The 72,089-nt window shown below is 41.6% G+C and overlaps 2 protein-coding genes and 3 pseudogenes across 2 annotated transcripts; 3 read left to right on the top strand and 2 right to left on the bottom strand.

The window, feature by feature from the left end:
* LOC143404308 (BTB/POZ domain-containing protein KCTD5 pseudogene) overlaps positions 1–828 on the top strand; it is a 2,163-nt pseudogene extending 1,335 nt beyond the window's left edge.
* A 20,240-nt stretch (positions 829–21,068) lies between these two features.
* On the bottom strand, positions 21,069–22,002 carry LOC143404307 (NADH-ubiquinone oxidoreductase chain 2 pseudogene; annotated as a pseudogene).
* Positions 22,003–30,747: 8,745 nt separating this feature from the next.
* Positions 30,748–36,006, top strand: LOC143404306 (uncharacterized). Its single transcript, XM_076862523.1, is given in 4 exon segments — positions 30,748–31,190; positions 31,278–32,716; positions 32,719–34,100; positions 34,102–36,006. Coding segments are annotated over 4 exon segments (5,169 nt in total).
* Positions 36,007–39,853: 3,847 nt separating this feature from the next.
* LOC143404305 (protein arginine N-methyltransferase 6-like) lies at positions 39,854–49,224 on the top strand (annotated as a pseudogene).
* A 19,901-nt stretch (positions 49,225–69,125) lies between these two features.
* LOC143404304 (PRAME family member 12-like) lies at positions 69,126–71,759 on the bottom strand. Its single transcript, XM_076862522.1, has 3 exons — positions 71,473–71,759; positions 70,513–71,094; positions 69,126–69,699 (listed from the first exon to the last, which is right to left on the bottom strand). Exons 1-3 carry the CDS (start codon positions 71,757–71,759, stop codon positions 69,126–69,128), a joined length of 1,443 nt encoding a protein of 480 aa, XP_076718637.1.
* Positions 71,760–72,089: the final 330 nt, after the last annotated feature.

The raw sequence follows: 72,089 nt of genomic DNA, 5'->3' as shown, positions 1-72,089 counted from the left end.
GCTGGTGCCCTGGCTCAGTGCCCTGGCAGCTTGTCCCAGGGGGTCCGGCTCAATGGACTCAATGTCAGTGTCACTTACTTCCTCACCCCCCAGCAGACACTGTTCCAGGACCGAAGTTCTTCCTGTACCGCTTGTGGCAGGCCGACGCCTACCTGGACTCAGACAAGGTGAGGGCTGCACAGGCCCCGGACCTGGGCCACAGGACAGCACTGCACTGCACCCCGGTGCCCACTGCTGCCTCAGGGACCCCCCCACCCCGTCACTGTGCCAGGGGCGCCCTTAGCCCTGGCCTCCTGCCTCCAGTGGTGGAGGAGGAGGTCCGCCAGACCCCTGACTTGGCTGCAGACCTACTTTTTCTCCCTGGACTCTGGCCCTGGGGTGAAAGGGGTGCCTATTTATTTGACAGGAACCCAGGGACCTTGGAGCTGTGTTGAACCCCTTGAGACATGGGAAGCTGGTCCTTAACAAAGACCTCACTGAGGAAGGAGTGTGGGAAGAAGCAGAATTTTACAACATCACCTCACTCATAAAACTTGTAAAGGACAAAATTAGAGAACGAGACAGCAAAACATCACAGGTGCCCGTGAAGCATGTATACCATGTGTTCAGTGTCAGAAGGAGGGGCTCACACAGATGGTGTCCACCATGCCTGATGGCTGGAAATTTGAGCAGCTGGTCAGCATGGGCTCCTCTTACAACTATGGGAATGAAGACCAGGCAGAGCTCCTCCATGTGGTTTCCAAGGAGCTGCCCAACACCCCATATGGCACAACCAGTGAGCCCAGCGAGGAGGCCAAGATTTTGCAGGAACAGGGCTCAAGGATGTGAGATGCAGCACTGACAGCCGAAGAAATGATATACTTTTGCCCAAGATTCAGTGAACCACCATGTCCAGGAAGTACGTCTGTGAGAAGAAAACTGCTTTTGATCATTTCTCTAGAGATCTGGTTCTGCATCATTTTTTGCCTCAGAGGTGGCTGGTGAGAGACAGCCCAGCTGTCTAAGGCCAGGCATCCTCATAGACAGGAGGCACAGGGGCCAGGGGGGCTCTCTGGCAGCCTGCTCTGTACTTTCCCAGTGCTGCATGGGACTGAGGCAGGGTGCTCCCAACAAGCCTGCACAGTCCTGAAGACCATCTGAAGGGCAGGGCCCTTGATGCTACATTCACAGTCTGTGATAGCAGCTCAGGCCTCACCAGGAGGAAGGGGCAGCAGCCATGTGGATTGTCCAGCACACCATGCCTCAAGTCCAGAAGCCTGGTGATCACTGCTTGAGCACCTGAACATCATCCTCGGGTCAGGGAGGATGCTCTGCCTTCAGTGTGATCAGTTAACAGTTTCTCAACCTTGGTGAAGACCCCTGACAACGGTGGACTCAGCATCATCACTACTTTCTGGGCACCTACCCTGAGGACCGGCCTCCTTCAGAGCCAGGCTCTTATTCCAGCCTGCACAGCCAGGACAGTCAAGGCTTCTTGATTTGTATTTTCCAGGCAAGAGAACTTTGTATCCCTTTTTTAAAGTGTGGATAGATTACCCAATGTTTATACTCTTTAGAAATGCCTAAAAGTGTTGCTATGTTTTAGATGGATCTGTCAAATAGTTAAAAGGAAGTAGAAGTTTTGCCTCATCGTTTTCACCTGAGGGTTCATCAGGGAGCTGGTGCCCACCAGTTCCTTTGTCACACATGGGATGGAGGCTAGGTGGAGGCCTGTCCCCTAGCTTCTGGAGCTGACACTCCTAGTCACATTGAAAAGTCAGGATGTTTACAGTGCATCATGTGTCTCTTTCTCTCTGGTTCTGTTTTCTCTGTAAAACTATGCACTTTTTCTTTCTAATACTCCTGGAGCATTTGAGACTTGACACAACCTACATGACCCAGCCAGTGTGCCATCTATGCTGCTGGGTTGCTGTAGAGGCTGCCCCCTGCAGGATCTGATATTCTTGAGTTGGGGCTGGGGGCCTGGCCCCAGTGAGCAAGTTCTGCCTCTTGAACTCTGCTTCCCAGGGGAGCTGTGCAGACTTACCACTGGAGTTGCCTGTGGGAGGTCAGAGGCTCTGACACTGTCCAATGTCAATGCTTCCAGAAACTTCTTGCCTAGGTCCTCTTTTTTTTTTTCTTCTTTGCCAATAGCCTGATTAACCAAGTTTTCCAGCATCTAGGATTTACCTCTTCCTTTTGTAAGGCCTCTTTTATGTTGTTAAAGGTTCAGCTTAAACAATTTATAAAAACATTTCTATAGGGCAGATTTAGTCTCTGGCTGACCCAGGCCTCCCCAGCAGAGCTCCAAGGGAAGGTGTCCCTATTGGCTCTGGGGAGCTGCTGGGTGCTTAGCATTTTTTGATTTTGACATTGACATAATAGGTAGGCTTGTGTATAGTTTTGTTTTTGTTTTTTAACTTAAAGATATTAAGACTTAATTCACTAAAATTTATTCTAAGGGGAGAGTTGTACTTTTTTTCGGTATCCATATTTTATCAGCTTACCATTTAATGCCTAAGTTTCTCCTGAAAATAACAAATAAAATTGTGTATTTATGAATGAAAAAAAAAACACAAATCAGATAATGCCACACACTTGTGCAGAATCCTCATACATTCTCCTTTCACACTCAGTAAAATTTAAACTTTTTTTCATTGCCTCCTTCTTCCTGGATACCTCTCTGACTTAACTTTCTACCACTATCCTGATTCTTTACTCTTCTCTACTTTTGTGATTTTTCCTTGAAGGCAATAGCTCCTTCCTGCCTCTGGGCCTTTGCATCTGCTCTTCTTCTGCATGGTATACTCTTCCACCATGTGTGCTCATGGCTTTGTCACTCACATCATTCAGACATCCTAGAGAAGCCTTTCTGGACAATCTATTAAAAAATAGCACCTTAGCCAGGCACAGTGGTGCACATTTGTAATCCTCCCAGTTTGTGAGGTTGAGGCACGAGAATCTAAAGTTCAAAGTCAGCCTCTGCAACTTAGCAAGACTTGTCTCATAATAACAAATAAAAGACAAAGGGGCAGGTGATGTAGCTAAGTGGTTAAGCAACCCTGGATTCAATCCCTGATAATACCCCCCAAATAGCATCTTTCTTCTTCCCATGGCCACCACCCACTTTGAGCATCTTTTCCCCCTGTTTACTCTTTTCCATCACCCTATTAGTACTTTGATATTACATATTCGCTTGCTTGTTATGTGTCCATTTAAAGCCTATGGAAGTTCATGAGCACAGGAATTTTGTGTGCCTTGTCCACTGCTGTCTCTTCAGTGCATAGAAGAAGTGCTCTCAATGGGTATGAATGCAATATATATATATATATACATATATATATATATATATATATTTGAACAAACAAATCAATTAATGGATTCTAAACAAATGTTCCTGTTTCACTCAATTAGAGTTGTGAGTTTAATTTAGCAAACCCTATATATTTCTTACTGATTGGGTAATCTTAGGAGAGTTGTTTAATCTCCCTGTGCCTCAATATCTTCATCTGTGAAATCTAAGAAAATGTCACCTATTTCATTAAATATGAGGTTTGAATAAATGAATACATGAAGTGCTTATTGTGGAATAATACCTAATAATAATAAGTATTCTATTAGAGCTTGCTGATGTTGTTGGGTTTTGTTTATTTATTTATTTATTATTTTGATGGTGCTTGGATTGAACCCAGGGCCTTGTGCATGTGAGGCACACACCCTACCAACTGAGCTATATCCAGCCTCCTGATATTGTTATTGTTACAGAAATCTAGACTTTCAAAGTTTAAATTAAGGAGGTACAAGAAAGGGCCATTTTTCACATTATAAAGGACATTTGAAAATCATAACAAATGAATGTGTATTAGGATTTACAAAGCAGAGTTTAAAAATAGTAGAGAAACTTGAAATGAAAGTCTTAGAAACTTCTGCCGATTAAAAATCAATCAGCAGCTGGGTTTGGTGGCACATGCCTGTAATCACAGCAGTTTAGGAGGCTGAGGCAGAAGCACCTCAAGTTCAAAGCCAACCTCAGGAAAAGCAACATGCTGAGCAACTCAGTAAGACCCTGTCCCTAAATAAAATCCAAAATAGAGCTGGGGATGTGGCTCAGTGGTCAACTGTCCCTGAGATCAATCACCAGTACTAAGAATAAATAAAATAAAAATCAGCAATAAAGACAAAGGAAGTCTGAAATTATGATGGACCCATTCAAATTTGATTAACAACCAAAAAATTAGTTTATATACAACTTTGCAGGATAACAATTGCAGTATATATCAAAGCACATATGTATCTTTAAAACTAAATGCCACAATACAAGCAAAGAAGATGGAATCATTTCCCACTGTTTTTGTGCCTTCTACACCACATAACCACCATGTCCCTCTTTACTAACAACTTTGATCTGGAGGAAGCAACATAATTTTTACTCCAGCCCAGACTTATCACATTAGTGCAAAGCCAATAAACTTGACCCACAAAAAGGGTTCTACAAATGAAGTTGATTGATTAGCTAAGTGTTAACTCTCAATTCTGCACTAAAAATAAGCCAACAATTGAAGCAAAAATATGGATTTTTTTAATAAAATTTGATTTTAAGCCAGTTGCTTATGCATTTATCTCAGTTTCTTGTTCTACATGTCATTAGGGAAAAAATGTTTTTTCTATCTTTGTTGTTGTTGTTATCTGCATTGTTCTGGTGTTTTTACTTTGTATTAAAACCATGAGGATTCTGCTGTAGTCTCCTTCCACCAAACTGACTTGCCAAGCATGTAGCATTCTTCTGTTTCCACAAAGCAACCTCCCATCTTTTCTTAGAATTTCAAAGCATGCCAATGAAAGGAAATTGTGCTTGGTGTCTCAACATACCTTGAGCCTCAGCCCTCCTGTCCCTTCAACAGCCAGACAAAAGAAGAGCTTCTCATAAAGACAGCTCTTAGATTCAAGGAAGAATTAAAAATCAGTGAAGTTAACTATAGCACTATAAATACCATTCTAGTTGAGCCTACCGCATATTCCTACTGTGATTTCAGATTGAAAATGCAAAGCCATAGACATGAAATAAAGTATTGCTTAGGACATTTTGTGTTATAAAATGACTCAAAAAATAAAAAAAAAGACTCACTTGTAATAACAGATCTTCCCTCCCTATTTGGTACCTTGTGAAGCAATTGGTTAAGCAATTATTATTATTATTATTATTATTATTATTATTATTATTTTTAAATCTTAACCAATTTGGAAATCTGAATACTCATTCTCAGAGAGATTGCCAGCTGAGAAATTATATTTCATTCCATGACAGCAATTGTCTATGGGCTATTTATTTTAAATTTGTTAAGCATATCAGATTTAATCTAGAAAGTCCTTCATTTTAAGTATTCAAAGAGCATGTGAGCTGAAAGCTTAAATTAAGTCTTTCCAAGGATGGACACTTTTTGTTGTTGGTACAATAAAGATCTTTTGTGCTATTTTAAGAATTCCCTTGGCTAAAGATTTTGAATGCAGTAAGAAAATCTATAGACCTCAGACACTTGGCTAACCATGAAGGTCAGCTTAAAATTACAAGAAGCATTTTTTCAACCCTCAGTCTGAGAGAATATATACACTTAAGTAATAAAGGAAATAGTATTAAATACAAGTAACCTGAACACTCATTACCTCAGTGCAAAAATTCAAGGTGTCCCCAGTGCCTTTCTCATTTTCATCATTGGCATCAGTTAAAGTCAAATTTATAAATACACACACACACACACACACACACACACACACACATATATATATAAATATATATAAATTATGTATTTTTTTTTCTAAAATGTAGTTTGAATATGTTTCTTCCTTACAAGAGCATATTTTCTAATGTCAACCTAAATCTGATTTTCCTCCTGCATTTCTTAAATTTTTTTGACGTACCACCATCCTATCTATCAGGGAGACTTTTAATACCAAAGTCATTTTTGAAAATTCTTCCCTTATTTCATCACCATATGCACTCAGTTGCCAGGTTCTATTGGGTCTAGCTTTGCAATAACCTCTCGAGTGCCCTCCTCTTCAATCCCCCTAACTTAGAGATTACCTGCCCTGCTGTGATAACTACTCCTACAATTGTCCCTGCATTTAGCCTCTCCCTATCTCAAAGCAAATAGTTCTGTTGAATCAATCTTTTAATGAACAACTATGATTTTTGATTCCCTTCTCAAATGTCTTACAAACTGCAAAACAAAATCTAGATGCCCCTCTCTAGCATTTAAAACCAGAATATGACCATGATCTACCCTCGACCACTGAGCCACATCCCCAGCCCTATTTTATATATTTTTTTATTTAAAGACAGAAGTTTCATGGAGTTGATTAACATCTCTCTGTTGCTGAGGCTCGCTTTGATCCTCCTGTCCCTGCCTTCCAAGCTGCTGGGATTACAGATGTGTACCACCAAGCACAGCTGGGGTTTTTTGTTTTGTTTTTAGTTGTAGATGGACATAGTACCTTTATTTATTTATTTTTATGTGGAGCTGAGGATGGAACCCAAGGCCTCCCAAGTGTGAGGCGAGCACTCTACCACTGAATTACAAACCCAGCATTGCGCCCGGCTTTTGTGCATAGTTTTTTAAAAACATTTTTAGTTGTAGCTGTACAGAATACTTTTCTCTATTTATCTACATTTTTGTGGTGCTGAGGATTGAACTCAGTGCCTCACATGCGCTAGGCGAGCACTCTACCGCTGAGCACAACCCCAGCCCTTGTGCATAATTTTTAATGGACATTTCACAGGAAAGCAGGGAGCTAAAACTGCAAACCTCTGTTCTTGCATTCTGATGAAAGAAAATTTAAAGTCAGACAACGAAAGCCATGCAAGAGAACTTGATTATAAGTAAATGTAAAGAGAAAGTGAGGTGAAAGTAAAATCCTATTGAGGCTTAAGCAGAGAGCACTGTCAAGAGAGGATGGGCTGTCTCCCAGCAGAGAATGACAAAGGAGACAATGCTGTCTCCAGGTTCGTTACTGTGTGCTGTTTACCAGGACAACTGGGGACCGCCTTCTGCACTCTTTGCCAATCAGGTGTTCAACTCCTCCTTCACCTCAGGCAGTGGAGTTTTGACCTTAACTGGTCTTCTCTGGAGCTGTCATGGTGGCCATCCTTTTGGGGGTGGGGGGCAGTCATCTACAAGTCAATCCCATGTTAATGTGGATACTGGAGTCAATAGCCAGTTAGAAGTTACCTTAGTGCACCTGAGCTACTAAAGGAGCCTTCTTTCCCACACTGATGGAAACCCCTCTAGCCATAATTCCTAGCCTCACACCAGTCTTAATGGGCCCTGTCAAGAGTTAGTCCCATTAATCCTTTTCTCTTGTTGTGTGTTCTCATTAGCGTCTTTGGTTCTATTTATTTTCTACAAATGAACTACCATACTTTGCTTTCTCATCTACTTTGGAAGTAGTTTAAAGAACACTTGTGACCTTGCCATGCATTTCACTACTCATCACTAGCTACTGCCTAACAGACAGATATGCAGACCTATTCTACTTTCTTTATTATTAGGATGAAGTAACACTCCTGATTTGGCCCTAGCATGTTCAAATAACAATTGATACACCATCAATTCTAAATATGTCCCTAGTGAACACAGCACCTGGTAGTAACCATTTCCTAAAAAATAAAGTCTTTGTTTCACTATGAACTTTTTAGATCACCCTTAAGACATCATCAGATTTATTCTTATTTTGTTTTGTTTGTTTTTTCCTGTGTGTGCCTAGCAAAGTCTCGGTATTAAAACAAAACAAAACAATGCCTCATTAAATATTGAATGAATGAATGAATTAATTAATTAGTTAATCATCCACATAATCAATCAATGAAATGAGCATGCACATAGTACTTGGTACTTGTTTCCTACTCCCTCCATTTTAAGAAACAGAGCCAATAAAGATCTTGGTTCCTATTATCTCTGTATTAAGAAAGAAAGACAATAAAGAGCACCACATATAACAGTAAATACTTGCTAAGTTTAATTTATACAATTTTAGAGCCAAAGAGGACCTTAGAGATGATTCCAGTTATTTCCTTCCCCTCTATGAGTACATAGTGGTTTTGAATCTGTATTAGCAAAAAACATTTAGTTTTTCTCCCTCCTTGAGGGCAAAGACATTATAATGAGCAGTGTCCTTGCCTTCACCTCACCTTTTCACCTGTTGCTTGGGGGATTGTGCGCACTCAAAAGCTTTCTGAGTGATGGTGTGAGAGTGCATGTAGCCCTCTTTTGTCCAATAAGCAGCCATTAGCTATATGAGGCTCTTTAATTAATTAGAATTAAATAAAATTTAAAATTTATCCTTTGACACACCAGCCTCATTTCAAGTGTTCTGTCATCATATGTGGCTAGTGACTACCACATAAGCAGAGAACAATCCCTTCACTGTAGAAAGTTCTGTTGGCCAATGCTGGTCTAGACTATTTCACTCAATTTGCAGAACTGAATGAGCTCAGGGAAGTTGTCACTTGCACAAAAACAAGCTATTAGGAGCAGAACTGGGAGTAAAACTAGAAACTCCTAAATCAAATCCATTGTTGTTAAGTTATAGATGATTCATTGCAGAATTCCAATTATGTGTAACCTTATCTTAGAGTTCCAGTGATATTATATGAAACATGGTCTTTGTCTTATGATTGCTAGAGAAGTTATTTGTATTTTAATTATCAATTTGCATGTTTTATAAAAAATATACAGCAGGTACAAAATGTATCTAGGAGTTCTGTACTTCTGTTGTATGAGAAAAAAAATGATGCTAACTTTCAAAATTCTTTCAATGTGTTTAGCAAAACAAAATATTAAAATATTATGGGTTTGTACCAATTTAATTAGACAAATTGATTCATAGAATAGGCTCTGGTTTTAAAGGGTGCTTTTATTTTGGTTTCTTTTAATGCAGTCCTAGATTTACTGATTTGTAAAAATTGACTGGATCTTAAACAACAAATGAATACAGTTTGTTATGACTTAAAATTCAAAGTTGGTTTTAATTTGAAAAGATTTTTTTTCCTGACTTTATAGGGAGCACCAGTGTTTTTTTCAATGCTTTTAGAGAAAGGGTCTCATTTTCTACAACTTCCATGATGTGTTTTTTTATGAAATTAGTGTTTAGTGTTCTCTGGAAAAAGAGAAATCCAGTTCAGCCTGATAGGACTGGAATAATTATAAAGAGGTGAAGAAGCTACTGTTCCTGATCATTCTTCTGGCTTCCCTAACAGTAGACTATCAAAAGGCTAGGAAAGGAAGGATCAAGTAAGAATTTGGAGATCCCCTTCAGGCTATCCCCTAGAGAGGACTTAGAGCTCTCACAGTTGTTCAGCTGAAGATCACTCTTGATCCACTCGAGTTATGTCCTAACTAGAAAAAGTTCTTGAAAAAGCATTCTAGTTTCTTTTTCTCTCTTCATTTTTTCATTTGAGCTTTCTATTTACACACAGTCGTTGAGTTCATCCCAACAAATTCATGGTATTTTGTTTTGCTTTTTATTCTAGGAATTGACCCAGAGCTACATCCCCAACCCTTTTTTATTTTCATCTCATAAGTTGCTTAGGGCCTTACTAATTTTCCGGGCTGGCCTCTAACTTGTGATCCTCCTGCCTCAGCCTTCTAAGTTGCTGGGATTACAGGTGTGCACCACCACATTTGGCTAAACATTATAGTTTCTGATAGAAAATTCTACAATCTAATATTTGTTTTTAAAAACTACAAAGGCAATTTTCATCTTTCCATAGAAATTTGAACATGGGTCAAACAAAAAGAACTAGTGATGAAAGAGATCAAGTTTTAGCATTAAAAGATAATTCAGAAAGGTTCTATATTTGAAAGCCTTTATTCTCCAATCAGGTAAACTAGTATTAAAGATGATTATGTATCAGTTCTTAGGGACCAATAATATCTATTCAACCACAATACCAAAGAAAAATGTGTGTTTACCTCCACTTTTCTTTGAAAGTGAACTTTTTAAAAACTTTTTTTAGATGTTGATGTACCTTTATTTTATTCATTTATTTATTTACAGTGCTAAGAATTGAACCCATTGCCTCACACATGCTAGGCAAGCACTCTATCACTGAGCCATAACTCCAACCCAGGAAGTGAATTAAAAAAAAAAACAACTTTTTCTTGGCTAGGAATGTAATTATTTTGAGGTCCTATGTTTTTTAAATCAATCAATCTCTCTCTCTCTCTCTCTCTCTCACTATCTCTCTCTCTCTCTCTCTCTCTCTCTCTCTCTCTCTCTCTCTCTTTCTCTCTCTCATACCCACCCCCCACACAAATTTTATAGACTTCCAGTAGGGAACCAGGCTGATAGAGCCTTTTCCATCTACAACACCTGGCTTCATAGGTCATTCTTGACACTAATATGCAGCCATCAGATGGGAAGAAGAATGACAGGATCACACCCAGGAGTTCTTCATGAACCAGACTTGGAAGTTGCACATATTTTGTTGACTGAAATTTTCTTGCAGCCACATCTAATTACTAGGAATAGTTTAAGTAAGAAATCTCAGCTTTGGGAGTTGAGTTCTTTGCTTGTTGAGTTCTTTGCTCTAAGAAGTTTATAACTTCAATTTTTGTTTACAAGACCAAGGTAATATTTATACTATTAGGGCTCTTCATTTGAGGAGTTTGTTTTCAATTAAGCTGGCAGCTGGTAGGATAAGGAGGATAATAGTGAAGTATAAGACTGATGCTAGTTGACCAATAATAATGAATGGGTTAGTGTAAATAGGTCAGCTACCAGGATTCAGAATATACACTGACTCAATGGTAGGAACATCATGCTACTTTGTTTAGAGATATGGAGTATAGGAAAGAGTATAATAATTAGGATAGAGAAAACTAAGGCCAATATGCCTCCTAGTTTATTAGGAATAGATCGGAGGATGGCATAGGCAAATAGAAAGTATCATTCTGGTTTAAAGTGAGGGGTTGTTTAAAGGGCTAGCAGATGTGTAATAATCGGGGTCTCCTAGGAAGTCTGGTGAGAATAAGACAAGAACTATTAGGACTAGGATAAGGAGAATGACCCCAAGGATGTCTTTGATAGTACAGTATGGGTGAAAAGGGATTTTATCTGGGTCAGAGATAAGGCCAGAAGGATTGTTTGACCCTGTGTCATGGAGGAAAAGAAGGTGATTATTACTAGTGCTGCGATAATAAATGGTAGTACAAAGTGAAATGCAAAGAATCATTTTAAAGTAGCTATGTCAACTGAGAACCCTCCTCAAATTCATTCTACAAGTGTGGTTCCAATGTAGGGGATATCAGATAGAAGATTTGTAATTATGGTTGCCTCTCAGAATGATATTTGGCCTCAGGGAAGAACATAGCCTATAAATGTTGTGGCTATTACAGCGAAGAGAAGAATAACTCATGTTTCATGTTTCAAAATAGGTGTAGGACACATAATACAACCCTCAGCCTATGTGAAGAAAGACATAGATAAGTATTATTAAGGAGCCATTAGCATGTATATAACGAATGAGTCAACTGTAATTAATGTCTCCACAAATGTGAGTGACAGATGAGAAGGCTGTTACGGTGTCTGATGTGTAGTGTATTGCTAGAAATAGCCCTGTAAGAATTTGCATAGCAGATGCCTACAAGGGAACCAAAGTTTTATCATGTGGAAATATTAGAGGGTGCAGGTAAATCAATAAAGGTGTGGTTGATGATTTTAATTAAGGGATGAGTTTTTTGGATGTTTATCATTAATGTTTTTATAGTTGAATAACAATGATGATTTTTATGTCATTGTTCATGGTTAAATTCCATGTAAAAGTAATGACATACATTACATATTTATTAAGCATACATTTTGTTTTAGGTTTTGTAGAATTTTCCTCAAAGCTGTCTCCGATTTATGGTAGATTAGGGTTAATTGTTAGTGGAGGAATTGGGTGTGAGGTTGTATTATATTTTGGAGGGTCTTTTTTAAGTTTGATAGTACTTTTAATTTATTTACAAGATATGTTAGTGGTATTTGGTTATACTACAGCTATAGCAACAGAAGAATATCCTGAGACGTGGGGGTCAAGTGTAGTAATTTGGGGTGTACTGTTGTTATGATTTTTAATGGAGTTTTTGATTGTTATGTTTATGGTATTGTATGATGAAGTAGAGATTGTGATTGAATTTAAGAATTCTGAGGATTGAATAATATTTGAGGGGGGATGAGTTAGGATTGATTCCTGAGGATTTAATGGGGGTGGCAGCTATGTATAGTTATGGGAGTTGATTGATGGTTGTAGCAGGTTGATCATTATTTGTTAGTATTTTTATTGTAATTGAATTTAGGCATGGAAACAGAGTACAGTGATAATTGATAGTAGTGTTGAGATTAGGAAGGATAGAAAATACAATTTGATGAGACCCTTTTGGTTTGAGGTTTTAACAGAGGCCATTGAGTGAAGGTTGGCAATGAGTTTGAGGATGGCTTTTTCTAATCAGACTAGTTCTAGCAGGGTTGATGAGAGTTTTTGACTCATAACGAGGTTAAGGTAGGAAACTGATCGGTGAATAATAGTAGGGAAATAGCCTAATAGTTTGGAAAACTTTGATGTGCTTGAGTACATTTTAGTTTTAAGATAGAGGGTTATTAAATTTAGCTCCATAGCAATTATAAATCCTAGAATGGTGATTAGTAGTGCTGAGATTTTTAGATACATAGGCATGTTTTTTTTTGAACATTAATAGGTGGGATATTGTAGGAAAGGATAAATCCTGCAAAGATACTGCTGATTAGAAAGCATTTAATTGAATTAAGTAGCTGGGAGTTGTTTTCATTGATAGAGATTAGTGTTGAAAATCGAGGCTGTCCCTTAAGAGCATAGAAGATAATTCATGTACTATAGACAGCAGTTAGGGAAGTGGCAAAAAGTGTGATAGTAAGGGCTCAGGCATTGGTGGTATACGAAGTGTTTGCAGACTCAATAATTAGGTCTTTGAAATAAAATCCAGTTAGATAAGGGGTCCCTGTTAGTGCTAGGCTTCCAATAATGAATGAGGATGGGGTGAATGGAAGGGCATTGAATAGGCCTCCTATTTTTTGAATATCTTGTTCATCATTTAGGTTATGAATTGATTGACCCAGAACATATAAATAGTATGTCTTTGAAGAATGCATGGGTGCAGATGTGGAGAAATGCTAAGTGGGGTTGGTTAATTCCAATAGTGACTATTATTAATTCTAGTTGGTTTTCAGGTAGAAAATGTGATAATTTTCTTAATATCATTTTGGGTGAGGGCACAGATGGCAGTGAATAAGGTGGTAATGGCTCCCAGGCAGAGAGTAAGTGTTTGGATAGTCTTACTATGTTCTATTAGGGGATAAAAACAAATAAGGAGAAATACTCCTGCTTCTACTCTAGTGCTGGAGTGGATTAGAGCTAATTAGGGAGTAGGGCCTTCCATGGCAGAGGGCAATCAGGTGTGTAGGCCAAATTGGGTGGATTTTCCTGTTGCTGCTAAGAGTAAGCCTAGGAGAGGAAGTAGAGATACATCTATTATGAAGAGTTGTTTAGTTCTCATGAGTTCGAGTTGAGTAGAAATCATGCTATGGCTGAAACAAATCCAATGACACCAATTCGGTTGTATAGAATAGCTTGGAGAGCTGCTGTATTAGCATCTGTACAATCATATCATCAACCAATAAGTAAAAATGATACAATGCCTACTCCCTCTCATCCAATGAAGAGTTGGAATAGGTTGTTGGATGTGACTAAGATTATCATGGTAATGAGGAATATTAGTAGATATTTGAAGAAGCGGTTGATAAAGAAGTCTGAGTGTATATATCATATTGGGAATTCTATGATTGATCATTTAGCAAATAGTGCTATGGGCATGAATAGCATAGAGAAGTAATCTTAATTTGAAGCTTATGGAGAGAGTAAAAGTTTGAATTGTCATTCAGTGTCAGTTTGAAATAACAAGTTCATAATTTTAATTGGTAAATATTAGTGTTGGAATTATACAAAATGAATATGCACAGATAATAGATGTTTTTACATAGTTTGGGTAGTTGCTGTGTTTATAGGAGTTGGTTATGGTAAGGAGAATGGGGAAAGTTAGTGTAACAAGTGACATAAGGATGAGTGAAGAAAATATATTAATTACTTTTATTTGGAGCAATTTTTTGCTCCTAAGACCAACTGATTATTTCTATCCTATAAAAGTTAAGAAAGTCATGGGTGTAATCATGGAGAGCATGAATTAGCAGTTCTTGCATACTTTCTTGGTAAATAAGGGATTATGATTCTCTATTGTTAGATTCACAAGCTAAAGTTTTATTTAAACTATATTTACAGTATAAATGTCCCAGGATGATAGTAGGATTTGATGATACAATGATAAGTGGGAAGAGGTGAAGTAACATGAGTGTGTTTTCTCATGTGAAAGAAGGATTAATGTTAGATGTGTGGCATGTAAAATTTCCCCATTGTGTTATGTTTAATATATATACAGTGAGTAAAGGGCAGTGATTAATATATTAAGGCCAGTTAAAGTAATCGTAATATTTGATCAGGTGAATGATGATATGATAATGAATAGTTCTCCAATCAAGTTAATTGTGTGGAGAAGAGCTAGATTAGTTAGACTAGCCAGAACTCATCATGTTGCCATAAGGGGAAGAATGGATTGTAAGCCTTAGGCTAGCATTATAGTTCAGCTATGAATTTGCTCATAATTACTGTTTGGGAGACAAAATACTATGGAGGATGTTAATCCATGGTCAATTATTAGTGCTGTGGTTCCTATAAAACTTCAGGGTGTTTGAATTACAATTGCTACAATAACTAATGCTATGTGACTTACTGATGAGTAGGCAATGAGGATTTTAGGTCTTTTTGTTGTAAGCAGATTGAGCTTGTTATAATTATATCCCATAGAGATAACATAATAAAGGGATATGCCATATTACTTGCAATAGGGTGGAGTAGAGCTGAAATTTGGATTATTCTGTATCTGCCAAGTTTGAGTAGAATAGCTGCCAGGATCATGGAGCCAGCAACAGAGGCTTCAATATCGGCTTTGGGGAGTCAAAGGTGGAGACCATATAAAGATATTTTTACTATAAAGGCTATAACACATGCTAGTCACAAGATATCACTAGTTCAGGAAGAAGAGAGTACAGATGACTGGTTTATACAGATAATAAAGTTTACGACCTGGTGGATTTTTGAACAGACTAATGCTACTAGAAGGGAAAGGGAGCCTACCAGAGCATAAAATAGGAAGTACAGTACTGCATTTAGACGCTCACTTTGCTTTCCTCATCGAGTAATAAAAATTAGTGTGGGGATTAGGGTGGCTTTGAATAGAATATACAATATGATTAGTTTGGTGTCTGAAAAAGTTATAATTAAAAATGATTGGGCTGGAGATGTGGCTCAAGTGGTAGCGTGCTCGCCTGGCATGTGCGTGCAGTGCTGGGTTCGATCCTCACACCACGTACAAATAAAGATGTTGTGTCTGCCAAAAACTAAAAAATAAATATTTAAAATCTCTCTCTCTCTCTCTCTCTCTCTCTCTCTCTCTCTCTCTCCCCTCTCTCTCTCTTTAAAAAAATGATTGAAAGGAAATTAGTATAAGAATATAAAGTTTTTTTAGGATCAGTGGCTCTCGGGCTAAGTGGTTTTGGCTTGCTATAATTATAAGGGGAAGGAGTCATGGTGTTAAATCAGTAAAGGGGAAGATAGGGGATCTGAGAAGAAAGTTAGTGAGATAATTAGATCTGTGTTTGCTGTTTGATTTAATGTAAGGAGCACAATTAAGCTGATTATCAGACTATGGATTGAGGGGTTGATTCAAATTATTGAGGGTTTTGAGAATCATACAAGGGGGGAGAGTAGAATTGTAGGTATAATAATTTTCACCATTGAAGGATATTTAGGTTCTGAACATAGTCTAGTCCATGTGTGTTATACACTATTACAAGGAGAGCTAGCCCTAAGGATGCTTCACAGGCTGCAAATACTAGTAAGACAATAGGGATTATAAATGATAAGGAAAAGTGAAAGTTTAGAATTAGGAGGGAGCATAAAACAAATATAGATAATATTATGCCTTCTAGGAATGATGATATTAAAAGAGACAAGTAAAGATGTAGTATAATTTAGGAGGATGTTATGTATGATAATAGGCATTTTGATAATTATGGTAACACATAGTCTAGTGAGTCGAAATCACTTGTTTTTTCTTAAACTAATTATCATATTCAATTCATTCTAAGCCTTTTTGAACTCAGTCATAGGCTAACCAAAGGATGAGAATTAGAACTAGAAAAAAGTTAGAGTTAGTATAAGATTGAGTTTGTTTGAGAGGCTCAGGGAAGGGGGAGAAGTAGAGAAATTTCTAAGTCAAATAAAAGGAATGTAATTGCAACTAGAAAAAATTTTATCAAGAATGGTAGGTGGGTAGATCCTATGGGATCAAAACACATTCATAGGGACTTGCTTTTTCATTGTATACATTTAGCTGGGGTAATCAAAATGCCACTGAGATTAGTAATAGTGCAATAGTAGAATTGATAAGTAGGGAAATTATAAGGTTTATTACTCTCTTCTGCATTTTACCAAGGCTTATTAATTGGAAGTCAACTCTACTGAATAATACTATGGGAGTATGAGCCTCATCAATAAATAGATACATAAAGGAATAGTCATACAACATCTACAAAATGTCAGTATCATGAGGCTGCTTCAAATCCCAAATGGTGATTAGATGTAATGTGGAAATTTAATTGACGTATAAGGCATACTAAGAGCAAGGTTGATCCAATAATAAGGTGGAGACCATGAAAGCCTGTAGCCATAAAAAATGTTGAGCCATATACACCATCTGAGATTGTGAAAGATGTTTCTAAGTATTCTGAGGTTTGAAGTAAGGTTAAATGTAATCCTAGTGCAATCATGATGGATAATGCTTGAACTATGTGCTTTCAGTCTCCTTCAGTTAGACTGTGATGGGCCCAGGTAATTGAGACCCCTAAAGCTAAAAACACAGAGGTGTTGAGTAGTGGAACTTCTAGGTGATTAAGTGGGTTAATTCCCATTGGAGGTCATCAGCTGCCTAATTCTGGAGTGGGAGCTAGGCTGGAGTGATAAAATGCTCAGAAAAATCCAGCGAAGAATACTTCTGAAATGATGAATAGGACTATCCCATATCATAAACCTTTTTGAACAATTGTTGTATAGTACCCTTGGAATGTACCTTCATGTACAATATCTCATCATCATTAGTATACTGTAAGGATGATGGCTATTAGGTCTAACATGAGGAGAAAAGAGGAATTAAAGTGGAATCATCTTACTAGGCCGGATGTTAAGAGTAGGCCAGAAAGGGCTCCTGTTAAAGGTCAGGGGCTAGGATTAACTATATGATAGGCATGGGTGGGTCATTAAGTATTATCATGTAAATATAAACTTACTAGGAGGGTATAGACATAGGCTTGAATTACTGCTACAGCAAATTCAAGTATCATTAATATACTAGAATGATAAAAGTTAGGATAGCTGTGGGAGGGCTAATCGATGTTAATACTAGGGTGGATCCTCCAATTAAGTGTATAATACAGTGGCCAGCTGAAATATTAGCTGTTAGTCATTTGGCTAGCGCTATGGGTTGAATAAAAAGGCTAATTGTTTCAATAATAATTAATATTGGGATAAGAGGGAGAGGGGTTCCTTGTGAAAGAAGATGGGCGAGGGATGCTTTAGTCTTGTGGTGGAAACCAGTAATTACTGCACCTGCTCATAGGGGAATAGCCATTCCTAAGTTAATTGACAGCTAGGTTGTTGGTATAAAGGAGTGAGAGAGTAGACCTAGTAGATTTGCAGAGCCCATGAATATAATCAGTGAAATTAGTATTAGGGATCAGGTTGATCATTTTGGGTTATGTATGGCCATTAGTACAAGTTGAATTAATCACTGTTGGAATGATACTAGGTGGTTGTTGATAAGTTGGTTGGGTGAGGGAAAGAGGATTTTGGGGAACATTAATAATAAAGATAACAATAGGAAGTTCTATTATTGTAGGGATAATGAAAAAGGCAAGTAAATTTTCATTCATCTTTCTTCTCATACGGTTCTGTGTTCAGTTAATCTAATGTCTTTTGGGGAATGGTTAGAGGGGTACAGATGGTTTGAAATTTTAAGTTGAAATATGAAAAATAGGGCTAGAATCATTGATAAAATTGTAACAAATCATGTTGATGTGTCTAATTGGGGCATCTCATTATGAGGAGATTTTGGCTCCTAATCTTCAACTTAAAAGGTTGATGCTGCTGTAGCTTCATAATGAATTTATAACATTGGTGAAGATCAATTTTCAAAATGTTTTAATGGGACCAGATCAAGGATGATTAGCATAAAGCTACAGATATCAGAACATTGCCCATAGTAAAGCCCCAGCCATGTTGATGTTTAGGTAGCCTGATTAAGTCAACCTGGAATTGCATCCATTTTTAAGCCAAGGGATGGGACCACTCAGGAGTGGAGCATGTCTTCAGATGAAATTAGTATTCGCACAGGTGACTCTACTGGAAGTACTACTCAGTTATCTACTTCCAGAAATCGAGGATTTTCTGGGGCCAGATCCAAGGTTGTAATCATATAGGAGTCAAAACTAAGATCTTCATAGTCTGTATATTCATAACTTCAATATCACTGATGGCCTATAGTTTTTACCATTAGAGATGGGTCATTAATTTTATCTATTATGTATAGAATACAGAGTGAGGGAAGGGCAATTAAGATGAGAATAATAGCAGGAAGAACAGTTCAGATAGTTTCTACTTCTTGGGCGTCTATGGTACTTGTATGGGTTAGTTTTGTAGTTAATATCAATGAGATTATGTAGAGGACAAGAGAGCTAATTAAGAACACAATTATAAAAGTGTGGTCATGGAAATGTAGGAGCTCCTTTATTATAGGTGATGTGGCATCCTGAAATCCTAATTCAAGGTAGTATGCCATAGAGATATAAAGGAGTTTAACCTATAAGTTAACTTTTACAAAGTTATGTAATTATTTTACTAATATCTCATGAAGAAAGTCATAATGGTTATGGGGCTGGCTTGAAACCAGTTTTAGGAAGTTCAATTCTTCCCTTTCTTGTTCCAGGATTTAATAAAAGTTGGGTCTTCAAATGTGTGATAAGGTGGAGGGAACCTGGGTAGTCATTCTAAGTTATTGGGTGTTAACTCTATGGTAAGAACTTCTCGTTTTGATGCGAATGCTTCTCAAATTATAAAAATTATAATTATGATAGCAGTGAGGGAAATAAATGAGCCCATCAAAGATACAGTGTTTCATGCCGTGTATGCGCCTGGGTAGTGGGAGTATCGACATGGTATTGCTGATAATCCCAAGAAGTGTGAGGGAAGAAAGTTAAATTTATCCCTACAAACATTACAGTAAAGTAGATTTTAGCTCACATATTATTTAGCATATATCAGAAAAAAGGGGAAATCAGTGACCGAACCCTCCTATGATGGCAAATACGGCTCGTATAGATATGACATAGTGAAAGTGGGCTACAACATAATATGTATCATGTAAGACAATATCTAATGAAGAGTTATCCAGAATGATTCCTGTTAGCAGGAATCTGCTACTCCAATGGTGAATAAAAAAATGAAAACGAGGGCTCATTGTATTGCTGGTGACCATTTAATATTACCTCCGTGTAAGGTTGCTTAGTCAATTGAAAATTTTACCCCTCTTGGAATAGCAATAATTATAGTTGCAGATTTGAAGTAAGCTCAGGTATCATCGACATCTATCCCAACAGTGAACATGTGGTGCACTCATACAATGAATCCGAGAAAACCAATAGATATTATAGCCCATACTATTCCTATATAACTGAATGGTTCCTTTTACCTGAGTATATGTTACAATATGGGAGATAATACCAAACCCTGGTAGAATAAGAATATAGATCTCAGGGTGCCCAAAGAATCAGAATAATTGTTGATAGAGAATAGGATCTCCACCTTCTGTGGGGTCAAAGAATATAGTATTTAGATTTCGATCTGTTAGAAGTATTGTAATCCCTACTGCAAAGACTGGAAGAGATAAAAGAAGTAATACTGCTGTGATAAGTATGGATCATATGAACAGAGGGGTTTGGTATTTGAATATAGCAGTGGGTTTTATGTTAATAATTGTAGTAATAAAATTAATCGCTCCTAGAATTGATGATACTCCTGCTAAGTGAAGGGAGAAGATGGTTAATTCTACTGAGGCTCCTGCATGGGCAAGATTTCCAGCTAGTGGGGGATATACTGTTCAACCTGTTCCCGCACCTGCTTCAACTATAGAAGAAGCAAGCAAGAGGAGGAAGGAGGTGGGAAGGAGCCAGAAGCTCATGTTATTTATTTGGGGAAATGGTATATCAGGGGCTCCGATTATAAGGGGAACTAATCAGTTCCCAAATCCATCAATCATAATTGCCATTACTATAAAGAAAAGTATAACAAATGCGTGTGTAGTTACGATAACATTATAGATCTGATCATCGCCTAACAGGGCTCCAGGTTGGCCTAATTCAGCCCAAATTAATAGACTAAGTGCTGTTCCTTCTATTCCAGCTCAAGCGCCAAATAGGAGTAAAGTGTTCCGATATCTTTGTGATTAGTTGAGAAGAATCAACAGTTGATGAACATAGGTAGATGTTAAAATGGCCCAGTAAGTATTAGACTATAAATCTAAAGACAGAGGTTGAGTCCTCTTTTTACCAAGACCAGAGATGAATAATCACATTGAATTGCAAATTCAAAGGAGCGGCTTCAACTCTGCCAGGGCTCTTCTGGCCTTTTTACTTACCACAGGAGAAGTAGATTGAAGCCAGTTGAAGTAGGCATTTAGCTGTTAACTAAAGTTTTATGGGTTTAAATCCCATTAGTCTAGATGGAAAGGTCTTAGCTTAATTAATTGATTTGCATTCAGTTGATGTACGGTAGAGTCTTGCAGTCCTTAACTCAGGAATTAAGTGTTTGACACTTACTTAGGGCTTCGAAGGCCCTTGGTCTGGGTTAACCTAAATTCCTAGCTCAGAGATGATAGGAGAGGTGTGAATGGTAGAGAGAGGGTAGAGATAATAATAAAATTTTGTAAAAGGGGAGTTAGTTTTGTATTTTTAAATTGTCACTTTATTTTAATGTTGTTAAATGATGGAAATAGGGTTATTGATGTAGAATAAATAAGTCATGTGTAGAAATATAAATTTAGGAGGGCTAGTATTGCTATTAGTATAGAGAAGATAATATGGTTGTTTGAAATTAGTTCCTTAATAATAATTCATTTGGGGGCAAATCTGGTTAGAGGAAGTAATCCTTCTAGTGATATTAGTATGATAAGAATTGTTAGGGTTAGGAGGGGGAATTTATTTTATAAATTTGATAAGGAGAGGGTAGAAGTTTTTTGTTGTATTGGAGAAGTATGAATATATTAATGGTAAGTGTAATATAAATGATTAAGTTAAATATTGTCAAAGTTGGAATATATGTAATAATTGCTATTATTCATCTTATATGTGTGATTGATGAATATGCTAAGATTGTTCGTAGTTGAGTTTGGTTGAGTCCCCCTCAGCCTCCTAACATAATAGACAGGATTCCCATAAGTAATATAAGGGTGGAGTTTATGGAAGATGAAATTTGATATGCATGGAGATTGGGGCAATTTTTTGTCATGTTAGTAGGATTAGTACTGATTTAAGTGCAATTCCTTGAGTGACCTCTGGTACTCAAAGGTGAAATGGGGCAAGTCTCATTTTTATTGAGTGTGCTATTGTGAATATAAGTGATGAGATTTGATTACATGAATTGGATAGGGTCCATTGGCCTAAGTTTGTAAAATTAATAATTGTTCCTATTATTAAGGTTATTGATGCAGTGGTTTGAATTAGGAAATATTTGCATGCAGCTCCTGTGGTTTGGGGATACCCTTTATCCATTAGGATGGGAATAATTGCCAGCATACTTATTTCTAAGCCTACTCAAATAAGTAGTCAGTGGGACCTGAATAGTGTAATTATTGTTCCAGAAAATAAGGTGAGGTAGATTGTGTAGGAGTTTAGGGGATTAATTAATACAGGAAGGATATAAACCAACATTTTGGGGGTATAGGCCCGATAGCTTATTTAGCTGACCTTACTTTTTAGGACACAGTGTAAAGGTAGCATGAAGAATTATGAATTCTTAGGATTAGGTTCAAGTCCTATGGTTCTAAAAATAAGAGGATTTAAACCTCTATTATTTACTCAATCAAAGTAACTCTTTTATCAGACATATTTCTTAGATTAGGGGTGGTACACATGCAGTGATAATGGGAAGGGTGATATGTCATAATCATAGGACCAGAGTGAGGGGTAGGAAGATTTTTCATAAAAGATGCATAAGTGGATCATAACGAAATCGTGGATAGAATGCCAAATTCATAGTAGTTAAAATGAGGGTTTTTAGGGTGAAACTGAGTGTAAAAGTTTTGGGAAGGGAAGGGTTGAGTAATGCCCCTATAAAGAAGGTTGCTGTTAGGGCATTTATTATAATAATATTTGTGTATTCAGCTATAAAAAATAAGATGAAGGGCATATTCGACGTTGAAGCCTGATAAAAGTTCTGATTCTCCTTTTGTTAAGTCAAACAGAGTTTGGTTGGTCTCTGCTAGTGTTGAGATGAATCACATTATTGCTAGGGGTCATGTCGGTAGTAGTAGTCATGTGAACTGTTGAGTAGTAATAAGGGTAGATAGAGTAAAGGAGCCATTTATTAGTAATAGAGAGAGGAGAATAATGGTTAGTGTTACTTCATATGAGATTGTTTGTGCTATGACTCATAATGCTCCACTTAGAGCATATTTAGAGTTGGAGACCCAGCCTGACCACAGGATTGCATATACAGCTAGGCTTGAGGTAGCGAAATTGAATACTACACCTATATTTATGTTGATCAGGGGTTGGGGTATGGGTAGGGGGGTTCACATGGTAAATGCCAAGGTTAGGGCTAAGGTAGGAGCAACAATAAATAGTATAATTGATGATGTCAAAGGTTTTATAGGCTCTTTACTGAATAGTTTTATTGCATCGGCAAATGGTTGGAGTAAGCTGGTGGGACCGACGACATTGGGGCCTTTACAGAGTTGTATGTAGCCTAGTAGCTATGGCTACTAGGATTGGGATAATTAGGAGAAGGTGGTTTACTAGAAACATTAATGTTAAGAAGAGGAATTGAACCTCTGGTATAAGGTTTTAAGTCTTACACAATGACCGGGCTCTGTCATCTTAACAAGCCCTCTTCTAGGGCAGGATATTTATAATAGTTTACTAGTTTTAGATAATTTCATATATTTATCTAAGGCATAATTGTTTAATTGGCCTCATTTCTCTTGTCCTTTCATACTGGGAGAAATACAGTAATAGATAGAAACCAACCTGGATTTCTCAGATCTGAACTCAGATCACATAGGACTTTAATCATTGAACAAAGGAACCATTAATAGCAGTTACAATATTTGGATGTCCTGATCCAACATCAAGGTTGTAAACCCTAAACTGTCGATATGAACTGTTGAATAGGATTGCGCTGTTATCCCTAGGGTAACTTGTTCCATTGATCAATAGTTTGGGTCAACTGATGAGTCATAATTTGGACATGTTATGTCTAGATTATTATCATTCGGAGGCTTGTTTGTACTCCGAGGTCACCCAAACCAAAATTTTTAGTCTGTTAACAATAATTTTGACCCCATAGGTGAAGTTAAGGCTATTAGACTATTAAATTTAAGCTCCATAGGGTCTTCTCATCTTATTAGAATATTCCTGCCTCTTCATGGGAAGGTTAATTTTACTGATTAAAAGTAAGAGACAGTTAAACCCTCATCAAGCCATTCATACTAGTCCCTATTTAAAGAACAAGTGATTATGCTACCTTTGCACAGGTTAAACATGTGTCACTGGGCAGGCCGTGCCTCTAATACTGATTATGCTAGAGGTGATGTTTTTGGTAAACAGGCGCGTTTAATGTTTGCCGAGTTCCTTTTACTTTTTTTAATCTTTCCCTTAAGTGCATACCAGTATTGGTTTAACAATGTTATTAATAATGGTTTTATGATTTATTTAATATTATAAATTTGTTAATTACATCAGTGAATTATTCGGTCTGATATAAACTTATGCAGGGAGAACTATCTTCTTGCTACTCATTTTAACATAATGTCTTCTATAAGAAAAATAGATTAGTCCAGTGTTGGTTTAGGAGGTTATTGAGATTAGGTATTAAGTTTTGATGATTAGGTTAAGCTTTAATGCTTTTTCAATTGAAGACTGCTTTTAGGCCAATTATGGAAATTAGCAGATTTACTCTCTAATTAAGGTTTTTCCTTGATTCTAAAGAGCTGTCCCTCTTTAGATTAACATTTAAAATTACATTTGGCTTGCTTGTGCTTCAGGTAAATTTAAAGTATATTTAAAATTCTAATCTGGACAACCAACTATCACCAAGCTGCCTAGGTTTTTCACCTCTACTTATAAGTCATTCTCCTGTTTTGCAACATAGACAGATGAGCTCTTATTAGCTGCTCATAAGTAGCCCATCTGGTTTCAAGGTGCTTGGCTTAAATTGTTCTTGTCAAGGGTTTTCTGGTTAAATCATTATGCAAAAGGTAAAAGTTTTAGTCTTTGCTTTTTTACACTATAAATTTTTTTTTTCATCTACTAAATACTACTTGGGCTTTTAAGTTTCATAAAAGCTGTTGTGAAGATTTGTTCTAAGAAGTAGAAAATGCAGTCCATTACTTTCCACCTTATAGGCTACACCTTGACCTAACATATTAATGTAAAATTCTCTTGCTTACTATAAGAACTTTTTAGGGTTTGCTGAAGATGGAAGTATATAGGCTGATAAATGCTAAAGGTGGTGAGGTATATTAGGGTTTATCGATTATAGAACAGGCTCCTCTAGAGGGATGTAAAGCTCTGCCAAGTCCTTTGAGTTTTAGGCTGTTGCTAGTAGTACTCTGGTGAACATTCTTGTTTGTTGAATGTTTATGTTTAGGGCTAAGCAGAGTGGGTTATCTAATCCTAGTTTGGATCTTAGCTATCGTGAATTATGAGAAAGCAGGTTTGGTGATAACCTTGAACTCTATGCTATAGTCCATCCATTTGGTCACCAAATCACAATTTCATCCTTTATTTTTTGCAAAAAAATAATATGCTCATTCCCTCACCAAGTAAGATAGCCTAAAATCCCACCCAGCCACTGCATTAAATTCAAAATACAGGATTCCCAGGTATTCACAGGATTCTCCATCTGGTTGTGATATCTCTCCATATTATTCTGTGGCCCAATAATTCTCAACCAGAGGTGGTTTTTGTGGAATGTCTGGAAACGTTTTGACTGACACAATTGGGGGAGTGAGTTGGATACTATTGGCAACTAGTGTGCAGAGGCCAGGAAGGCTACTGAACATTTAAAAATACATAGGACAGCCCCACAAAAAGAACTTTTCAGTCCAGCATATCAGTAGTGCTGAGGGTGAGAAACTTTACTGCAACCCATGAACTGATATCTTTTCCAACCTGCACCCAGTATGTAACAATGTAACAAATTTACTGCAGTCAACATGTCCAGGTATGAAAGCAGGGAAAGGAAGACACTGGCCTATGCAAAGATGAGATTCTGCTAGGAGGCACTGTGATGGACCTGAATGAAAAGTTCCTCCACTGGATCCTGGTACCACTCTCAGTAGGGAAACCTCTTGTCCTTGGTCCTCTGTAGTCACTGGGTCTTTGTTCTGGAAGTTATTCCTCTAAACCTGCATTTGAAATGGGTATCAAGAAGCATGACTTCTGTAGAAAGAGTACAGCTTTTAAAATAAGCTCTTAAGTAGTTTTCTTAGCAGTACAATTTCTCAAACACTAAAAAGACTTCTGATCCATTTGCTTCCCAGTCAGTTCCATAAGCCAGTAAACATGAAAGTTTCCTAGAGATAATTCTTGATCCTATTTCTTTGCTTCTTCATTCCTATGCCTCTTTTCCTCTGAATTTGAGGGAGCTACTTGGAGACCTCCAATGTGAGGCCACGCCCTAAATCTAATTTTTGCTGCATGACTGAAATTCTATCAACCTTTGTTGCTCACACACCTTTTCAAATTTATTTCCTATTCTTTGAAGTATAGAACAGTCAGTTTTTTTCAACCCCTCAAGGCTCCAAAGTTCTGAACTCTCTATATTTCTTTTACATCATGTTTGGAAACGTTTGAATTATTCTAGGAGCTCATCTTATTTTTCCAATATCCTGTTAAATACAGCCAGTGAATATAGCCTACCAGCATTTTATTTTCCAACCTCTTCTAGAGATATGGAATTTAGAGGCATCTTATTGTCCTTTTAATTTACTGCAGCCAATTCTTACCAAATGTCTTGTACTATGGTTTCAATATCCAAAATTTCTACTGAAACTGAATCCATATGGGACAGTAAGAGAAAGAACCTTTAGGAGGTGTTTAGAGCTCTTCCCCCATGAATGGATTACCTCATTTATATGACTGATAGATTAACACATTAATAGGATAATGGATTGAGAGTGGGTTTGCTACAAAAGGCAGTTCTCATGGTCCCTGTCTCCTGCCTTGTAATACCTTGCACCACTTTGGGACTCTGCCAGCAAGAAGGCCATCACCAGATGTAGCCCTTTGACCTGGAAGCAGAACTATAAGCCAAAATAAACCACTCTTCTTTGTAACCTATCCAAATTGTGGTGTTATGTTTTTAATAGGAGAAAAGATACCAAGAAATTCTGCCATGGATTTCCATTTTCCAGTCTCTGGTAAGTTTTCTTGCTGTCTACTGCCTGACTAGTTTGAGATTTTTAAAATAGCATCCTGCTTCTGTAACAATTTTTGCATGAAGACAATGCTAGTTGTTGTGGTAAATATACCTCAAAGGGTCACAATAGATTTTTGTTTCTTGCTCACTTAACAGTTCAGTGTAAGCATTTCCTGGCCAAGGGCAATTGGGTGAGGGGAGTAACTCTTTGATTCATAATCACCTAGGGATTCAGGCTAGTAGAGGCTCTGTCCTCCAATATGTGATATCCAATGTTTCCCTTGATGGCAAAAATCTGACCAGAAGATGCCAGAAATGAAGAGGATCACGTAAGGGCAGTCTCTATGGACCAGGCCTCAATTAGTATCATTACTTCTGTTCACAATGCACATTCATTTAAATGAGATTTAAATAGAAGAGGAGTGTGCATCTTCTAGGAAGTGTTCTTGAAAGGAGGGAGCATACTTTTCTTCCTACCATCTTCTTGCTGACTAAAACTGAGAAATGGTGGCTGGTGCAAAAGAAGCTATCATCAACTATCTGGTCAAAACCACACATTAAAGATGATGGTGTAACAGTGCATGAGTTCCTGAGGGTCAAGGAGCTCCCATGGCAGAGCTTCAGGCTGTTTACCCCCTGTCTTTAGGAAACAATGAGCTCCTGTCATATTTAAGCCAATGAAGTTTTAAGTTTTATTTGCAGTTGAATCTAACTTAACTTACAAGGTATTATCTAATTGTTTGGTATGTCTATTTTCTCTTCTGCCCACCTCCACTCTTTTGTATTGCTGACTTCTGCTATTTCCTTCTCATAGTCTAGAGTACTTTCAGAACTCTCAAATCTTTAGCAGGGAATAGTTTTAGCACTTATTTTACATCTCTATTATTTCACCTGAGAGATAAAAACTTAGGATTGGTCCATAAACTCAGATTATTTCAAGAAATATTTTTTTGGCACCCACTAATGTCACGTCCCAGACTGGATACAAAACATACAAAGATAATTAGCAAAAACACCCCTGCCTTTGAAGAACTTGCATTATGGGTACATTACTGGCACCCTTTCCAACTTCCACTCCACCCTCCTTTTTGAAGAAGTTGAAAAGCTAAAAATGACATTTCTCAGAATCCCTTCCCACTTGAGTTCTAGGTAAAAATAAGGTCTGCCAAAGAGATATACTTAGAAAAAAAAATGTACAATTAAATGAAGTTTACCTTCCTGCATTTGCAGGTCACTTGTGAGGTGTGATGACATGTATGTAACATTCACACTCCCCTTGTGGTCTTCATGGTGTGAGAGTCAGTGCTGACAGCAGCAATAGCAGTGTCTAATCCTAGGTACATTCTAGTCAGAATAAGCCAGGCTTATTAGTAACAAATGATTGGTGGTTGGGGGGGTGTCGTGGCTCAGTGGTAGAGCACTCCTCTAGCACTTGCAAGACCCTGGGTTCAATTCTCAGCACAACATAAAAATAAATAAATAAATAAAATCAAGGTACTGTGTTTCATTATAATTAAAAATTCAAAATAAATTAAAAAAAATGATTCCCCAAATCTCAGAGGCCTAATGCAGTAAAAGTTTCTTTCTAACACCAAAATGTTTACTTCAGATGTGGACAGTTGCTCTCCATGTTCTTAGAATCTAGGATGCTTCAACTTTGTACCTACTATGTTACTCCAGGGTCTCTTCCATGACTTTTTTGGCATGAAAGAGACAGTCTAGAGAGTGCTCACAAGCTTGTGATGGTGTCATTCTGGAAGTGACACATTACTTTCTCTCAGATATAATTGGCTAGAATTAGTCACATGGTCCTATCTACATGTGGACCTAGAAATATAAGCTTCCATATTTGGAAGTAAAGGAGTCATGTAAAAGGAAGCAAGAATGTGAAGAGAGAGCCTACAGAATGGGGGGGAAATTTTTATTATCTGCACCTTCAATAGAGCAGTAGTCTCCAAGATCTGTAAAGAACTCAAAAAACTTAACACCATCTGGATGTGGTGCTGCATGCCTATAATCCCTGCAGCTTGGGAGGCTGAGACAGGAGAATTGTGAGTTCAAAGCCAGCCTCAGCAAATGTGAGGCACTTAGCAACTCAGTGAGACCCTGTCTCTAAATAAAAAAAACAAAATAGCGGTGGGGATATGGCTCAGTTGTTGAGTTCCCTGAGTTCAATCCCAGTACCCCCCCCAAAAAAAACTTAACACCCCAAACCAAATAAATAACCCAATCAATAAATGGGAAAAGAAATTGAATGTACACATCACAGAAGAATTACAATTGGTTAATAAATATATGAAAAAATGTTCAACATCTCTATCAATTAGAGAAATGCAAATTAAAACTACAGTGAGATTTCAACTCACTCCAGTCAGAATGCTAATTATCAAGAATACAAATAACAGTAAATGTGGTGAAAATGTGGGGGAAAAGGTACACTCATACATTGCTGATGGGACTGCAAATTGGTGCAAGTACTAAGGAAAGCAATAAGGTATTCCTCAGATAAATTGAAATGAAACCACCATTTTACACAGTTATCCCACTCCTTGGCACATTCCCAAGAGACTTAAAATCATCGTACTGTAGTGACAACAGCCACATCAATGTTTATAACAGCTCAATTCACAATAGCTAAACTATGGAACCAAACTATGTGCCTTTCAAAAGATGAATGGATAAAGAAAATGTGGTATTGTAAAGGTGAAATTTTTAAGCTGATTCTAAGCTCAGAGCCTGAGTAAAAGTGTAAAAGATCAGACACTGTGAAGTTTCTAAACTGCAAGGCTTGGGTTGTAAAGTAAGAGACCATTGATATGTTAAATTCCTGGGCTACCCCAAAGCCTTTGATCTCTGTAGCTGTTAGGACAATACCAGAGCTGCCCCAGTAAACATTCTCACTGACTCCTCTGGTGGTCTGATAACTTGGGACTTTGAGTGGCCTGGCACTAGACACCATGGGCCCAGAACCAATCAGTTTAAATATTCCCCCCCACTTAAAAGTAACCAATCACCCCCGTCCAATCTGTTCCCGCCAGTAAATGTGCTAATCTTGACTCAGAGTTGTTGTTCAATTTTCCTGCGTCTCCTGTTGATTTGTTCTGATGTATGCAAAGCCCCCCGCCCTCTCCAAAAGGTGTACTTAAGCTCAGCTTAACCTCTGCTCTGGGCCCTGGGCTGCTCTTCCTTTTTGTGCGAGCTGGCCTGGGGACTCAGCACGCTGAACTGGATCCTAATAAACTCCCTCTCGCACATTGCATAAAGTTAGTCTCTTGGTGGTCTCTTCCTCCGACGCTTCACCGGACCCTTACATTTTTGGTGTGTTGGCCGGGAACTGTGCATCGCCAGACAGGGAGACCCCAACAGACATCTTTAAGAGGGGTAAGTTTAAGTAAGGCGCCTCTTCTTCTTCTTCTTCTCCTCCTTTTTCTTCTTCTTCTTTTTCTTTGTTCTTCCTTTGCGATCGCTCAGGTTCAGCTTTTTTTTGAATCAATGGCGGGCGTGAGCTCCCAGAGGGTGTGAACTCTCAGAGCCTTCTAGGTTTGGTTTGGATTGGCAGCGTGTGGCCGCCAGCGGAGAGCGTGAGCTTCCCCTGGCAGTGGCAGACAGAAGTGCCAGAAGCCAGGGGCCACGTTCCTCAGAGGGACGCCTTGGGGAACTCAGCGCGGGGGGGGGGGGGGGGAAACAGAATAGCCCCCCCATCATTTAGAGGGAAGAGCCCTCATTAGATATATTTTGCTGCCAATCCGTTTGGTTTTGCCAGCAATTCTTTTTCTCAGGATTAAATTCCCTGCCTGTCTTTAATCTCTGCTTCTGAACTTATGTTAAATGTTTACTGTGTGTCCGTGTTTGTCATGTAGTACTGTCTGGTCCCTGTCTCTCTTTGAGTAACTTTCAGTATGGGACAAGGCTATTCCACGCCTCTGTCCCTGACCCTTGATCATTGGACAGATGTCTGCGCAAGGGCTCAAAATCTTTCTTTTACAGTGAAACGCCGGACCTGGCAGACACTCTGCACTTCAGAATGGCCCGCCCTTGGAGTTGAATGGCCCCCAGGGGGGTCTTTCCACCTCCCTCTAATCCGCAAAGTCATAGATACTGTTTTTCAGGAAGGGCCACGTGGCCATCCAGACCAGCAGCCATATATTTTGACCTGGCAGGACCTTTGTGAATTTCCTCCCATATGGGTGAAGCCTTTCCTTGTCCCAGTTCCTATTCCAGTCTCTCCGCCCACGATTCCGTCACTCAAACCTTCCGCTCCTCCCCCTCGTCCCTCCGTTCTCCCTGAGTCACAAGATTTAACTTTATTGGACTCCACCCCCCCTCCTTATCCTTTACCCATGCTCCCAAACTCCCAATTCGTCTTAGGTGACCCTCCTGCCCCTGACTCGGGCACCCTGCCGCTAGAGGTTTTTGGGTCAGATCAAAGCCCTCCCAGGGACTTCCCCATGGCAGTGACAGCAACAATGGCAGCAGCAGCCCCTCCCCCACTGGAGAAGCCTGGGCCAGCTAAAGGGACCCACAGGCAGCAGACAATGAACAACTCAGAAGCCCTAGTGATGCTTCCTCTCCGTCCTTATGGGCCCACAATAGATGATGGGCATGGAGGAGAAATGCAAGCTTACCAATACTGGCCTTTTTCCTCCTCAGATTTATACAATTGAAAAGATAACAACCCCCCTTTTTCTGAGGACCCCACCCGACTTACAGGTTTAGTCGAGTCGCTGATGTTCTTACACCAGCCCACTTGGGATGACTGCCAACAGCTTCTGGGGACTCTCTTTACAACAGAGGAACGGGAGAGAATCCTCTTAGAAGCCCGAAAGAATGTTCTTGGACCAGATGGGAGACCAACCCAACTTCCTAACATCATCGAAGCTGGCTTCTCCTTAAACTGACCCAACTGGGACCCTAACACCTTTGAAGGTAGGGAGCATCTGTCCACTTATCGCTGGGTTCTTGTAGTGGGTGTCCGAGCGGCCGCTAGGCGGCAAACTAATTTGGCCAAGGAAAGGGAGATTATTCAGGGACCCAATGAATCTCCCTCCATGTTTCTGGAGAGAATTATGGAAGCATATAGGAGATATACTCCCTTTGATCCTCAGGAAGAGGACCAAAAGGCATCTGTTGCAATGGCTTTTATTGGGCAGGCTGCCCTAGATATTAAGAGAAAGTTACAACATTTAGATGGACTACAAGATATGACCTTAAGAGATTTAATCAGAGAGGCTGAGAAAATATATTATAAGAGAGAAACTGAGGAAGAGAAAGAACAGAGGAGAGAGAAGGAAAGGGAACACAAGGAAGATGAGAGAAACATAAGGCAGACTAAAGCATTGGCTAAGGTCCTGGTCACAGCCACAGACAGGCCAGAAGTTAGAAAGCAGGGAGACAGGAAGAGATACCTGGGCCCACGCCAAAGGCTGCCCCTGGCCTCAGACCAATGTGCCTACTGTTAAGAAAAAGGACACTGGGCCAAAGAATGTCCCAAAAAGAAGCAGTCACGTCAGCCTACCATGCTGACCCTAGAAGATGACTAGGAAAGTCGGGGCTCGGATCCCCTCCCCGAGCTCAGGGTAACTTTTGAGGTGGAGGGGACCCCAGTGAACTTTGAAGTAGATACAGGAGCAGTATATTCAGCCCTCAAGGCCCCACTGAGCCCTTTATCTAATAAAAGATCCCTGGTGCAAGGGGCTAATGGCAGTAAATATCGGGCTTGGACAACAAAGAGGACTATGGAACTACGAAGGGGAAAAGTTCACCACTCCTTCCTAGTAATCCCAGAATGCCCGGCCCCACTGATGGGCAGGGACCTACTCACCAAGCTCTGGGCTAAAATAACTTTTAACCCGAATGGTCCCCAAGTGGAATTTCTAAACCCCTCAGTAAAGACCCCATAGTCACAGCTTTGACTATGTCAGTAGAAGATGAACATCAACTCTTCACGGCCCCTGGGACCAATCAAATAGGTAAACTACCCCAAAGATGGATAAAAGATTATCCTGATGCCTGGGCAGAAACTGCTGGGTTAGGTCTAGCTATTAAACAACCTCCAATAGTAGTAGAATTAAAAGCTTCTGCCTCTCCAATCAGTGTTAAACAATACCCACTAAGCAAAGAAGCTAGAGATGGGATAAGACCTCATATTCAGAAATACTTGGCTCTTGGGGTCCTAAGGCCCTATCAATCAGCCTGGAGTACCCCCCTGTTACCTGTAAGAAAGCCAGGAACTAAGGACTACCGTCCTGTTCAAGACCTGAGGGAGATCAACAACAGAGTGCAGGACATTCACCCCACGGTACCTAATCCATATAACTTACTTAGCACTCTGAATCTGGAGCGGATATGGTATACTGTGCTGGACTTAAAAGATGCTTTCTTCTGCTTGCCCCTGCACAAGGACAGTCAGTTGTTGTTTGCTTTTTAATGGATAGACCCAGAAACAGGAACATCCAGCCAACTAACCTGGACTAGACTCCCACAGGGGTTCAAAAACTCCCCTACTCTCTTTGATGAAGCTCTCCACAGAGACCGCAACGACTTCAGAACTGCACACCCCAAAGTCACCCTACTCCAATACATGGATGATCTGCTGCTGGCAGCCAACACTAAGGAGAACTGTGAGTCTGGGACCCAAGCACTATTATCCAAGCTTGCTCAGCTTGGATATAGGGCTTCTGCTAAAAAGGCCCAAATCTGTCAACAAGAAGTAATCTTCCTGGGTTATTCACTTAGGGGTGGCAAACGATGGCTTACTGAGTCCAGAAAGCGAACTGTTGTGCAGATACTGCCCCCATCTGATAAGAGAAAGCTCAGAGAGTTTCTTGGGACTGCCGGCTTTTGTAGGTTATGGATTCCTGGGTTTGCGTCTTTAGCTGCCCCTCTATACCCGCTGATAAAGAGGGATGCCCAATTCCAATGGACCCCTGAACACCAACAGGCTTTTAATAATATCAAAAGGGCGCTGCTATCTGCCCCAGCCTTAGCACTCCCAGATGTAGAAAAACCCTTCACTCTCTACATCGAGGAAAAGAAAGGAATAGCACGGGGAGTGCTCACTCAGACTCTGGGACCTTGGAAAAAGCCAGTAGCATACTTATCAAAAAAATTGGACCCAGTGGCTAGCGGGTGGCCCCATTGCCTAAGGGCTATAGCAGCGGCAGCCCTTTTAATAAAGGATGCTAATAAATTAACGTTGGGACAGAAGCTGACTATTATAGCCCCCCATGCCCTGGAGAGCATCATCCGTCAGCCGTCAGCCTCCAGACAGGTGGCTATCAAACTCCAGAATAACCCATTACCAAAGCCTCTTGCTTGACAAGGACAGAATAACGCTGGGACCCCCTGCTCCACTTAACCCGCCTACACTGCTGCCAGAAGAATCATCAGAACCTATCGCTCATGATTGCCAACACATACTGACAGAGGAGACCAATGTATGAGGAGACTTAAAGGATCAGCCACTGCCCCGCCCTGAGGTCATATGGTTTACGGATGGGAGCAGCTTCCTCCAAGATGGTAAGCGGTGGGCTGGAGCAGCAGTGGTTAGCAAAACTAATGTTATCTGGTCCTCTGGCCTTCCAGAAGGAACATCAGCTCAAAAAGCAGAGCTAATTGCCCTTACAAAAGCACTGGAGCTAGCATCAGGCAAAAGAGCTACTATATATACTGATAGCCGCTATGCATTCGCCACTGCTCATGTGCACGGGGCTATATACCAGCAAAGGGGACTACTAACCTCTGCCGGGAAGGAAATAAAGAACAAAGATGAGATCCTCCACCTTCTCTCGGCAGTAAAAGGCCCTAAAGAATTGGCTATAGTGCACTGTCAGGGGAACCAGAAGGGGAATGACCCTGTGGCAGTTGGAAACAGGCGGGCAGATGAGGAAGCTAAGCTGGCAGCCCTAAAAGAAGTGACCCTGTTAGCTGTTTACACACCGGGGGAACAACTGGGAGACTTAGCTGCGCGGGAACATACAGGCAACTTATGGCCTGGGGACACAGACACCGAACTCTGGGATCCTACAGAGCCAAGTTTACATTTCCAAAAAGCCCAACTCTATGTCAAAGATGTACACCAGCTCACCCATTTATGCTCAAAGAAGTTACAGGCACTCTTGAAAGACAAAAGAAAGGACTTGTTGTTGACGGACTCGCAGAGAAAAGAAATAGCTGAACAGGTGACTAGAGCTTGTCAAGTCTGCCAATTAGTTAATGCATACCCATCCAAGCTTCCAGTAGGAAAGCGCTTGAGAGGGACCAGACCTGGACAGTTCTGGGAAATGGACTTTACTGAAATCAAGCCAGCAAGGTATGGACTTAAGTACCTCCTAGTCTTTGTAGATACTTTTTCAGGATGGGTCGAAGCCTTCCCCACGAAGAAAGAAACAGCTCAGATGGTGGTCAAAAAGATTCTGGAAGACATCTTTCCAAGATTTGGACTGCCTAAGGTAATGGGGTCCGATAATGGACCGGCGTTTGTGGCCCAGGTAAGTCAGGGATTGGCCAGGGCCCTGGGGATTAATTGGAAGTTACATTGTGCCTATAGACCCCAGAGCTCAGGACAGGTAGAAAGGATGTATAGAACCATCAAAGAGACCTTAACGATATTAAGCTTAGAGACCAGCATAAAAGATTGGACTATGCTTCTACCTTATGCACTGTTTCATGCAAGAAATACCCCCTCCGTCTCTTTGTGTAACCTCACCCCCTATGAAATTCTCTATGGTGCCCCTCCTCCAATCAGGGACCTGACCCCAACCCTGAGACTTAATGATTCCTTTCACACCCCCTTGCTTAACAGACTTAAAGCCCTTGAACACACCCAGCAATACCTGTGGAAACAGCTGGCCACTGCTTATCAGCCCAGAGACAAGGAAATCCCACACCAATACCAAGTGGGAGACTTCGTCTACGTGAGATGACATCAGGTGTCATCCCTGGAACCTCGCTGGAAAGGACCATACCAGGTGCTGCTTATAACGCCTACAGCGGTAAAAGTAGATGGGATCGCTCCCTGGATTCATGCCTCCCATCTCAAGCCTGCACCCTATCCAGACTCCAGCTGGAAACTGGAACAGACTGGTAACCCTCTCAAGTTGCGTGTTCGTCGTGTGGGTAGGGCTATAGATTCTTCCCCTGACCACCTGCAGCCCTAATCCCCATCAGCCTGTTCAACAACACTGGCAAATTATAAATCCCACTGGACAAGTAGTGTGGTCTATATCACATAAAGCCCCCTTATGGACTGGGTGGCCATCTCTCCATCCTGACATTTGTCAACTGGCCATAGGCCTTTTTGACTAGGACCTCCCTGACATAGAGGACCCCACACAGATCCCGTTCGACCCCAAGCCAGGGCAACATTCCCCACGGGGTAACCATATGCATTATGGATGTCATCGCCCACATCATAGGTGTCGACTAGCCAGTCTTGATTATTATGTGTGTCCAGCTGATTTCTGAAGTCGCAAACAGGCTCAAACCTGTGGAGGGCCCAATGACTTTTATTGCAAATCTTGGGTTGTGAACAAACAGGAGCTGCATGGTGGAAACCAAATTCCCCAGACAGCATGATTCAGGTAGGGCGAAATAACACCTGGATAAACCCTAGAGACTGTATGACTAGCCGAGTGTCGAACACTCGATATGGAAGAAATAGTCTGTGTAATCCCCTCAACATAACTTTTACCTCCAAAGCAAGGGGCTACCTCAGGACGACATGGCTTACGGGAAATACCTAGGGAATGCGGTTCTATGTTTATGGCCCCACCTATGACTTTGGTCTCTGGTTCACCATCAGACTTAAGCAGGAAGAAAATCCTATGGCAATAGGGCCCAATCCCCTTAAGCCAGGAATTAAGCATCCCAAACCCCCTTCGCTTAGAACTACCAGAACCCCTTTACTATCTCATTCCTCCTGGTTTCCGTCTTTGACTACTTCCCCAGTCCAGAGTACAGATGACTCCTCCCCCTGGGAATTAATTAAAGGAACCTTTGAGGTGCTAAACTCCACACAGCCAGACCTCACCCAATCCTGCTGGCTATGCCTCTCTGCCGCACCCCCTTATTATGAAGGGATAGCAGTTAATGGGACTTACGCCATAAAGACACAGAGTTCCACCTGTAGTTGGGGTAAAAATCCAAAGTTAACTCTCCCAGAAGTAACCGGGGCAGGTTTATGTATAGGGTCCCCACCTAAAAGCAAACAACATATATGCACCCAGATAGGAGAAATTGATGTTACTCAGGGCTTTCTAGTTCCCGAGAAAGGAACCTGGTGGGCGTGTGACTCAGGATTAACTCCTTGCATTTCAGTCCAGGTGTTTGATAGCTCAGTAAATTATTGTGTGATGGTGCAGGTACTCCCCAGGGTGCTTTTCCATGATGCAGAATCATTTGAAAGTTTAGTAGGAGGACAAATAACCCGTTTCCGTTGGGAACCAGTGTCCCTCACTCTGGCCATACTATTGGTGATAGGAGCTGCTGCCGGAGTTGGTACAGGAGCAGCTGCTATGATCCGGGGGTCACAATAAATGGCCCAGTTAGAAACAGCAATAGATGAGGACTTGAAGACATTAGAGACCTCTATCACAGCCTTGCAGGAGTCTTTAACCTCTCTCTCTGAGGTTGTTTTACAAAATAGGCGGGGGTTAGATCTTCTCTTTATGAGGGAAGGAGGCCTTTGTGTAGCACTAAGGGAAGAATGTTGTTTTTATGCTGACCATACTGGAGTTGTAAAAGAATCCATGAATAAATTAAGAAAATGCCTTGAAGAGTGCCAGAGAGAAAGAGAAATTCAACAAGGGTGGTTTGAGTCTTGGTTTGCCCAGTCCCCCTGGTTAACTACACTCCTATCAGCCTTAGCTGGACCCTTGATTATTCTTATACTGTTACTAACTGTGGGTCCCTGTTTACTTAACCGCATAGTTTCTTTCCTTCAAGCTCAGATTGGACAGGTGAAACTTATGGTAATCAGGCAACAATATGCTCCACTGGCAGATATAGAAAACGAGACCCTCCAATAATTATGACTCAGTACTTTTAAGATTAAAAGTAGTCAGAAAAAGGAGTGAAAAATGTAAAGGTGAAATTTTTAAGCTGATTCTAAGCTCAGAGCCTGAGTAAAAGTGTAAAAGATCAGACATTGTGAAGTTTCTAAACTGCAAGGCTTGGGTTGTAAAGTAAGAGACCATTGATATGTTAAATTCTTGGGCTACCCCAAAGCCTTTGATTTCTGTAGCTGTTAGGACAATATCAGAGCTGCCCCAGTAAACATTCTCACTGACTCCTCTGGTGGTCTGATAACTTGGGACTTTGAGTGGCCTGGCACTAGGCACCATGGGCCCAGAACCAATCAGTTTAAATATTTGCCCCCCACTTAAAAGTAACCAATCACCCTCGTCCAATCTGTTCCCGCCAGTAAATGTGCTAATCTTGACTCAGAGTTGTTGTTCAATTTTCCTGTGTCTTCTGTTGATTTGTTCTGATGTATGTAAAGCCCCCCGCCCTCTCCAAAAGGTGTACTTAAGCTCAGCTTAACCTCTGCTCTGGGCCCTGGGCTGCTCTTCCTTTTTGTGCGAGCTGGCCTGGGGACTCAGCGCGCAGAACTGGATCCTAATAAACTCCCTCTTGCACATTGCATAAAGTTAGTCTCTTGGTGGTCTCTTCCTCCGACGCTTCGCCAAACCCTTACAGTATACATAATAATGAACTATTACTCAGCCATAAAGAAGAATGAAATGATGGCATTTGCCAGTAAATGCATGGAAGTGTAGACAATCATGCTAAGTGAAACAAGTCAATCCCCCCAAATCAAAGGCCAAGTGTTCTGATATGCAGATGCTAACACACAATAAGGAGTGGGGTGAAGGGAAAAAAAGAGAAGTTCATTGGATTAGACAAAGGGGAATGAAGGGAAGCGAGGGACAATGAGAATAGGAAAGACAGTAGAATGAATCAGATATCACTTTTCTATGTTCAAATATGAATATACAACCAGTGTAACACCACATCATACACAACAACAAGAATGGGAAGTTATACTCTATGCATGTACGATGCGTCAAAATACACTCTACTGTCATGTATAGCTAAAAAGAATAAATAAAAATTTTTAAAAAGGAAGTGAAATAGGACCAGACTAGTAATGTTCATCTTAACTGATGTAACTTTGGACTCACTGGTCTGGGGATTTCTACTCCTTCATCCCTTCCGAAGACCTCAGAAGCACTAAAATGCCAGATGAAATTCCTTTGTGTTTTGAAATATCTAGAGTGGTTGTAGATTCCTACAGTAAATTCTGGATGAATTGGGTTTGTGCTGGTAGCTTTATATCATTTTACTACTACCTGTCCTTATCATCTCTGCCTCCTAAGGCTGTCCTGTATGAACTGCATATTCCAGGCTCCTTTACCTTCTGGCTTCGGTTGGGACAGATCATGGGAGACTCCAGCAGGAGATGAGAAAACAGGAGTTGAGACAGATCAGATATTTATCTCTGCCTCCTTTCAACTCCCCACAAAACTGTCAGTTCTTGATCCTGCCTCCAAATCTGTAGGGCCCTTTCATTAAACTTGCCCCATCTAAATGTTTTGAGTATGATGTCTGTTTTGAACCTGACCCATAGTAGGTGTTTAATAAGCAAAGTTTTTTGACTATAAGTCTAAAAAAGAGTAACAGGCCATCTCTCATCTTCCAGTTTTACTCCAGCTGAAGGTCTTTCTAAAATGCCCTTTTTCTGCCTTAAAACATCAGTGGCTCCCATCTGTATCCATCACCACAGCCCCACTGTAAACTGCAGCCAGACAGAAGTAATTTCAGTTCCCTCTGAAATGTGTTCTCTTCCTCTGAGCCTCTGCACATGCAGAGTAGGCTGGAAACTGCTCCCCACCCTGACTCTCATCAAAAAGTCACTTACCCTCAGAAGCTTCCCTGAGATGGTAAAATACTCTCCCTCTGCAGTCTTTATGTACCATTATACAGAGAGAGTATTCACTTTGTACGATGACTGCCTACTTACCTGTGTCCTCCAAGACTGTAAGATCTAGAACAAGGATTGAGTCCTAGGACAGGAAATGAGTCTTTCCCTCTCTCTGTGTGTCTCTGTCTCTTTCTGTCTCTCATTGATCTGTTGCTTTTCTGTTTTCTTCCATTCATTTGTAAGCCCCTGTGTGTCTTATTCATTTGTATCTAGATCCCAGCATAATAGCCTGGCACACAGTAGGTCTTAGTAACTACAAATGTTGAAAGGTTAAAACTCTCTCTTGGCTTCCAGATCATCTCTCTTTCTTGATTTTTCTCTTTCTCTGGCTCTTTGTTCTTGAAAGCCTTCACAATCGACGACTCCTCTGTCTACCCATTAATTACTCTTCCGAGCAACTCATTCTTATCTGCCTTTTGGACTTCAGCCATCAGTAACTACCACAATCCCCCAAAGCATATTTTCAATCTTAACCTTTCACATAAGCTAAGGATGGCCCTCTCTCCCTGCAAGCAGTTCAGATAAAGTCTCATTATTTCTCCACTCCCAACCTGTCCTCCTCCTGCTTCCAGTACTCAGTCCACCCAGTTGTCCAAGTGACAAACTTCAAAGTCCCCCAACTCTTCCCACTGTTTTTTTCCCACTCTAACCTGCTGGGCAATAAGCTTTACCCATTCTTATATTTTACACTCTGTTTCTGGGTCTTTATTTTTCCTATTTCTTTTACCGAGAACACTTTCCCCCCACTTTATCTCAAATCTTTTGCATTATTTGAAATTCAGAAAACTGGTCAATTTCAATTCATTGCTTCTTCCTCCAACTTCTACCTAAATGAATTCTATTTTTGTCTGCTTGTGGGATTTGTTTGTTTGTTTGTATTTACAGTTCAGGGGTTTGAACCCAGGACCTTGCACACATGCTAGTTAAGCACTCTACCACTGAGCTATAGATCCCCCACACTTGTTAAAATTTTGAGGCAGGGTTTTGGTTTCCCAGGCTGGGCTGCCACTTGTGATCCTCCTGCCTCAGCCTCAGAGCCGCTGGGCTTGATGGGTAGATGAGCCAAGTAGACTCCTAGGCACCTGACTTGATGCCATGTCTTTTAATGTTGGATCTAAACAGGTCTGCATCAGTAGAGGGTAAAATTCTTAGTTTTCTTTTTTTTTTTTTTAAATCATTGGGACTAGCCTGTGATTGACATTTTATGCAATTAAAATATTTTATATGAATGAATGAATAAATGAATTAACTGAGGAAGAGAATCTTTTCAATTACACCCTTTCAGAGGTTACTGCAAGAGAGTCCTTGAGATTAAAGGATGAAAATCTCAGTTGAAAAACCTGAACTTTATGTAACCAAGTGAACATACACTTTAACAAGATATTGCATGTGCTTTTACACTTGCTATGCAAGTAGCAAGATTTTTTTTTTTTTTAAGCTTACCCTGCAGAATTTGATTTTATGCATTTTCAGTTCCGAGTATGGACACATTTTAAAGGGGACGGTGTGATTTTAACTCCTGCTATGCTCTTTTTTACCCTGGGTGACAGGCATTAGATAAAAGAAAAAAAATGCCTGAATCAGTACAGGGCTGGGCACTTGGTAGGCCCTCAACACATTTTAATCCCTTTCCTTTTTCCTCTTCTTTATTTCATATTTGAAGGTTCGCGAATACTGAGTATTTAAAAGAAGTTTTAGTTTTTGGATTTCAATTTGACTAAAACAATGTCATATTCTGACAGTCCCTATTAACTCTGAAACCAAGGGAAAGAAATCGCTGGAAGGGGAGGGGGAGAAAAGAGGCGATGTAAAAACTGAAAGCAAAGGCGCCCAGAAAGCTGTAGAAAGAAGCTGTTTTGGCTGCTGTTTTTTTTTTTAACCCCAGAGGGGCCTGATGGCGCTAACTGCCATTGCGGTTTAGGTTCCCTGCGAGGTGTCCGCCTGCCATGAATCTCCCCGCCCTCCCTGTGCCTCCCGCTTCTGCCTGGCAGTGTGCTGCAGATCGCTAACTGAATTTTTGAGTTCTTGAGGTCAAGGAGAAGGGTTAATAATCTTTGTTTAACCCACATTTAGTGGTCACAAACTTTATTTTTACGCTAAAACTATTATATTTTCTTTTTTATCTGTCATCCCATTAAAATTGTAAAGGAATAATGTCAATGAATTGTGGAATTGGAGCCAGAAAATTGTCCATTGTGTCAATATTGAAGTCTATGGGAGCTCAATAATGTCTGGTTGGATAAACCAAAGAATGTGTAAAGCACTATTGATTCTCAAAATTAATAAATAGTCCACTGAAGATAATTTTAAAAATTAAATTTTGGTAACAAATCTGAGGATATTCAGCTAATTAATTATAGTACATAATTTTTAGCACACCTATAAGAGAATACTGAAATATTATAATATTTCAAATAATATGTGTGTGTGTGTGTGTGTGTGTGTAATACCAGCTCCCAAGGTAGGGAAAAGCCTATATCAATTACGAATGTACTCTAGGTGAAAGTGACAGTCTTGTTTTGCTGCTAGGTTCTACCCCCTGCCTGGAGCAGTTAGGTGAATACTCCTGGCCCAATGGTGACACCTGGTGGTCAGGACACTTGTTGGCTACCTTCTTAAGTCAGTTATTTAGTCATTACCAGCAAACATGTCCACTAGGCTTTTTGAATATTTTATTTATATATATATATTTGGTACTGGGGCTTGAAATCAGGAGTACTGGACCACTGAGCCACATCCCCAACCCTATTTTTGTATTTTATATTTATTGACAGGGTCTGACTGAATTGCTTAGCACCTTGCTGGGACTTTTTTTTTTTTTTTTCTTTTTCAAAAGAAATGAACTTTATTTTTAGAACCCCACAGCCACACAAAACAGCTCCTCAGGAAAACCTTCAGTGCCCAACTGCCACCACCAGCCTCCCACAAGCCTTCTACCTCCCTCACTCCTCCTGTTCTTGAGGTTGATTGGCTGGCCAAGAAAAGTCCCCCAATGAGCAGCTCCATGGTCTGAAAGGGCGGGGAAACAGCCCAAAGAGCATCACCATAGAGGAGCCAATCAGTTGGCAGCTAGAAGTTGCTGGGGCTGCTGTGAGCCAATCATCAGCTGGCAGCTGGAAGTTTGCTGGCAGCTGGAAGTTTGCTGGGGCCCCTTTGGCTGTGGCTCTCAACAGCGCCTCACCATTGCTGAGGCTTGCTTTGAACTCACGATCCTCCTGAAATATACTATCCTATTTAATTCTCACAGCAAGCCTAGGGATCCACATTTTGTGAATAAATAATTCAAAGTCCCCACAGATGATATATGTAATGCTGAGATTCTGATACAGGTGTAACTTCAAACAGGGTGATGCCAGATAAAGGGGGAAAGTGTGTTCTGTGCTGAAGAGTTTCTAAATAGGTAGCTTCCTAATGATTTTAAGGTGCAGTGGGTATTATTTGATTTGTCCTCTGCAAGACTTGGAAATGAAAAACTATCCTGTGATAAGCTTCACCCTTTCTCTTCCAACTAAAATCTGGCTTTAATCACGGTAAACACGGGTAAGCATATTGCTTGACTTTTTGTTCCTTTTTTTACCTTTTAGGCTGAGCAGAGAATGAGAAAAGTCTGATTCTTGATTTATTCCCCCATTCTTCCTCAATTCTTTTAAAAATTTTAATTTTTTTTCAGAATATTATGTAATTGGAAGAGAACAGTTTGAAGCCTTTTCAGACTGGTGTCTTTTGCTTAGTAATGTGCATCTAAGCTTCCTTCATGTCTTTTCATGGTTTCCTAACTTTTTTTAGTGCTTAATAATATTCTGTTATCTAGAATTCAATTCATTTGTTTTCATCAGAACATCTTTATTGCTTCCAAGTTTGGGCAGTTATGAATAAAGAAGCTATAAACATGCATAGTTAGGGTTTTATATGGATATGTTTTCAATTCACTGGATTAAATACCAGAGAACATGACTTCTGGACCACATGGTAAAAATGTTGTCCATGCTTTATAAAAGTGAATGGTTCACTGGTGGCCAATAATTAATATTCTGTTTTGTAAACATGTAACTTAAGGTCAAAAAAGTTAAATGACTTACTCAAGTATTACACTAGTAATAAGTGATAGAGCAGGTCTAAACTTTGGGTTTTCTCCCTACTGGTCCAAGACATTTTACTGTCTTATGTGGCTTCCTCATTACATGACAGAGAAAGAGTTTAGATTTCTTACGCAGAGGTCTAAGTCTTAAATTATCACACAGCTCAAAAAAGACTGCAGTAATGTCATACCTAGAACTGGGTGGGGAAAAGGTACAAGCTAGAAAAGTATAATATTTTAAGACCTTCAAGAGTGATGAGGATATTAAAGTTTCAAATAAACCCAAGAGTTTTATTTATATTTCAAACTTGTTAAGTCGATAGTGAAATAGCAACTTATAAGAGGGATGAAAATACTTACAAATCCCATATCCCATAGGGTTTAATATCCAGAGTTGGGCTGGGTTTGTGGATCAGTGGTAGGGCACTTGCCTAGCATGTGTGAGTCACTGGGTTCGATTTTCAGCACCACATAGAAAAATAAATAAAATAAAGTTATTATTTCCAATTATAACTAAAAATATTTTTTAAAAAAATACCCAAAGTAATGGGATGGGGTTGTAGTTCAGCGGTAGAGCACTTGCCTAGCCTGTGTGAGGCCCTGCATCACATAAAAATAAATAAGTAAAATTAAGGTATGTGTCAAACTACAACTAAAAAATAAATATTTTTTTTAAAAATCCAAAGTAAATAAAGAACTCCTTCAACTCAACAACAATAAAATTTGATTAAAACATGGGCAAAGGATTTCTCCAAAGAAGTTGCACAAATGACCAATAAGCACAAGATGTACAGCATCATTTATCATTAGGGAAATGAAAATCAAAACTACAATTAGGAACCACCGCACACCCATTATGATTGGCTACTATTCAAAAATAATAATAATAACAAGTGTTGACAGGGGAAGGGAAAAATAGGAACCCTCTTGTGTTGTTGGTCAGGTAATGTAAAATAGTGCAGCCACTATGGAAAACAGTATGGCAGTTGCTGAAGAAACTTAATAAGCAATTCCACTTTGGGGTATAAGTCCCCAAAAGAATTGATAACAAAAATTGAACAGGTATTTGGACACCCATGCTCATAGCATTATTTGCATTAGCCAAAGGTGTGAGCATTTTAGGTGTCCATCAAAGGTTGAATGAATAAACAAAATTTACCATACCCACATATAGTAGAATAGTATTCATCCTTAAAAAGGAAGGAAATTCTGATACATCATTAATGACATTTAAGGATATGATGCTATGTGAACTAAGGACAAATACTGTATAATTCTACTTAACATTAGTTAATCTGACCCAGAGTAGTAAGATTCATAGAGAAAGAAAGTTAGATTGGTGATTGCCAAGGAATGAATAGTGGAATATGGAATTGATAAATGGAAATGGAGTTTTGGTTTTGTAAGGTAAAGAGTTCTGAAGATTGGGCACACAACCGCATGACTGTAATTAAGCCACTGATCTGAACTGTACACTTAAAAATGGTTGTGATGGTGAAAGGTATGTGTATTCTACCATTAATTTAAAAAGTGAGTAAATATTTTGACCAAGCCCCATATTTTTATAAGGTTAAGCTAATTACTTATGTGTTATCATATTCAAGTAAACTGCACGAGTGTTAAAAAGAATTTTCTTTAATACTCAATTTGTGATGAGTCCAGTCAGTCACTCTACTAACTAATATGATTTAGTAGACATATAGCTTAGGATTATACAGTGATTAATTTTTATTTGACACTTTTGGAAAGTTTCTCCATCATAGTATAACTGTTTAACTCTGAGGCATTGCCAAGTTGTTTTTCAAGAGGCTGCACTAGGAAATGCTTTCTTGACAGAAAGCATCAGTGCAAGCAAGTGTGCTTCAGGTTAGCTGGGTTCTGGGGGCTCAGGGTTCTACAAAATTTAGATTTCAATCCAAGGTCATGGTAAAACCTGTGAAGTTCAATGCCAGGACTGTGATGGTACAAGAGGGAAACGTGGAAGTTCCTACAGGACCCTCAGCAGAATACTCACCATGGATGGGCACTGAGGACATGAAGCTATAGTGGTGCTGTGATGTGCCTGGCCTCCTGTGAAGGTAGGGAAACTGTGAAACTGATGGTGGATCTGCAAAGTGAAAATGGCTCCAAAAATCCAGGGACTGGCACCTAGGAGCCTTCTACCTCTGAACTGCATCCCCAGCCCTTTTTACAAACTTTATTTTGAGACAGGGTCTTGCTAAGCTGCCCAGGTTGCCCTCAAATTTGCAATTCTCATGCCTCAGCTTCCTGAGTAGTTGGGATTATAGGAAGGTCAAGGTCAAGGTCAATTTCTGTTTTTTTTTTTTTTTGCTTTTTATGTTTTTTAAATTTTTATTTATTTATTTATTTATTTATTTGTTTGTTTGTTTGTTTGTTTTAGTACTTGGGATTGAACTCAGGTGCGCTCAACCACTAAGTCTCATCCCCAGCCTTTTTTTTTTTTTTTTTTGGTATTTTATTCAGAGACAGGGTCTCACTGAATTGCTTAGCACCTTGCTTTTGCTGAGGCTGGATTTGAATTTGCAATCCTCCTGCCTCAGCCTCCCAGGCTGGTGGGATTACAGGCATGTGCCACCGCACCAGGTGGAAGGTCAATTTCTTGATGTGAAATAATCAGGCAGATCTGTGGCGGGGCTGCTTAAGCCTGTGGATAGAGATCCATATGTTTAGCTTTTGTCTCCACCTCATTTTCCCCCTATTTTCTGTTACCTGTCCTTACAATACATTCAATCATGTATATGCAGCAAGGCTGCAAATATAGACACCACCCATTAGTCATGGTGGACCTCTCTTACTAAGTGAAAAAGAAACAATCCAAAAGTACTCTAGGAGTAGAGTGGAGGTTGCCAGGGACTCGGAGTTATCTTTATTAAGCGTGAAAAGTTGCAATTTGCCAAGATAGAAATGTTCTGAAGATGGTTGGTGGTGATGGTTGTACAAATGTGAATGTACTCAATGCCATGAAACTGTAGAGTTCTAATTAAATATTAAATTTTGTGAATATTTTACATATATATATATATATATATATATATATATATATATATATATACATACATACATATATATATAATAAGTCTGAATCAGAAAGTCAAGGTTGAATGTTTTCTCTCATAGAAGAAATATTGACCAAAGAAAGGGGAAAAAGTGGGGGAGGAATCCTGTGTAAATAGAAGGGAGATCAGTGGAGCAAAGGATGAGGAGGGAGGAGGAATGGGAAAGGAGAGGAACAATGGAATGAAATTGACCAAATTATGCTATGTACATGTGAATGCACCATAGTGAATTTGACCTTTATGTTTATAAATAAAGAACTAAATTTTAAAATTATAAATAAATAGAAGGAAGACAATTAGAGTAGAAAGGAAATAGGAGGAGAGAGAAGGAGAAGAAAAGGGGAAGTACTGGGGACTGAAGTGGAGCAAATTTTATTCCATGATATATAATAATGTCAAAATGAGCCCCACTATTATGTGTAACTATAATATACTAATAAAACATTCAGAAGTAAAAACATATGCTGTGTTGATGAAGATTTACTACTGATATACCACTCTTTAAAATGCCTCTTTTTAATTGATTTTTTATATGACCGCGGAATACATTACAATTCGTATTACACTTACAGAGCACAGCTTTCATATCTCTTGTTGTATATAAAATATATTTGCACCAATTTGTGTTTTCATACATGTACTGTGGATAATGATATGCAAACATAAGTCAAATGTTATTCAAGTCAAAATGTCTGACTTTCTGTCATCTCATTTTCTCTTTTCTGGTTGAATCCTATCACTCCTATTTCAAAACTTAGCTCACCTACCACTTTTTCTAAGTAGTCTTTTCTAATTTCTCAGCCAGAATTAACAGTTCCATTTTTTTTTCTTTGAACTTACCCTTAACCAGTAAGGGGAAAGAGCATATGCCCCAGTAAGTCCAAAAGGTATATATGCTAGAGAAATGAAAATAAAATGTTCACATAGAAACCTGCACATGAATTTTATATGGCATTATTCATAAGAGCCAAAAATATGTAAATGACCCCAGGATCTGTCAACTGAATAAAATGTGGTGTATCCAGAAAAGGGAATATTTGGCAATAAAAAGAAATGAAGTACTGATACATGCTGCACTGTAGGTGAAACCTGAAAACATCATGTTAAGAAGCCAATCACAAAAGGCCACATATTGTATGATTCCATTTATATGAAATATCTGGAGAGTAGGGGGGTGGCAGCAAAGGAGGGGAGAGAACTGAAGAAGAAGATGGCGGGGAGCAGGAGGTGGACTTGCCATGATCCCGACCCCAGAGGACTAAGAGCAAGCAAGCAGCACCACCTGTACTAGGAGTGCTACAGGGACATGTTGGGGAGGAGAGAATCTCCAACTGCGTCCTCACCAATGCCTACCGCCTTGGCATCCTGCGGAACTGGGCAGCTCTGCGAGGCAAGACCTTGTTGGAGGTGGGCGCAGGCACCGGCATTTTGTGCACATTCTGTGCCCAGGCTGTAGTGCCTTTTGACAAAAGGCCCGAGAGGTAGGGTGGCTCAACGGGCTGGAGGACCAAGTGCATGTCCTGCAGGGTCTGGTGGAGAGGTGGAGTTGCCAGAGCAGGTGGATGCCATCGTGAGCGAGTGAATGGGCTATGGACTTCTGCGTGAGTCTATGCTGAGCTCTGTGCTGCACATACAGACCCAGTGGCTGAGGGAGGGTGGTATTCTCCTACTGGCTTTCACTGAGCTCTTTGTAGCCCCCATCAGCCACCGGATGCTGGAGTGGCGCCTAGGCTTTTGAAGTCAGGTGAAGCAGCACTAAGGCATGAACATAAGTTGCCTAGAGAGTTTCGCCCCAAGCTGCCTCTTGAGCCACTTGGAGATCTTGGTGCAGGGTCTGTTCAGCCAGGATGTGCTTCCTGGCTGCAGCACTTTGCTCAGCTCCAGCTGACCTGCGCCTCCTGGAGCTGGAGCTGGAGGCAAGGTGTGTGGGTACTTCCGCTACAGCTGTTATGGCTGGGCCCTCATGCATGGTTTGGCCTTTTGGTTCCAGGTGACCTTCCATGGAGGAGATTCGGAGAAACCCCTGGTGCTGTCCATCTCGCCTTTTCACCTGGCCACACACTGGAAGCAGGCACTTCTCTACCTAAAGGAGACTGTACAAATGGAGCAAGGCAGGGTCATTTCAGCAGAGATCACGCTGCTGCCCTCCCAGGACAACCCTCTTCACCTGGGCTTTCTGCTGTGCTACAAAATGGGGGATCAGGAGGAAAAGACCAAAGACTTTGCCATGAGGGACTGAGCATTGCTTTTTCTCCCAGTCACCTCCCAAGGCAGCCTGGCCTGTTTGGGAGAGGAATAGGGAGGTCAGAGGAGAAAGGGAGATCCCATGTGCAAGTAGGGGACTGTCTCTTTTCCCTCATGGTTCTTGGGGAGGGAGAGTGACTTCAGTCTTCATTAGAGGAGATTCTTCTGGCAATTTATAAAGCGATCTCCTCAACCACGGATACAGCATGCTTATTGATAGGCTTTTAAACCTTAAAAGCATGTGGTAACAAGCACGTGTATTTCCATTTCTTTTTTTTTCATGGAGGAAAAAAAAAGATGGATAAAATGTCAGTTTATGGTGGGTCCATGCACAAACTAAACACCTCACACCTTATCTAAGTCTGCAGCTGGGAAAAGGGTATAAGAGTTCAGTTTCACTCCAGAAGTTTCCACTATGACTTAACCTCTCCAGAGCCTTAATTTCTGTGTCTGAATTCCCTCCATTGCTAGATGCCTGCAGGCTATGGTACTTGTTCCTCATTGTTTTCTAAATAAAACTCATTACTGGTAATTAAGGGGTGGAGATAAGGAAGTAGTTTATATAGCCCAGTTCCTACTACTTTTATTGGGTGCTAAAGTTTATGAACACATGGAAATGGACTTTATATAATTATATAGCATACCTAAGAATTTCAAAATACCACATTTAGGAGAAAAAAGTCTGAAAAATTGCAAAGTAGCATGGATTTTAAAAATTCTTATTACTATGAAAACTGAACCAAGAAAAAGTCTTATTGTGTTCCATAATATTGGAGTAATTATGAAACAGGCTGATAGAGAAGGTTTCTGGACCTAAACTCAGGCCTTATTCATTACCATGGGTACATTATTTAGGCTCACTAAAATAAGGAAAATACATTCCCAGCTAGAAAAGTGTAGTCAATTTGAACATGTGGAGGGATTAAATGACTTGACCTATTTACATTTAGTGAAAGTTCCTTTCTTTTCTTTTTCAACTTTTTTTTGTTTTGTTTTGTTTTGTTTTTAAGATCACCCAAATGTGAAAGTTGTGAATTTGGGAAAATGACTTGTAATGAAGTGTGAGTCATGTTGTCCAATTCATTCCACTGATGTTTTCCTCCTTATCTTTATGGCAAATAAAACATTTGCATTCCTATTATTTTTAGAGATTAAGTAAGATTTGTGTGCTGTTTATGAGTTATAATGCTTTTTGCCTTTTTAATGTCAGTTCTTAAGTGTTACAAACCCTTCAGAACATAGCTTCAGGGCAATTCAAAGGACTAAAGGTATGGTTTTTGCATATTAGTAGCTTTTATATGATAATAGAAAAGTGTGGAAACTGTGTTCTTAAGTACTCTAGCATTTTATTTATTGTAACTTGCATTTTCTTCTCTTTTCTTCATTGCATATTAAAGTATTTAAGTCTAAAAATAAAAATAAAAGAAATATCTGGAAAAAGCAAAATCTTAGAAACAAATGGTAGATAAATTGTTGTCAACTTGAGTCTGGAGGGTGGGAGGGAGGGAGGTACAGAATGAATACTAATGAATGCAAGCTTTCTTTTGGAAGTAACAAAAATGTTCTAAAATTGATTATGGTGATTTCACATACTGAATATACTAAAAGCCATTAAAAACATCTTTTAAATAGATAAATTAAATATTATGTGAATTATATCAAAAAAGTTGTTTTAAAAAACAAGTGTTTTCTGAGTAATTCCCATCAGGCACAATTTAATTCCTTGAACAAGTGCATTCTTTTATTTAACAAATACCTGTTGAATATCTACTAGATACTGTTTCAGGAATTAAACTACTTGTTATTTTTTGCTTTTTCTAATACTATGAAATTATTTTTCTTGGTGTTTATTCTCTTATCTGTACAATGTATAAAGATTTTATTATTCTGTTTTATCTTGATTTCCATAATCTATATAGTGGCTATTATTTTTCTTAAGTTTAGTTTTTTAGGATCAGATTATGTATCTAAATTCTATTAGAAATTTTTTACTTGTGTGGCAGTTTATACTCAAGAGCAAATGTTATCCTGTGTCATGTTAGCCGGTGAGTTTTATGTTTATTATTGCTACCAATATATCCATTATTGATTGAATAAAATAATTTCTTTTTTTCTTAGGTGTTTCTCTTCAGGGTTGACATTTCCCACTTTTGACAGATTTGCTAAGACATGGACAGAACCATGAAGGAATGCTGAAAACGTAGTTTCCAGCAAGAGATCAGAGAATGTTTGGGGATATAGTTAGGGACAAGAATGGAAAGTGTATTGACGGTTAGATTTTGTGTGAATGCCAACATACAAATTGGGCTTACTTGTGTAGCCAATATGAACTTTTTAATTTTTTTTAGATGTAGATGGACACAATACCTGAATTTAATTTATTTATTTATCTGTTGTGCTGAGGATTGAAACCCATTGCCTTACACATGATTGGCAAGCATTCTCTACCATTGAGCCATAATCCCATCCCAGCAATATGATGTTGAACTCACTTTTTTACTGAGTCTAAAATTATAACAAGATGAGTGTAGAAAATTTGGAAAATGCAGAAAATTACCAAGAAGGAAAAATGTTACCCATCAGCAGTTATCACTATTAACATTTTGGAGTATAGCTTTCTAGGTTCCTCTGATTCATTTCTTTACATAGTTGAAACTAAATTGCATACACGTATTTTAACTTGTTTTGTTTAAAACTGACATTTTAAAATAAGCATTTTTCATGTTGTTGAGAACTTTAGCATATGTTATTTTAAAAGTGCCATACATAATATTCCTTCAGTATTGGAGTGTAAAATAAGGATTTTTCATTTTGTATATCTCTGTTGTTTCCAATTTACTGCTGTTATTTTTTATACTTTTTTTTGATCTCTGAATGTAAGGTGCAAGTAAGGTATATAAAGGTATGTAGGTGGTTGAGGGATAGCAAATAGAACAATACCCAAGGGCCAGAGGATGGAATTTTCATAGAAAGAGACCTGTTTCAGGAAAATGAGGGGCATGATACATCAATAAAAATATGGAAAATCAACTGGCTCTGGCACTGTGTGGATACATGGGGTGGTGTCAAAGCTGCTGTCTTTATTTGACAATATATTAGCGAGATCTGAAGGAGACCTTCCATTGAGTCCTAGAAGCAAAAACCAGGTTTCCAGGACTAAGTGAGTGAGCAGGTGGTGAAGCTCAGAAGCATAATGTGTAACTGTACTTTTGGGAGGTTTGTTGATGAAGAGAAAGAGAAAAATGGAATGAGGTAAAAGGGGGAAAACAAGAACAAGTAGCAATTTTATTTTATGTATTTATTTTTAAAGATAGAGACTAGAACACTGTTTGGGCCAATGTATAGCATAAGAGAAAATAGGAGGTTGAGATTGTGGCTCAACGGTAGTGCACTTGCCTGGAATGTGTGAGGCACTGGGTTTGATTCTCAGTATCACATATAAATAAATAAATCAAGGACTATAAATAACTAAAAAAGACAGACAGAGAGAGAGAGAGAATAAGGATACAAGTATTAAAAACAAACTAAAGATTGCAAATCCATCTGCTGTTTTACATTTTTTTTCTTTTTTGTCTTAACCCTGGTAGTTAGTTTCAGAAGAAATTTTCAGACTCCTCCTAATCATTTGGTATTTCCATGCATTGTGGCTTAGAATCTGACTTACACTCAAGACCTATTTTAGCCTGAAGAAATGAGAACTGCACATAATGTTGATTTTAGACTTTGCATGTTTGTTTTTGTTTCATATGTGTCATCAGTAGCATAGCATTAGAATAAGCTCATTTAGTAACATTATCTCTGAAATTTTATATATTTTATATATTTAAATATTTATATATTTATTTATATAAAATATATAAAATTATATAAAATTTTATATATTTTTTTGTCCACAGATTGCAACCACATTTTAATAGGAGTTTCTGGGAATTCTCTAGTGCCGATGTCTAAACAAATTATTAACATTTTATCTCCTATTGTTAATCTTTTTTGATCTGTTCAGGTTCCCAGTATGTTTTATATTTTTAAAATATCACCTTTATGTCTCATCTGTGCATTTTGGTCATTCCTTATTGTTAATAAATGATTTGTAGCAAGCTCACCTGACTATCTTGCTTAGACTGTTCTTGTCAAATAAAGACTGCAGGTCTAACACCACCCAATGTATCCACAAAGTGCCAGAGCCATTTTATTTTCCATACAAAAGATTGTTCATAGAGCTTGCAGAAAAAGGTAATTGGTCCTAAAATTTTGCTTTAGACTAAATTAATAAAGAATTTTTTATAAACAACTGTAAATGAGCCGCTATAAATGACACTTACAATTTCTACTAATGGAAAAATAATCATCAGGCTAATAATACAGATAATATGTGTTTGCAATTAAATAAGTTAAGAATTGTAAATTAATTATACTAATAAAGGGCCAGGCTTCCTTCAGCAACCAGGAACTCAGTAATAACTGCAACATTAGCACTTAGCATTTCCTCATTTGAGAAAACTAATATATCAGCTGGTAACATGTCAAAATGAATTTGAAAACTGTTTTTGCTACTCTTATAACCTAGCTGCTATATAACTCTCTGCAGTATTATATTGCCTTCAAAGAAACATCTGTTTAGCATTCAAAATAATTAAGAAGAGGGTTTTTTTTTTTTTTTTGTAGTTTCTTTAACTCAGCTACCTTGTTCATTCCAGGTTTCCTAGATGTGAGAGGTGGTGTCAGACAGGTCAAGTAATGCAATGCCATGAATAAATATGAAGCTTATTTGTACCAATTGTGATCATTATCAGCAGGAGATTCCACAGTAAAACTGTGCCATCATTGCACCAGAAACAATGCAACTCCTAGAAGAAAATGTAGGATCAACATTCCAGCATACAGGCATAGGAAATGACTTTCTCAATAGGACCCCAAAAGCTCAAGAAATAATGCTAAGAGTTAATAAATAAATGGCACCAAATTAAAAGGCTTCTGCACAGCAAAGGCAATAATTAAGAATGGAAAGAGAGAACCTAAAGAATGGGAGAAAATCTTTGCCTCGCTACTGTATTGAGAGAGGATTAATATCTAGAATACATAAAGAACTCAAAAAAAATCAAATAACCCAATTAATAAATATAAACATACTAAGGTATTAAACAGACACTTCTTAAAAGATGAAATACAAATGGCCAACAAATATATGAAAAAATGTTCAACATTACTAGCAATTAGGGAAATGCAAATCTCACAATAGTCAAAATGACAGTCATTAAGAATACAAATAATAATAAATGCTGGAGAGGATGTGGAGAGAAAGGAACACTTTTACACTGTTGGTGGGATTGTACATTAGTACAACCACTATGGAAATCAGTATGGAGGTTCCTTAAATGGAACCACCATATGACTCAGCTAAACCAATCCTCACTGTTTATCCTAAAAAATTAAAGTCATCATACTATAAGGATATGATGACTTTAATTATATGACATGTATATCCATGTTTATAGCAACACAATTCACAATAACCAATCTATGGAAGGAGCCTTGGTGTCCATTACACATGAATGGATTAAAAAAATGTGGTGTACATATACGATGAAACTTTATTGAGCCATAAATAAAAATAAAATTATGTCATTTGCAAAAAAATGGATGGAACTCGAGACTATTATGTTAAGCAAAATAAGCCAAAGTCAGAAGATCAAGGATTGTTATGTTTTTCTCTGATATGTAGAGGCTAGAGAGTAAAAGGAAAACAAAAATTGGGGTGGATCTCCTAAACAATCAGTGGGAGGTCAAAAGAGGAAAGGGACCAGGGAGCGGGAGAAGGGGAGTGAGGGAAAAGTGCTAAGAAACGATATTGGCCAAATTATATTTTTGTAATTTGTGTATGTATGAATATGTAACAAAAAATCCCATCAATGTGTATAACTATGATACACCAATAAAAATATTGAAAATAAAATTCATGACACAAAAAGGAAAAAAACTGTGCTACTAAAGAAATACCCCAGCATGTGTGCTCAGTACAGGCCTTTTATATATAGCCTCCTTGGAGTCTCATCCTTTCACAGATGTGTAGATAGAGCCCTTCCAGGCTCCTCCCCAGACCTTCCTTCAAAGTAGAGCTAGCTAGAAGTGTTGCTGCTTCTTTGATTGTAATTTACTTCAGTTGCAGGAGTTTGTATCCTTGTGATATCATTATCATAAGGATAACCCAGACAGCCAGAATGGAGCTTCACATTAAAGTGTGCAGCATTCTTTGTGCTGTTTTGTCATGCTCCAACTGTGTCATATTAGCTCTTTCATTCTTAATCTCAAAAATGTAAACCTTTTGCATTCTTCTCCTTATCTGTCTCTCCAAGAATATCTTGGTGGCCTATACAGGCTTTTCTGACTTCACTATTAATATTGCTGTTACAGAAAAACCCCATACATTTTATTCCTGTAGAATTATGTATTTCTCTTTTGATAAGAACTTTTGTGGTAATGCCAGCAACATACTTTCATAATACATATCAAAATTACATTAAACTCTTATCCCTTGCTCTTGTATCTTTTCTTTACAATGCAACTACTACAGACCTACATGTAGAAGACTCCAGGAGTTTAGCAGAACAAGAGAAATATGTTAAGCAGGGACATAAGGAAAGCTTTGGAGTGAAGTCTTAAATCATAACATTTTATGGTTTATGTAATGCTTTATGTGTATCTAAAATAACCAGTAAATATTCCTTCTTATAGATTTATTTTTAATTAATAAACTACTCACATGTTTATGAGGTACCATGTGATGTTTCAGATAGATTAGTATATGCATCACTTCAGTATTTGTCATTTCTTTGTGATGAGAGCATTTAAAAATTCTGTCTTAGCTATTTTGAAACACACATTATTGCTAATTATAGCCCTCCTCTTATCTAACTTAACCTCATGCCTGTTTACCAAAGTCTCCCCTTTTCCCCATCTACCCTCCTGGCTGCCTCCTGCCTCCCTGCCACACACATGAGACTTGAAAACACCATTGTACTCTCCACTTCTATGATTTTGACTCTTAGATTCCACATGTTAAGTGAGAGCATAGGTTTTTTTTTCTCCCACTACTTGGCTTATTTCACTTAACATAATCTCCTCACTTAACATACTGTCATCCATATTGTTATAAATGCAGAATTTCCTGTTTCTGTAGGGTGAATAGTATTTCATTGTGGATGTATTCCACCATATCACCTTTTTAAAGAATCCCTTCATGTGTGGGGGGACACTTAGGTTATTTCTGTATCTTGGCTATTGCAAGCAATGCCTCAGTTAACACGGTGGTATATACACTAAGAGCCACAAGTTTCTTGAGGAAACTGCCCTTAAAATTATAAAATATGTGACTATAGAAAGTGTTCACAGCTATTATTTTCACCTGTGTTTTTAGAATATTCACAAAGGGCAAAAATACTTTTTGTTCAAATATACAGCACTTTTTAAATAACAGATAACCTCAGTTTTTCTTAATTTTTAAGAGCTAACATTTTTATTTATTTTTTTCATGTTATTGTACATTTCTTTGTCTTATTCAGAAAGGTGTTAGTTTTATGCATCTCTGAGAAACATATTTACCTTCTTCTGAAAGGCATAGTTTGGACTAGGTATAGCCGCCACAGTTCACATCAACTTCTGAGTTCTATATTCCCTTGTTGCTTTCTCCATTTTTTTTTATAATTGCAGGACTGGGATTGAATCTCATGCTTAGTCATCCTTCATTCACAAAGCTACATTCCCAACTCTTTTAACAAGTGTGATGAGATGTATCCATCATACAGTACCATGCAGAATGTATCCACCATCCAGTACTACTATGTAGTGCCAGGTAGAATAGTTCCATTGCCCTAAAAATCCACTATGTACCATCTTGTCTTTCTTTCTCTACTCCAACCCCAGATCCTTTCACCTTCTTTTTAGTTTTACCTTTTTCAGTAGGTCACAGTTCATAAATTGATTTTAATTTCCTATGTCCTCGCAGGTGGGGAAGTCTGGCTGGGCACAAAATAACCAAGCCGCCACACAGCCTTGTAGGTTCAAACAGCAACTCTTTATTCCAGAACTCTCACCAGCACTCTACTCTCAAGTCCCAGGAACACACTCCCTCCACCGGGGTCCTTGAGCCAATTCTCCTGAAACCAAGAGAACTCCATGGCAGCAGGATCCGCCCTAATCCCAGAGCAGCCCTATTTCTGGGGCAAGGTCACCTTTCAACCATTCCCTCTGGCTAAATGCCAGGAGTCATTCAGACTAAACTGTGGCTCTGGACACGCAGGATTTTTAATCTTATTGAAATTGGGGTGTTTTGTTTGTTTTTCAAGACTGGGTGTGTGTTCTCAAAATTTCATTATGAGGTCTTTCCTTGGATTAACCTAGCAATTTTTGTTTCATTTTTTATTGTGTCTTCTACATCTGTATTGTTCTTTCTAGAAAGTGTGGAATTGATGAATTTTTATAGCTGTAGCCAAATGAATTTACTTTCTTCAATGAGTTTAACTTTTAGACTCTATATAAGTGAGATCAAGCAGTATTTGTCTGTGTCTGGGTTATTTCACTTGGCATAATATCCTCCAGGTTTATCTACATTGTTGCAAATGGAAAAAAATTCTCCCCCTCAACCCAGTTCATGGGGCCTCCGCCTTCCTGCGGAGCCCTGGTGCCTGGGCTTCAGTAGCTTCTGGTGAAGTGGGGGGTATGGGTGGGGGTGAGGGTGGGGAGTGGGACTCTGCTGGCCATGTCCTCGCTGGCCACTTCGCCACCATCCAGTCTGCCTCCAGGCACCACATGACCCTGGGAATGTCCAGCATGTGTGAAGCCGCCACACCCAGCTACATCGCCTTGGCCCGCCATGCCCAGGCCCCGAAGCCCCAGACAGGCCCCTCTCAGCACCTTGCCATGGAGTTCTCCCAGCCCAAGGTGCTGGCATCCAAGGCACCCTGCCAGTCCCGGACCTGATGCTCCTCCAGCCGCGGGTTGTGCTTGGCCCAGACTCGTCCCCCTCTGGGGATGGGGGGAGGCCCCGGCCTTCGGTCATCCTCTTGTCAGAGCTGTAGCACCCCAGCCATAGCGGGAGTCCCAGCCATGACACTCTGGAGGTCCTCCATGGCCAAGGAGGTCATCTGAATAGTGCTGACTTTCTCGCTCTCCCCTGGCTCTGGCGGCATAGGAGTTCCCCCCCACACCCAGGTTATGGGGTCTCCCAACTGGAGGGGCGAGTCCCCTCTACATGGCTGCGGGGGTATACAAGCTCCCCCCTGACACCCAGGTGGGAGGGGTCTCCCGCCAGAAGGGGAAAGTACCCTCTACCATGACTGTGGTGGTGTAACAGCTCGCCCTGACACCAAGGTGGGAGTGGTCTCCTGTCTGGAGGGGGAGTCCCCACTACCTTGGCTTCAGGGGTATAGGAGCTCCACCCACCACACCCAAGTGGGAGGGATCTCCCACCTGGAGGAGCAAATCCCCTCTACCCTGGCTGTGTTGGTATAGGATCTCCCCCCCGCCACACACAGGTAGGAGGGGTCTCCTGCCTGGAAGGGCCAGCCCCCTTTACCCTGGCTGTGGTGGTATATGAGATCTCGCTGACACACAGGTAGGAAGTGTCTTCTACGTGGAGGGGCGAGTCCCCTCTAGCCTGACTGTGGCTGTATATGAGCTCCCACTGACACCCTGGTGGGAGGGATCTCCTGCCAGGAGGGGCAAGTATTTTCTACCCTGGCTGTGGTGATATATGAGCTCCTGCTGACAGCCAGGTTGGAGGGGTCTCCCGCCTGGATGGGCTAGTCTCCTCTACCCTGGCTAAGGTGGTATACAAGTTCCCTGCAACACTCAGGTGGGAGGGGTCTCCTGCCTTGAGGGGCGAATCCCTCTTCCCTGGATGCTGTGGTATGAGTTCCGCCCCCGCCCCATACACACCCTAATGGGAAGGTCTCCAGCCTGAAGGGGCGAGTCCCTTCAACCCTGGCTGAGGGGGTATAAGAGGCCCATCCTAACTGCAGGAGGGAGAGGACACCGGCCTGGAGAGGCAAGTCGCTGCTACCCAGCTGTAGTTGTATAAGAACCCTCCCACGCCAGACACCCATGTGGGAGGGGTCTTCCACCTGGTAGGGCGAGCCCCCTCTCCCCAGGCTTAGGCAGTAAAGGAGTTATCCCCATTCCCAGGTGGGAGGTGTCTCTCGCCTGGAGGTGTGAGTGGCCTCTACCCTGGCTGCTGGGGTATAAGAGCTCCACCAGATACCCAGGTGGGAAGGGTCTTGCGCCTGGAGGGACAAGTCCTCTCTACCCTGGCTGCAGTGATATAGGAGGTCCCCACTACACCCAGGTGGGAGGGGTCTCCCGCCTCGAGTGGGAGTCTCCTCTCCCCTGCCTGTAGCACTATATGTACTGCCCTGACAATCAGGTGGAAGGGATTTTCCGCATGGAGGGTCGAGTCCCCTCTCCCCTGACTCTGGAGGTATAGGAGGTCCCCGCAACACCCAGGTTATGGGGTCTCTTGACTGGAGAGGTGAGTCTTCTCTACACTAGCTGAGGGGTTATAGGAGCTCCTCCTGACACCCAGATGGGAGGGGTCTCCTGATTGGATGGGGGAGTTCCCTTAATCCTTGCTGCAGAGGTAGAGGAGCTCACCCAGACAGCCAGGTGGGAGGGGTCTCCCGACTGGAAGGGCAGCTCTACACTGGCTGCAGCAGTGTAGGAATTCCCCCTGACACCCAGGTGGGAGGGGTGTCCCGCCTAGAAGGGTAACTCCCCACAACCCTGGCTGAGGTAGTGTATCAGCTCTCCCAGACACCAAGGTGAGAGGGGGTCTCTGCTTGAAGGAGTGAGTCCCCTCTATTCTGGCTGCTATGGTATAGGAGCGCCATCCTCCATGCCCAGATGGGAGGGGTCTCCCTCCTTAAGGGGTGAGTCCCTCTACCCTGGCTGCAGTGGTTTACTAGCTTTCCCTGACACCCAGGTTGGATGGGTCTCTCTCTTGGAGGTATGATTCCCCTCTACCCTGGCTGTGGCTGTAAAGGATCTCCCCCTGACAGCCAGCTGGTAGGGTCTCTGGATTGAAGAGGTGAGTCCTCTCTATACTGGCTGCAGTGGTATAAGAGTTTCCCTACACCCAGGTGGGAGAGGTCGTCCACCTTGAGTGTAGAGTCCCCTCTACCCTGATTGTGGCAGTATATGAACTCCTCTGACAACCATGTGGAAGGAATCTTCCACCTGGAGGGTCGAGTCCCCTCTCCCCTGGGTCTAGCGGTATAGGAGCTCCCACCCGCCTCCCGAAAACCAGGTTATTGGGTTTTCCGCCTGGATGGGCAAGTCCCCTACACCTTGGCTAAGGCGGTATAGAAGCTACTACCATTCCCAGGTGGGAGGTGTTTCTGGACTGGAGGTGCCAGTTACCCCTACCTGGCTGCTTAGGTATATGAGCTCCTCCCCCCATACCTAGATGGGAGGAGTCTCCCGCCTGAAGGAGCGAGTCCCCTCTACACTGGCTGAAGTGTTTGCTAGCTTTCACTGACACCCTGGAGGGAGGTGTCTCTCGCCTGGAGGGGCGAGTTCCCTCTACCATTGCTTTGGTAAACAATCTCCCCCTGACACCTAGGTGGGAGGACTCCATCCTGGAGAGGCGAGGCCACTCTACCCTGGCTGCAGTGGTATAGGAGGTCCCCCTACACCCAGATGGAAAGGGTCTCCTGCCTCCTGTTGCGAGACCCCGCTACACTGCTTGTGGGAGTATATGAACTCCCCTGAACAACCAGGTAGAACAAATATTCCGCCTGGAGGGTCGAGTCCTCTCTCCCCTGGCTCTGGCAGTATAGAAGCTCCCCCATCACCCAGATTATGGGGTCACAAGACTGGAGGGGCGAGTCCCCTCTACCCGGGCTAAGGCGGTATAGGAGTTACCCCCATCCCCAAGTGGTAGGTGTCTCTCGCCTGGAGGTGCGAGTTGCCTCTACCCTGCCTGCTGGGATATATGAGCTCACCAGACACCCAGGTGGGAGGGGTGTTCTGCCTGGAGGGGCTAGTCGCCTCAACCCTGGCTAAGGCTGTATAGGATTTACCCCCATTCGCAGGTGGGAGGTGTCTCTTGCCTGTAAGTGCTAGTCGCCTCTACCCTGCCTGCTAGGGTATATGAGCTCCACCTGACACCCAGGTGAGAAAGATTTTACACCTGGAGCAGGGAGTCCCCTCTACCCTACCCGGGCTAAGGAGGTATAGGAGTTACTCCCATTCACAGTTGGGATGTGTTTCTTGCCTCAGGTGCGAGTTGCCTCTTCCCTGGCTGCTGGGGTATATGAACTCCCTCTGACACCAAGGAGGGAGGGGTCTTCCGCCTGGAGGAGCGAGTCCACTCTATGCTGGCTGCAGCAGTTAAGGAGCTTTCCCAGTTACCCAGGTTTGAGAGGTCTCCCGCCTAGAGGGGTGAGTCCCTCTGCCCTGGCTGAGAGGGTGTACCAGCTCTCTCAGACACCCAGAGGGGAAGGGTCTCCTGCTTGGAGGGGAGAGTCCCCTGTGTTCTGGCTGCTGTGGTATAGAAGCCCCCCCCCCCCATAACCAGATGTGAGGGGTCTTCCGCCTGAAAGGGCGAGTCCCCTCTACCCTGGCTGCAGTGGTATAGGAGGACCCCGTACACCCAGGTGGGAGGAGTCTACCGCCTTGAATGGAAAGTCCTCTATATGAACTCAAATGGCAACCAGGTGTGAGGGATCTTCCACCTGGAGAGTCCAGTCCCCACTCCCATGGCTCTGGCTGTATAGGAGCTTCCAGGACTTGCAGGATATGGGTTCTCCAGAATGGAGGGGCGAGTCTACTCTAAGCTGGCTGCAGGGGTATATGAGCTCCCCCAGACACCCAGATGCTAAGAGTCTCCTGCCTGGAGTAATGAGTCACCTCTACCCCCGCTGTGGCAATATTCAGGCTCTCCCAGACACCCAGATGGGAGTGGTATCCCGCTTGGAAGGGTGAATCCCCTCTACTTTAGCTCTTACCAGACAAGAGCTCCCAGTACACCCTGGTGGGAGGGGTGGCCCCTGCAGGGGCGTGTTTCCTCTACCCTGGTTGTGGCAGGATAGGAGCCCCCACCCCCACCCAGGTGGGCGGGGTCTCTAGCCTGTAGGGGCGAGTCCCTTCTACCCTGGTTACTGCAGTAATCAAGCTCTCCTGGACACCCAGGAGGGAGGGGTCTCCCGATTGAAGGGGCAAGTCCCCACTATCCTGGATGCGGATGTATAGGAGCTCACCCAGACACCCAGGTGGGAGGGTCTCCCGACTGGAAGGACAAGTCCTCTCTATCCTGACTGCAGTGGTTTAAAATCTCCCCCTGACATCCAGATGAGAGGGGTCTCCTGCCTCGACTTGGGAGTCCCCTCTACCCTGGCTGCTGCAGTATAGGAGCTCCCCTTACACCCAATTGGGAGGATTCTCCGGCCAGGAGGCTAGAGTCCCCTCTACCCTGATGCAGTGGTTTAGGAGCTCCCCAGGTGGAAGTGGTTTCCCTTCTGGAGGATAGAGTTCCCTCTACCCCAACTGCAGTGGTATAGGAACTCCTCTGACACCCAGGTGGGCGGGGTCTCCCGCCTGGAGGGGTGAGTCCTCTCTTCCTTGGCTGTGATGGTGTAGGAGCTCCCCCCTACACGCAGGGGGGAGGGGTCTCCCTATTGGAGGGAAGAGTCCTCTCTACCCTGGCTGTGGAGATATAGGAGCTCACCTAGACACCCATGTGGGTGGGGTCTCCCAACTGGAAGTGCAATTCCTCTCTACCCTGGCTACAAAGGTAATAGGAACTCCCCCTGACACCAAGGTGGGTAGGATCCCCCGCCTAGAGGTGGAAATCACTTCTACCCTGGCTTCAGTGGTATTGGAGCTCCCCAGGACCCCAGGTGGAAGGGGTCGCTCTCCTGGAGAAGCGAGTCCACTCTGTTTTGGCTGCAATGGTATGCAAGCTCCCCCAGACACCCAGGAGGGAGGAGTATCCCGCCTGGAGGGGTGATTTGCTGCTACCCCATCTGCAGGTGTATAAGATCCGCACTTCACCAGACACCCATGTGGGAGGTGTCTTCCCCCTGGAGGGGCAATTCCCCTCTACCTTGGCTAAGGTCATATAGGTGGGAGGTGTTTCTCGCCTGGAGGTGCAAGTTACCTCTACCCTGGCTGCTGGGAAATATGAGCTCCACCTGACACCCAGGTGGGAGGGGTCTCCGGCCTAAAAGGGTGATTTTCCCCTTCCCTGGCTGCAGGGGTTTACCAGCTTTCCCAAGACCAAGGTGCGAGGGGTCTCCTGCTTGGAGGGGCGAATCCCCTCTATTCTGGCTGCTGTGGTTTACGAGCTCCCCCCCATACCAAGATGGGAGGTGTCTCCCACTGGAAAGGGCGAGTCCCCTCTACCCTGACTGTGGAGATATATGAGCTCCTCCCCACACCCAGGGGAAAGTGGTCCCTTGCCTTGAGGGGTGAGTCCCCTCTACAATGGCTGCAACAGTATAAGATCTCCCCCTGACAACCAGGTGAAAGGAGGTCTCTCACCTGGAGGGGAAATCACCTCTGCCCTAGCTAAGGCAGAATACAAGCTCGCCCTGGCACCAAGATGGGAGGGGTCACTCGCCTAGAGGTGAGTGTCCACTTTACCCTGGCTGCAGCAGTATGCGTTTCCCCAGACACCCAGGTGGAAGTGTTCTTCGAACTGGAGGTGCGTGTCCACTCTACTCTGACTCTGGTGGTATAGGAACTCCCCCTGACACCCAGGTTATGGTGACTCCCAATTAGAGAGTCCAGTACCCTCTACACTGGCTTAGGGGGTATAGGAGGCCCCCCCATAGCCAGGTGAGAGGGGTCTCCCTCCTGGAGCAATGAGTCCCTTCTACCCTGGCTGTGGACATATACAAGCTCTTGCAGACACACAGGTGGGAGTAGTCTTCTGCATGGACAGGAGAGTCCCCTCTACCCTGGCTTTCGCGGTAAAAAAGCTTCCCTGACACCCAGGTGGGAGAGGTATTCCACCTGGAAGGACGAGTCCCCTCTACTTTACCTTTTGCCATATAAGAGCTCCTAGTACACCCAAGTGGGAGGGATCTTCTGCCTGCAGGGGCATGTTCCCTCTACCCTTGCTGTCACAGTATTGGAGCTCCCTCTGACAGCCAGCTGGGTGGGGATCCTGCCTGTAGGAGTGAGTCCCCTCTACTCTGGATGCTGAAGTAATCAAGCTCCCCTGGACATCCAAGTGGGAGGGGTCTCCCAATTGGAGAGGCGAGTCCTCTCTACCCTGGCAGCAGAGGTATAGGAGCTCACCCAGACACCCAGGTGGGAGGGGTCTCGCGACTGGAAGGGCATGTCCGCTCTACCCTGCCTGCAGCAGTATAAGAACTCCCCCTGACACCCAGGTGGAAGGGGTCTCCCTCCTGGAGCTGTGAGTCCCCTCTATCCAGGACACCCAGATAGAAGGGGTCTCCCATCTGGAGGGGAGAGTTTTCTCTACCCCGCCTGCAGTGGTATAGGAACTCCCCTATACCACCCAGATGGGAGGGGTTACCCACCTGAAGGAGAAAGTACCCTCTACTATGCCTACAGTGGTATAAGATCTCCCTCTGACACCCATGTGGGAGGGGTCTCCTGCCTGGAGGAGCAATTCCCCACTACTTCGTATTTACTGAATTAAAAAAAAGTCCTAGAACTGTTGCTCAGTGGTTTAGTGTCCTTGGGTTCTACTCCTGGTACCAAAGGGGGAAAAAAAGAGGAGAAAAAGAAAAAGTGATTTGGGTACCTTGTTCTTTTGCTGAATAAAATTTTGGGGTGTGGAGTTTTAAAAGCTGTCATTCTGCCTATCAGAGGAATAGGTTGTTATATGTTTACTTGATTTAAAAAAAAATAAATGACAGCAGAATGCATTACAATTCTTATTACATGTATACAGCACAATATTTTATATCTCTGGTTGTATATAAAGTATGTTGACACCAATTCTTGTCTTCGTACATGTATTTGTATAATGATGTCCATCCTATTCCACCATCCTTGCTAATCCCTTGCACCCTTATTTTCCCTCCAACTTCTCTGTCCTATCTAGTATTTATCTATTCTTCCCATGGTTCCCCTCCTTACCCCACTATGAGTCAGCCTCCTTAAAGCTGAGAAATATTTGGCATTTGTTTTGAGGGGGATATTTTAACTTCACTTAGCATTATCTTCTCCACTGCCATTCATTTACCTGTAAATGCCATGATTTTATTATCTTTTAATGCTGAGTAAAATTTCATTGTGTATATATGCCACATTTTTTTATCCATTCATCCAATGAAAGACATCTAAGTTGGCTCCACAGTTTAGCTATTGTGAATTGTGCTGCTATAAACATTGATGTGGCTGTATCCCTGTAGGATTCTGTTTTTAAGTCTTTTGGGTATAGTCTGAAGAGAGTAATACCTTTGTCAAATGGTAATTCCACTCCCAGATTTCCAAGGAATCTCCATACTGCTTTCTGTATTGGCTGTACCAATTTGCAGTCCTACCAGAAATATATGAGTGTGCCTTTTTCCCCATATCCTCGCCAACACTTATTGTTGTTTGTCTTCATAATAGCTGCCATTCTGACTGGAGTGAGATGATATCTTAGAGTAGTTTTGATTTGCATTTCTCTGATTGCTAGAGATGATGAAAATATTTTCATATGTTTGTTGATTGATTGTATATCCTCTTCTGAGAAGTGCATGTTCAGGTCCTTGGACCATTTGTTGATTGGGTTACTTTTTTTTTTTTTTTTTTTTTTTTTTTTTTTACAAAACAGATGTTACAGAAATGGAAAAGAAGAAGTTGACCACAACACAGTAAGAACACTGGGGCTTCAACTCCCCCCCCCCTTTTTTTTTTTTGGAGAGAGAGAGAGAGGGAGAATTTTAATATTTATTATTTAGTTTTTTTGCAGACACAATCTGTTTGTATGTGGTGCTGAGGATGGAATCCGGGCAGCATGCATGCCAGGCAAGCATGCTACTGCTTGAGCCCCATGCCCAACCCAGTCAACTCCCATTTTCAGCCATGGACAGATCATCTCTGCACACAGTAGACATTTACAGATCATCCCACCCAACCACTGCAGAGCAAACTTCCTTCTCAACAGCACAGACACATTCTCCATTTATTCTCAAAATAAATCTCCATAAATTTAATAAGAATGGAATCCATAGCAGGGGGAACACCTAGACAGTTACAAAGCATGGGAATTCTTCAGCATGTTCCCCAACAACCAATGGGTCATTGAAGAAATCAAAACATTGTCATGTATGTAAGAAATAAGAAAAATAAATAAAAATAAAAAGAAAGTGTAAAATGCCTGCAGAACAATGAAAAGGGCCACACAAGATATTCAAACTTGGGGATACAGCAAAAGCAATTCTAAGTGGGAAGTCCTCAGCAAGAAATAGCTTCATTAGGAAAATAGATCTCGAATAAATTGCCCAATATTGCATCTCAAGGAACTGGAAAAAATAAGGATGGGTCATGCCCCAGTTAGTAAATTTGGGAGAAGTAATAAAATCATAAAGCTTCTCATGTAGCTGGGATCCCAGGCATGTGCCACTGCAACCTGCTTTTCATACTTGTTTGTTATTGTTTTGGCGACCAGGCAGTGAACCCAAGGGCACCACATCAGTGAGTCCCAACTCTGGGTAGGATTTTGAAACAGGGTCTCACAAAGGTGCTTACAACCTCACTAAAATGCTGAGGCTGGCATTGAATTCACGATCCTCCTGCCTCACATCCTGACCTGCTAGAACTACAGCTGAGCACCACCAAGCCAGCTTTTCCAGTTGTTTTTGGAAGAGAATCTTTCAGGACATCAATTTGGCCCACCTGTCCAGACCAATTAAAGAATGCATCCCATTGTTTTCATGTGAGTTGTAGTTCTTTCTTTTCGAATATTTCTAACAGATAGATAGCTCTATTCCAATTAAACCTTCCCAATGTGGTCACATCATTTTTGGATTTATTTATTTGTTTACTTATCTCTGTGATGCCTTGGATGGAACCCAGGCCCTTTCACATGCTAGCAAGTGATCCACCAATGAGAAATGCCCCCAGCTCCCTGAGTTAGCTTTGATGAAGTTCACTCATTTCTCTAGAATAGCATGGTTTCTGGGCTTTCTAAATTGTGGAGATAAAATTGGCCAGTGTTCCAGAAAGGGCTGTAGAGTCTTTGGATAGAGGTGCACAAAGGACTCTGCATCTTTCAGAGGCCAAAGAGTGAAACCCAGTCCCCACTTCCTGACCCGGCCACCTTTACAAACCAGGTTCTGTTTGTTATGACATCCTACAGTTGTGTGCTCGCTCACAGCACAAATTGACCTAGATTCAAATGATGAGAAACTCAAATAGAGGTGCATACTTTATCCCCAGGTATCTGAGAAAACAAAGTGCCCTCAAGATCCTTCCAGTGTTCAAGGGGTCTGGAGGTACCAGAGTATCTTCAAGTCCCTTTTTAGTCATGATAACTCTTAAAAGAACACATGATGACAGATCTCATTATGCAGACCTTCCTTAACTTTATTTGATCCTTGAATCCAACAAAATAAATGCCATTCAGAACCTTCTGCCTGCCTCACACGTGCAAGCTAGACTTAGAGCCCGAGAAAAGGAAATATCATAAAGAGGGAGCAAGGCACAAAGATCACTCTGTGGGTGACAGAGAGGTAAGCTGTGCTTGGCCCAGACTCTGCGACCAATTCCAAGAGTGAGCTGCAGTCTTCTGACACATCAAAGTGGATTCCAGTTCACTATGTGTAAAGAATTATTCAAGCCATAATTAAAACACATCCACAGGCAGCTTTAGAATACCTCAAATGAAGACTGAATGGACCTTGTTCTCATCCTTGGATGAGAAACTAAGGCTAAGGTCGCTGCACAACTTCATCAGCCCAGTCCTCAGTGGAGGAAAGTGTTAGAGGAAGATCTCTCAGTTATGTGCTACCCGCTACCCACCACCTGTGCTTGTAATTGATTCAGTTTCATTTTGAAATATTTACAAGTGTTATCTACCTATATGATTCTACTATTTTGCTGAAAAAGAATTTTGGTACCTTCAAGGGGCACCAAAGTTTTAATTGTGGACAGACTACCTAGCTGGATGACAGGAAAGTTTTGGTGAGGCCCAGAGGCTCTGATCAACATGTAGCATGGACACCACCTGCAGCACTGGGAGTGGGACAATGGGGCCTTTCTTATGCACAGATGCCCTTGCCCAGCACACCCAGAGACCAGGACCTGAGGTTTCTGGGTCTACATGGAGACCCAGGAGGAAGAACCAGCATTGAATGTCTGGGTGGCACTGAGATCCACTGAGAAGAGGTTTTCTTGCAATGGCTCATGTTCAATGCCTACATTGAATGTTCCAATCCACCTGTGTGAACCTGCATGTGTTAAGCCACAGAGTAGCCACACATCATGACCAGATTTCAGTTAGATACCATGACTTCCTGGGGCTAAACCTCATTGTTCACTAAGTACCCCATGCCTTCTTTCTCCATCAGCACCTGCAGAATCCGAAGGTTTCATTAGAAAGCCAGGTAAATCCAGTGCAGAGGATGTCACAAGATTAACCTTGAGATTCTGTTCATTTCTGAAGAAATGGGCAAGCCATGAAAGAAAGTAGCATCTTCCTCTGCCCATCAAGCCTGAATCCCATTCTAGAAATCCAGGTCCATGTATGTCTCTATAGACACATGTTCTGAAGGTCCTATCCTTGGAGGTCTTCCCTCCAATGGAGCCCCCTGCTGTACTTTCCTTCCCCATCCACACTTCAGGCAATGTCTGAAATGGTGGGCTCTGTGTTCCCTCTAAGGTGACCTTAAATCCTGCTTATACCTCCAATTGCCTAGCAGTACACTTTTAAAACACACCCAACTAGGCAGCTGTTGGACAGGAGCAGTGAATGAGGCCCTGATTATACATGAACTTGGAGCCACAACGACGGCAGGGAACAGTACAGAACACAAGGATGTTTGGCTGCCTAAAGTCCCTCACTATTGCTGTCAGCTCAGCACAGAGTTGGGAACATCTCCCTGGATGGATGGTACCCTGGGCATCATAGCTCTCCAGAGGGGCAGGATACAGCTCTACGCTCAACTGGCTCAGCCTGGCAGTGTGAAGCAGCAGGTCCCTCAGGGTTGACATAGAGAGGCGGTTCCCATGGAAGCTCAAGATCACAAGCTGGGAGCAGCAGCTCAGGGCAGGCAGGAGGGCTTGGAGCTGAGAGTCAGTGATCCCGCAAGCTGCCAGGTCCAGGCTTTTCAGGGTGGTTGCAGTGCTGTCCAGTAGGATTTGGAGGGGCTCCAGACTGAAATTCGTCAGTTTGATGCCCCTCAGTTCCAGGTGTCGGAGCTGTCTGCCGTTTGGATATCGTGCAAGGTATTTCCAGTCAGAATCTGACAGTGGGCAGTTGGTTATTGAGAGGGTCTCTAGGGGGGTCTTCAGGTGCCTAAGAAAAACACCAGACAGTTAGTTTTGAGGAGCAATGTCAAGGAGGGAGAAGACAAATTTGCCCAAACCCAAAGCCACCCTGGTGATCTGACAATGGTCCACACTTAGGATGCTGCCTTTTGCAGAATCTAGTCATTCACATCACCCCATGTCACATTGAGCCTTTCACCACATCTCCTGTGAACAGATGAGTCCACATCTCTGTGTCCCCTCCTCACTGCCAGGCAGAAAGTCACAGGTCTGGCCACAGGAGGTCATGTTATGAAGGACAAATTTGGGCAGGATGTAAAAAAATTCACTGGGGTTAACCCTCTGAGAGGCTCACACCCTATATCCAAAGCAAGATTTCCAGCCCTGCTCCTGACCCTTATACCCAGGATCACTACCTGGAGTTCAGAACAGCCTTCCCCAGGTGGGTATAGAGGCAGGTCCTCTGCTCCCAGCTGGGGAGCACAGAGCTTCCCTGTTGACAGTTGTCAGTGTGGGGGCATCCCTCCTTCCAAGACCTCTTCTCTACCCACTTTCCACCACCTTTGCTGGACAGGCCTCCCACGGAGGGAACATCAATTCCATCCCTAGCTTCTGTCCCTTCCAACTGGATTCCCAGCAAGGTGGCACTTCCAAGACTCTGGACCCTCATTTAAGAATCTACTCCAACACATATTATGTGAACTAGCTTCAGGATCCAATAGAAACAAAAGGATGGGTTATTTACCTTCCAGTGTCTTATTAACCATGAGAGTGTCAGTGCCTGGTAGGTGCAAATTTCCTGTAACTGGTCTGCATACGGTGCTCACCCCCCATTACTCACCTCAGCACCTGTTCCAGATGGCCCTCGAGGAGGAAGACAGCATTGGCACAGAACTTCTGCAGGCAGTCCATCCTGAGGAACTGCGAGGTGAGCTGGGCAATCAGCTGCTCCTGCTCCTTTGGGGAGGTGTAGGCAGGCACATAGACCTGGGAGACAAGCAGCTTCCTCAGGTTCCTCATCTGGCCCAAGAAAGGAGCACAAGCAGCCAAGGTGGAGGGCGCCCAGGCGCAGTGCACTTCCACCTTCTGGACAGAGTCCAGCTGCAGCAGCCTCAGGACCTTCCTGGTGTGACCAGTGGGTTTCCCAAAGATCTTCAGCCTATTGCAACACAGGTGCAGCCTGTCGCTTCTCTGTCTGACCCACAGGAACAAGTGGGTCAGGAATACATCCAGGGGTCTTTTACTGAGGCTCAAGTCTATGACTATCTTGAAGGGTGGCTTAGCTGCAATTGCTAGACCAAGTTTTGATGTTCGATTCTTCTTAATGTCCTCTGGTGAGCAGGCATCAACCATGGCTCCAGACCACATCCTCCAGAAGTTCTGGGGAACATTCCGCAAATCCAGCGCCTGCAGTTTCCACCTCCTGTGGGGATGACAGCAGAGTTTCAGCCCTGAGGCCCCTTCCTTCACCTCTCAGCTGCTGCCCCCTGATCCATCTCTTCCTTCTGTCTCACTTTTCTCCATCCACTTCCCTCCAATCCAGCCTGGTGCCCCAACTTGTACAGACTTAGGCAGGGGCAGGTATAGCCTCCTTTATGTGTCACCACAGCTACCACAAGCACGTCCACATCTGGAAGCCTTTCCCAGATGGGGCTCAACATGGCCAAGGCCTCTCCACCCCTCATTGCTGGCAGAACAGGAAGGCTGTGGTGCACAATTCAGCACCAACTCTCCCTGCCTATACCCATCCCTTTCCTGGCACCGAGGGTGCTCCCTTCCAGGCCACCTAGGTCCCCCTCACCTGGGGTGATCCTGCTGGGCAATCAGCATGTCCAGCCCATCCAGGGCCACTTGGACCATATCAAGCTGTGGCTTCCTCATCAGGGCCCCCAGGGGCAGGCGGGTGAAGGGCCAGGCCTGCACCATTTTCTTCAAGACCTCAGTGTGTCCCCTGCTGAAGGCCTCCACAAAGAGTGGTGGGAAGAGCTCTATGGGCAGTTCCTCCAGATCCAGGACAGCCCTGGACTTACTGCTCAGCAGGCTGCACCCTGCCAGCTCCAGCAGCGTGGGTGGGGACTGGATGCTCATCCTGGGGAGTCTGAATGAAGAAAAATCCTGGAAAATGGTCCAGGGAAAAGGTCACTATCCCATCCATTGCCAGCCTCTGGGAAGAGGGTACTGGGAAGTCGACAAACACACCTCACCCTTATGGGGGAAAGCTTTGGAACATTATTTTGTCCTTTTAAAAGGGGAATTGGAGAGTCATGTGACCTAAACAGTAGGGTCCTAGATTCAACAACTATATGGCTGGAAATAGACTTGCCCTCATATTGATGACATTCGTTTTAATTTTTTTAAAAATAAGCATTTATAAAGCATGTGCCTATATTATAAAACACTTGGAAATTACAACAGAGT

This window comes from Callospermophilus lateralis, chromosome 7, assembly GCF_048772815.1.
Source record: "Callospermophilus lateralis isolate mCalLat2 chromosome 7, mCalLat2.hap1, whole genome shotgun sequence".
Classification (NCBI taxonomy): domain Eukaryota; kingdom Metazoa; phylum Chordata; class Mammalia; order Rodentia; family Sciuridae; genus Callospermophilus; species Callospermophilus lateralis.
The sequence above is the reverse complement of the archived record's forward strand: the minus strand, read 5'-3'. Positions and strand labels throughout refer to the sequence as shown.

Bases quoted from the DNA above. Each gene is read 5' to 3' on its own strand.
- LOC143404304 (XM_076862522.1), bottom strand. From the start codon at position 71,759: ATGAGCATCCAGTCCCCACCCACGCTGCTGGAGCTGGCAGGGTGCAGC. The intron at 71,095-71,472 runs GTGAGGGGGACC...TCATCCCCACAG, and splicing joins GCCCAGCAGGATCACCCCAG to GAGGTGGAAACTGCAGGCGC. The intron at 69,700-70,512 runs GTGAGTAATGGG...TGTTTTTCTTAG, and splicing joins CATCTGGAACAGGTGCTGAG to GCACCTGAAGACCCCCCTAG.